This window comes from Vipera ursinii (assembly GCF_947247035.1).
Source record: "Vipera ursinii genome assembly, chromosome: 6".
In the NCBI taxonomy this organism is placed as follows: domain Eukaryota; kingdom Metazoa; phylum Chordata; class Lepidosauria; order Squamata; family Viperidae; genus Vipera; species Vipera ursinii.
The window spans coordinates 62,272,691-62,344,779 of record NC_139515.1 but is presented as its reverse complement, the minus strand read 5'-3'; the positions used below and the strand labels follow the sequence as shown (position 1 = coordinate 62,344,779).

The 72,089-nt window shown below is 39.6% G+C and overlaps 2 protein-coding genes across 5 annotated transcripts; one reads left to right on the top strand and one right to left on the bottom strand.

Annotated features, from left to right (window-relative positions):
• Positions 1–2,371: 2,371 nt before the first annotated feature.
• On the bottom strand, positions 2,372–33,916 carry PLA2G6 (phospholipase A2 group VI). Of its 2 annotated transcripts, XM_083365457.1 has the most exons (18): positions 33,852–33,870; positions 32,315–32,408; positions 30,608–30,855; positions 29,395–29,610; positions 25,325–25,508; positions 23,654–23,841; positions 20,788–20,884; positions 17,164–17,346; positions 16,196–16,304; positions 15,647–15,784; positions 14,883–14,973; positions 14,426–14,589; positions 12,416–12,566; positions 11,905–12,041; positions 8,666–8,820; positions 6,899–7,066; positions 4,514–4,587; positions 2,372–3,609 (listed from the first exon to the last, which is right to left on the bottom strand). In XM_083365457.1, exons 3-18 carry the CDS (start codon positions 30,814–30,816, stop codon positions 3,465–3,467), a joined length of 2,409 nt encoding a protein of 802 aa, XP_083221583.1. In that variant the 5' UTR covers positions 30,817–30,855; positions 32,315–32,408; positions 33,852–33,870; the 3' UTR covers positions 2,372–3,464. The 2 variants fall into 2 exon arrangements, with proteins under 2 accessions (XP_083221583.1, XP_083221582.1); XM_083365456.1 differs by lacking the exon at positions 32,315–32,408 and having other exon boundaries at positions 33,852–33,916.
• Positions 33,917–42,025: 8,109 nt separating this feature from the next.
• MAFF (MAF bZIP transcription factor F) lies at positions 42,026–70,167 on the top strand. 3 transcript variants are annotated; one of them, XM_083365799.1, is made up of 4 exons: positions 42,044–42,189; positions 42,755–43,577; positions 63,510–63,593; positions 66,796–70,167. In XM_083365799.1, the coding sequence occupies exons 3-4, from the start codon at positions 63,558–63,560 to the stop codon at positions 67,207–67,209; spliced, it is 450 nt and encodes a 149-aa protein (XP_083221925.1). In that variant the 5' UTR covers positions 42,044–42,189; positions 42,755–43,577; positions 63,510–63,557; the 3' UTR covers positions 67,210–70,167. The 3 variants fall into 3 exon arrangements, with proteins under 3 accessions (XP_083221923.1, XP_083221925.1, XP_083221924.1); XM_083365797.1 differs by lacking the exon at positions 42,755–43,577 and having other exon boundaries at positions 42,026–42,189; XM_083365798.1 differs by lacking the exon at positions 42,044–42,189 and having other exon boundaries at positions 42,630–43,577.
• The last annotated feature ends 1,922 nt before the right edge of the window (positions 70,168–72,089 follow it).

The following is a 72,089-nucleotide window of genomic DNA, read 5'->3' as shown; positions in this document are numbered from 1 at the left end:
GCCCATAAATAATACAAATTTAAAATTGAAGTCATTAATAAAAATCCCACCCCGTCCCATCAGGCCAGGCCCGCTTGTTTAAAGAGATGGGTTTTAAGGTCGCGCCGGAAGGAGCGGAGATCGGGCGCCATCCGGAGCTCAACCGGAAGATGGTTCCATAAATCCGGTGCACCCACAGAGAACGCTCTCCCCCTGGGGGCCACCAGTCGGCATTCTTTGACCGGCGGCACCCTGAGGAGGCCCTCTCTGTGGGAGCGTACTGGGTGGAGGGAAGTTGACGCCGGCTGCAGGTGCTCCCCAAGGTATTCTGGACCCATGCCATGGAGGGCTTTGTAGGTCATAACCAACACCTTGAACCTCACCCGGAAGACAACTGGTAACCAATGCAGCTCGCGGAGCAAAGGTGTAACACGGGAGTATCGGGAAACTCCCGATACAACTCTCGCGGCTGCATTCTGTACCAGCTGGAGCCTCCGAGTGGTCTTCAAGGGTAGCCCCATGTAGAGAGCGTTGCAGTAATCAAGACGAGAGGTCACGAGCGCATGAGTGACCGTGCGCAAGGCATCCCGGTCTAGATAGGGCCGCAACTGGCGCACCAGGCGAACCTGGGCGAACGCCCCCCTAGTCACAGCTACAATATGATCTTCTAAGGAGAGTTGTGAGTCTAGGAGGACTCCCAAGTTGCGGGCCCTATCTACAGGAGGTAATGACTCACCCCCCCATAATGAGGGGTGGGATATCCTGAATATCCCAAGATGCCGGTACGCACAGCCACTCCGTCTTGTCAGGGTTGAGACGAAGCCTGTTCCTCCCCATCCAGACCCGGACCGCCTCCAGGCACCGGGACATCACGTCGAGGGCATCACTGGGGTGGTTTGGGGTCGAAATGAAAAGTTGGGTATCATCAGCATACTGATGATACCCAACTCCAAAACCACGAATGATCTCACCCAGCGGTTTCATGTAGATGTTGAACAGAAGGGGCGAGAGGACCGACCCCTGAGGGACTCCACAAGCGAGAGGCCTCGCGGTCGACTTCTGCCCCCCTGCCAACACCGACTGCGAGCGTCCCAGGAGATAGGAGGAGAACCACTGAAAAACCGTGCCTCCCACTCCCAATCCCCTGAGACGCCGCAGCAAGATACCATGGTCGATGGTATCAAAAGCCGCTGAGAGGTCTAATAGGACTAGAACAGAGGAGTATCCTCTGTCCCGAGCCCTCCAGAGATCATTCACCAGCGCGACCAATGCCGTCTCCGTACTGTACCCGGGTCTGAAGCCCGATTGGTACGGGTCTAGATAATCCGCTTCATCCAGGACCAGAGGGAGCTGATGCGCCACCACACTCTCAACAACCTTCGCAAGAAAGCAAAGGTTGGAGACCGGACGAAAGTTATTCAAAACAGCCGGGTCCAAGGCAGGCTTCTTGAGGAGAGGTCTCACCACCGCCTCTTTCAAGGCGGCGGGAAAACTACCCTCACTCAAAGAAGCAGATATAACCGCCTGGAACCAGCCTCGTGTCCCCTCCCGGGCTGCATAAACCAGCCAGGAAGGGCACGGGTCCAATACAGTAAACATGTGGTGGAGCTCAGCCTCCCCATGATCACTTCATGGATGGATCACTTCATCCAGCTTACTCTAGGTAAGATCAGCTGGAAATTCAGGAAAGGCAACATTAAGCTGTTTTTCCCTTCTGTTTGCCAAAATAATAAATCAATAAAGTCTTTGTACTCGGTTGCAAGTGTAAGGAAACCCATCCATAGTTACTGTATAGTTGGTTTCACTGAGTTCAAGGCTCCTTACCTCCTTTCAGGTACCATATTAATCAAACTGCCCTAATTTCCTTCCCAAATGAGGTTTGGTTAGCATTTTCAGTGGATAGAGCAGCTTTGTCCTTTACCCATGAAAAGGAATAGGAAGACGCATCAGTGACAGCTTTGTTCACTTTCAGCTACTTACTTTTGTGATTTGGACCTTCCACCCTCCATTTATTTACTTCCACCATCACCTCCTTTTTTATCATTCACTCACTGAATGCAAAATGGTAACACATGCATCCATCCACTCACAGAGATTTATTTGGAGAAACCCCCCTCATCTTGCTTTAGGTTAAATACAGCAATTCTCACATCACAAAATATTTAAAAATTCACTCATACAGAGTAGTCTTTCTCTGTCAGGTGACTTCCAGATATTGGCTAAGAATTCCCTAAAGTTGATCTTACGCAGTTTGAATTGCCAGTTTTTAAGAGGTTACTTTTTTTTAAATAAGGTGCTCAATTTGCAATAAAATCAGGCAAAAATGCATCTGGACATTGGATATCGCAATTTTTATTAGGACTTAAATGAAAAGAGTTAAGACAAAGAACGGTCAGATTTCAGAAAATAGTGTTTTTATTTAATACTTGCTTTTGGGGGGAAAAGGACTTTTTAACATCAACATAATTTTCATCTGAATTTGAAACAGGTTATGAAAATAGTGGGAAAGTGAAGTATTTCCTGTTAGTTTCACTTCATCAGTTTTTCAACAATTCCAATGCATCCTATTAAATCAGTTAAATCTTAGATAAACAGCACATTTTTGTTAAACAGTAGTAGCTTAAATTTTTTGCCTAAACAAAACAGCAAACACAGCATTCAGAAGTAGAAAAATTAATGCAATAAGGAAGAAAGAGTATGAGAAAACAGAAAAACCAACCATAAAAACACCGGCCAAGTATTGACTTTGTCAGTCAAATGTCTCCTTATTTGATCTGTGCCCATTCCTACACTTTTCATCCTTATTCAGAAATGTCTTCGTTTGGGAAGACTATTGTCCAAGCCTGCCTCCTGTAAGGAAGCCTGTCCTCCATTCCTCCAGGATTCTTTAGTGCCACTCATAGCAAAGTGACTTCTTTGAGGGTGGGAAGATTAAAAAAAAAAGGAGTCTGAAGTAAGGGAACAAGTATTTAGGAAGGTTTTTGGTCAACAATGAGCAAAGGAGTTTGCATAATACCAATAATGTTGAAAGGGAATGGTAGGTTTTCTCATGTGTAAAAAAAAATCTCCACCTTCCATATAAGAAAAAACTCAGGACATGACTTGTAAATAGGAAAAAAGAGAAATTTCAATTGTTCAAGTCCTCATGTACAACCTTAGATACAAAGGTATAAGTGATTAGTTCATAGCACACAACTGATCTTAGATTGCAGGCAGAAATGATCCAACTCTGATCAACAAACAAAATGAAATGACCTAAACCTTTAAGGTTACTGGTGTAGCAGCACATTGAGGTGGGGTGGAAGACAGTCACAGGATACAGAACAGCTGAAGGATGTTTTGATGGGAGCAATCCTTATATTTTTCTACTTGATTTTTCTGGTATGAAGACAAGGGGCAAGCCGCTGGCCAGCAGAATCTGCTACTTCTCATTGCTACTGCAGCTCAAGGTAGGCATTATTTGTATCAAAAATCTTCACAAAGCTTTATTTAATTAGGAGCTGCTCTATCAACTGCTCGAATTTATCCCAATGTTGATAAATGTAGAGCTGAGTCTCCCAGAGCATGTTTACCAGGATTGTATTGCTCACTTCATCCAGCATTATGTCTGTCTCCAAAGAAGGATTGAATCTGTGGGCATCAGGAAGATGTTAACAAGAACAGCAGTTTTGTGCACATGCTGCAACTGAAGGTAAGTGTGTAAGGCAAAGAAGTGTTCAGCAGAGAGTACAACAGAGAAAACAAAATACAGGGGAACAATGTGGTACAACAGGAGCATCACAGGACCTTCACTTTTAGATTCCAAAAGCTCCCCCCCCCCATTTTCTGGATATCACTGACAAAACCTGGTGACATCCCCTCCCCAGGATGCTGCAATTGTTGTAAATACATGTTGGTTGCCAAGCATGTGAATTTTTATCATGTGAGCATAGGAATGTTGCAGTGGTTACAAACATAAGGACCTATATCATAAGTCACTTTTTTCAGCACCATCATAACTTCAAATTGTTGTTAAACTACAAGACATAAATCAAGAACTATCTGCACAGTTTTCTTCATGGTTTCATATAAAACCTTCTGACTATAGCTCAGACATGGGATAATTGAATTACATTTCTCTACTTCTCAGCTGAATCCTTCCCCATTAAAAAGTTGCAAGGGCCACTTACATAAAAGACCTAAAAAATAGAAAGTAGCCTAGAAAAATGACTATTTATTGAGACAGAGAACTTGTGACTCTTGAAATGTTGCTGAATTGTCATTCTCAGCAGCCACTGCCAACATGATCAATGATGCTGGAAGCTGCAGCTCAGCAACATATTGAGATTTAGAACTTGCTCAACTCTGCCTGTACAGGCTGCCAGAATACATAATAATCTTCAACTATAAATCAGCTTTGTCCTCAACTAAAGTGACTGACAGAGCCACTGTATAGAGATCCTTGTTTATTATGTAAGCTCATATTCTGAAATCACATTCACAAGTTCACGCTTTGATTTTTCTCACACAGTATTACAGTAGACATGGTTTATACCTGAAATAATGGGCATCTATCATCTCACACCAGGCAGCTGCACGATCAACACATGGTCCATCTGCATCTGTGCACTGCAAAAATAAAACAAATGAATCTAACGTTATTCAAGGTATGCCAGTTTTTCTACAGAACAAATTTCCAGTACAAATAAAAAAAAACCTCAAAAGAAAATAAAAGCAAGCAGGTTTGGGCAAGCACACATTGGGTAATTTAATTTTAAGAACAACGTAGATATGAAATATACGGCAATGCAGAGTTTTCCTGAGAACGAGACCAAATTTTAAGACCCTCTTTTTGATTAACAAAGCAACTGTTAATAATTATTCTATGTTATCAGTGGGCTAATCAGATGACAGTACATTACATTCACGTCCTTTATAGCTTATAAGAAAGAATCACTTACCTGGAAGTCATATTGAAGTTGTGTAGAAATATGCTATCATATATGTATAGGGGGAATCTGGGGTAAAAGTAAGGTGACACCTTGCCTTTAGCTTTTTACCAATTCCTGTAGTCAAAACTGCTAACCATCTAGTGCTATAATTGGATTTAATTACGTACTGGATTCAGATGGAACATGAATACTCTGATTTGTAAAATGCCCAGGAAAACCCAATATTAAACAGTAGATTTAGTGTGACATTAAAGGTTGGCTATCTGGCTACCGGAGTTTGAAAAAGTTGGAGAAATAAATAAAGGATTTTATAGCAGGCTTTGGCTTTAAGTAGAAATATTTCCCTACTTAATAAGACAAAAAAAGAAACAAAAAAGGGGGGGAATGATACATAATAAAGGAGAGTATTTGGTTCTTTATAAAAATGGTCACCTCTGTAAGACATTGTATACAAACCAAGCTTATCTTCTACAAATATGGTATTCCCAACTTTCTAAAAATAGGTGAAGAAATCTTTCATCACTTGGACAAAAAGCAAGGGAATCTGTTAGGAAACTAAAAAACAAATAGCTCCTGTGGATCAGATGGGCTGTTTAAAAAGTATTATAAGATGTTTAGAAGCAGTATATTAAATGGTCCTTGGTGTTCTCTGAGCTTGGTTATTTTGTCGCAGACATTTCATTACATTTCATTACATTTCAACTGGGAAATTATGACCATCCTAGACCAATCCAAGTCTAGCGAATTCCTGGAAGCCTGGCACTCTGACAAACCAGTTATCGATAGGCACATAGACACAAACAATATCTGCATGCCATTCAAGAGACAATCAACAAGCCAAAAAGGGAACAAAAAGACTAAAACACCTCCCCACCAGCAGCTATCACCCAGACGAGTGGAGATTAACACCAAGATTAACATCAGATAAACAATCAAGAATACCCCAATCGAGGAACTGCCAAACAAGCTAACAGTAAATACGCCAGACAAAGAATCTCTAAAACCATCCCCACCAACACTGACAGGGCAAGTCACTAGTATATAAAATGAGAGCAAACCCCCTTACTAGAACTGGTGATGTTACCTAGTTTGGGTAATGAAACATCTGCAAGAAAACAACCAAGCTCAAAGAACATCAAGGACCCTCATTTCAACCCTGGGCTACAAATAATCTCCTCTAATTGGAACATTATATTAGATTTACATAATTTACAGTAAGTTTAAGTTTAAGTGAAGAAGCAAAGCACTAGCTCAGAAAGCAGCAGTGTTAATTTCCACAGTAAGATATGGGCAAAAGCAGATTAGGCAAAAATATTGAAGCACATATATGAAAGAAACTTTTAAGATATGCATCACATATGTATACATTTATCTCCCTCAACATTTGCTGAATGACTATGGAGATTCTCAGTCATCCAGGTCATAGTTGTCCCAAAGATGCTTTTTCCACGAGGCAGCTGGACTTTCTCATTTTCCTTTGAAGACTTTTGCCTTCTCATCCAAGAAGCTTCTTCAGCTCTGACTGGATGGTGGGGAACGGAAGGACTTATACTCCTTGCAAACAGCTGGTCATTTGCATTCTTTAGAGGGTCATTGGGGCCACCTGCAGGCTCCACACCCATTTGCACTACTCAGCTGACCCTGATGACACAGATAAACCTCCAGGTAGCAACGACCCTTCAAAAGAATGCAAATGACCAGCTGTCTGCAAGGAGTATAAATCCTTCCTTTCCCCATCATCCAGTCAGAGCTGAAGAAGCTTCTTGGATGAGAAGTGAAATGTCTTCAAAGGAAAACAAGGAAGCCCAGTTGCCTCGTGAAAAAGCATTTGCTAGTATCACCTTGGGAAAAGTATTTTCTTCCCCTTTATTGGGCTTTTGAATTGTTCTATTAAAAACTATCCAAAACATTCCTTTTATTTGCAAAATGTAAAAATCATCACCTTAGATCTGGTATCATGATGCCTACTCTCTGTATCTCATACTCACACAGTCCACCACCAGTTTGCCTAGTTCTTTAGCCCCATAGACAGTCTTGGCCAGTTCCCAAGGGTTGGAGGGACGAAAGACATCCACAGAACTCACAGGCACTTTTGGTGCTCTGCCAGTGCCGAGAGAGACAACAACTCCCAACTTCCTCACTTTGTCACCTTGTCCCTGGAAAGATGGAAAGAAAAATAAAGCAAGTATTTCAAGCTTCCAAGGATGAGGTGGGTAGGAGTCTTACCAACATGTTCACATATTTTGCTCGAATATAGCACAAAAGAAGCATGTGCAATAGTCCATATGAAATAGATGTTTGGAATGTTAATTCTACTTTTCTTTTCCATTCTTCAAAGAGGTATGGAGATTTAGCAAGTGAGTTCTTGAACTTGTTTACAAAACTGATTGGTAGCTTGACACCTTACACATCTAACACATTTATTCTGGCATAAAGTTACACAAAGCTCAAAAGTTTATTTAATCACAAATCAGGGTTTGATATTTCCCACTAAACTTTGTAAGACTTCCTTCCTGGTAAAGCTTCAGGAACCTTTTCTTTCCCTGTATCATATGATGGACCTTGCCAACCCATTTTTTTTTGTTCAGCTGAGCAAGTTATTGCAAAATGCTCTGGCTAGTTTTGCAGGCATTTTTGAAACTCCAGTTGTTCCAAACTGCAGCAACCAAAGTTTCATGCCATATACTATATCACAGAGCATAGTGTGGAAAAAGCCCTAAGAGCTTAGGAACATATATCCTTAGGAATTGTTTTCATACAAAAATCCTATCAGAGTACAAATACAAGAGGTATGCTGGTACTTGATTACTTTTCCAATTAAACATGTCACTCTCTCCATGATGTTTTGCCAGAAATTGACGTGCAGGGTTTTAATTTTGCGTACCTAATTTTTCATTTTACCCAATTACCATCTTTCTTTACTTGAATTAAACTTTAAAAGAAAAAAATGAATAACAACAAGAGAGAGAGCAGTAAAACTACAGCGCTGGCTATATGATGTGGCTTCTATTAGAAATTGCTTCTATTAGTTTACTCTGAGGGAAGTTGATGAAAATGTTCTGACTGTGTTGTTTGCCAGATTCTTTTAGATCCCGTTAGTGATCAGGAGCACCCACAAATTATACTGCCAAATTTGGAAGCAAAACACCTAGTTTCCAGCAGAAATTATGTTCTTCTTTATGTTCTTCTTGCCCCACAATGTCAACTCTACAAATGAGCATGGCTGCAGCCATTTGTGAAGGGAGGGGGGTTGCCAGGTACTTCGCTAGCCAAAATAATATTTTGTCCCATGGGAACCAAGGTCATCGGCTGCTCCAGAGACTGCAGGCTGGGCACTGCGTAAAAAACCTGCCAAGAAGATGTATTGGGGAATGTAGTTGCTTGCAGTTTTAGGGGTGGGATTTTTAACTTTGTATTGGGGAATTGTTTACGTGTGTCTCCAGACTTGGTTTCACTTTTGATGTGCTGATACTTTGTAACTAATAAACATGTTCTTTGAGGAATTTGCAAGCCTCTGTTCTGCTTTATTCACCTGTCTGTTGGAACAATGATACACAGCTAAACAATTGAAACATTTCACCTTTTAGCCACCCAGAGACATCCACCACTTTCTAAATTCTTTAGAAACCTGTTTTTTAAAGAGAAAATACTGTCTCTGGGCAGAAAAAATGGTTCACTCTTAAGACATTTTAGAAAATTGCATGTGCAAATTAGAATGTGTCTTTAATAAGTATTCTTGCAGAATAGCGCCGTACTTTCTGGATTAAAGACTTATTATATTCATTGATCTCAGTCATGGCATCCAAAGTGGGGTTGTTGGCTAGCAGCCCTCCATCCAGAAACCGTCCTACGGGTCGAAAATATGTTGGAGCAGCTCCACTGGATCGGGCAGCCTGCCACACCAGTTGATCTACAAGGTAATAGTGACAAAAAGTAGTGACTATCAGCAAGAATGCATTATCAATATTATAATAAAAACAAAGTAAAACTATCTGGCCATCTATGAAATGGAAATAGAAGAAAAATTCAAATCAAGGAAAGATTTGGCGGTAGTAGCGAAGCCAAAAGAAGATTTCTTTACATTATTTTGATTACACTTTAATTCTGAAAAAGAAAAAAGAAAAAATCACACCCTAAAACATTATGGTCCATAACAAATATTTCCCCAAAATTTCTGGCAATGCAAATGCCATCAAATAGAAGACACTGATGGCTCCATACGTGCTTCCTTTACAATACTTAGCAACGTTGTCTAATACCATGTTTTTAGCCTTAGGACTGCTCCAAATGTTTTTTTCCCCATACATAAATTATCCTTATGATGGGAGAAAAATATCACTGCATATGTAACCAGTCTTTATTTGGTTATGAGAAGATCATGGGAAAGTGATGTGTCCCAATCTTATTTACAATATGTAGTATACATTCATTCCAAACATGACATATGCTAAGTGTATGATTATTTTGTTTGATCCAACTCCTTACAAGGTGGTGAATGAGCAGGAATGATGTATTCCTTACAGGTTCCTCCCACCACTCACTCCCAGTGCAACTTTGATCCCTGGTCTGTGGGAATGGATACAGGTAGTCCTCAACTTACAACAGTTCATTTAATAACCATTCAAAGTTACAATAGCAAAAAGTGACTTATATTTTTCACACTTATGAAAAAGTATCCCTATACTCCCATGGTGGCAAAACTATGGCAAGCATGCCACAGGCAGCACGCAGAGCCATCCCTGTGGGCACGTGCGCCATTGCCACAGAGGGACGTGGGGCTGGGCTGCTTCCCTCTGCCTCTCCACATGCGCCAGCGCTCTCGCTCTCTTTCTGTCTGCACTGGGAGTCAGGGAGCAGCTGCAAGAGCTAGGCGGATCTGGGCTGGATGGTGGAGGCAGGCTTTTTTTTATCATACAATGCACGGAACGGCGTTCCAGCACCTTTTTTTGAATGGAAGCTGCCAGCGCAAGTCCAGGTATGCCTGCAGAGCAATTTTGCGGACCGCCAACAGCCCAATTGGGGCTCTGGAGGCCTGAAAAAGGCCTCTGCCGCCCAGATCCATGGCCGCAGAGCGATTTTGCAGCCCCCCAGCAGCCCAATCCGGGCTCTGGAGGCTTTTTCAAGGCCTCCAGAGCCCGGATCCATGGCCATGGAGGCCTGTTGGACCTTTTTTTTTGCCTATCGGCATGGAAAGCGCTCGTCTTGGTTGCACTGGGCTTCCAAACAGGTGGCCGTACCATTTGCTGAAAAAGGGGTGGGTGGGTTGTGCAAATCTGAAATACTTTATTTTAAACTGTGTTACTGGAAGCCTTATGTGTTGCGGTTCTAAAGCGAAGGCCCTAGTAAGTTTCCTCTCTTCTCCATCAGTCCAGTTTACTCAACTAAGTATGTATATCCCTTTTTTTTACTCTTTCTGTCCAACATAGCCATCTTCCATTCTTTAACATGCTGTATCTCCATAGCATTCACAAAATTATCTCTGTAATATTCCCACTTTTGTGAATGCCCCATTATCTTAACCGTATCCCTCTTTCCCCAACTCTCCTCCCTCCCTTCTTTTCCTATGTCACCAAATTTCCTTTCTGCACCTCTGTTCTTATCATCCTATTTCATTCCTCATCAGTTCCCTTTTCATACCTGTATTTGTACACAAATAGCAACAGGTTGTCAACCATTTATGCAGGCTCAGACCTTATTGTCACAAAGTGTGTGCATGCATGAGCAAACACACATATGCTTTATTTTTATCTTGGATGGAAACATTTGTAGTTCCATCGGAGATTCAGGAAGACACATAGCACCGTTTACAAGGACTGATGGGTAACTGCCCTCACTGCACATATTTTTTCAACATATTATAAAAACCATGTATTGTCAACAACAAAAGAAAATGCCTGCATGTTTATGTGTTTTTGCATTCATCAGACACTACTATAGCTTTTGTAATTTTCACCTACTTCTTCCCATTCTCTAAAGACAATAACATTTTTGACAACATGTATACATACCATGTCATTGGAATATGAAGCACAGTGCAATGCACTGTACACTTTATATGGATTCAGACAGTTTCACCTCAGGCCAAAGGAATAAACATCACACATGGCACACAAACAACCTTCCTTCCTTCGTAGACTAACTGAACCCTAGTCAAGACACACTGATATGTGTGCACACACATATACATACACGCAGTCACGTATATATGACTCTGCCATTAAACATAGAAATTCTACAGGACCAATAAGCAGTTCCAAATAACCACATATGTCACTAGAAACTGAGCACAAAAGTTTATAATTACTTGAAGATTATAAGAGTATAAGAAATGAGCTTGGATGATGAGTCCCCCTTTGTCTGCAACCCGGCCCCTGCCTCGCCTTGCCTTGCCCCACGGTAATGGTACCCATGCCCTGCGCCCTCCCTTGCCTCCTCACCCTGCAGGATGAGCCTCCTGCCCACTGCCTCACCCGCCAGAGACCCCCTGGATCTCCCCCAACCCTGCCCCGGCCCCCAAAGGCATCCCTCCCCATGAGCAACATTGAGATGGCCACACCCACCCTGGCCACATCCACCTGCTGCCATGACTACCGTAGCCACACCCACTCAGTGGGCCACACTCACCCTGCCCACCTGGCGATACATAAGTGGGTTTTGTGTTGCAGTTTGGGCACTCGGTCTCTAAAAGGTTCGCCATCACTGCTACAGTCACAGGGTCAAAATCCGGATGCTTGACAACTTATGCATATATATGACAGTTGCTGTGTCTGGGGTCATGTCATCACCTTTTGCAACCTTCTGACCAGCAAAGTCAATGGGAGAGCCAGACTGATTTAACACCTGTTTTACTAACTTAATGACTGCAATGCTTCATTTAACAATCGTGGTAAGGAAGATGGTAAAATGGGGCAAAATTCATTTAACATCTGTCTTGCTTGACAACAGAAATGTTGGGTTCAGTTGCGGACGTAAGTTGAGGACTATCTGTATTTACCTTCTGGCTTGGTCATTGGTTGAAATGAGCCCATCATTCTGAAACGGGATCTGTTTCTTCCTTCTGGCGGACTGTAATTCCTGAACAAATGGAGCTCAGCAGGCTGTCGGTCACATAGTGTTGCTGTCAACATGACTCTATAAAATGTTGAACAAGACAAAATTTCAACTTGATTGTAAGGCAGAGACCATAGCACAGCAGCAATACTTATGCCCTCCAGGCAGAAGGTAAGGGACTCAACCTACTAGTTAAAGTGAGATGAGGTACTACTTGATAAAAAATGCTTTTACTAGAAAGAAGAAAGAAAGATGGATCATTCATATGTTATCATTCTTCTGTGGGTCATAAAGTGGTATTATAACTCTGCTAGGCAATTTACCATTTAGGAACTGATGAGACACCAAACCTACTTTGAAGAAGGGAAGGTAAATAAATGACCAGCAGAGCTAATTAACAAAAAGTATAAGTTGGGGTGCAGGAAGCCATCCCAACGGTTTTCATTTTGGCTTACTTGGGACTCTTGATATCTGTCATTTTGGTATGTTCTCCAAACTCCTTTTTCAGGAAATTTTCAAGAGGCTCCGATTCATAGGGCCGTGACCCTCGAAAGACCTCATCTTTCATGCGAAAGTACACACAGCGCATGTAGTCCATGGGCTTCCCTGAGAAGAAGAACAGTATTACTGGTTTCCGAGAGAACACCTTCAGTTCCAATCCAGCTGATAGAAACAGGCAGGAAATTATCTAAACAGCTTGGTGAAAATATGGAAATCCATGTTTTGTGCAATGAGTGAAATCACCAAATGTGTGACAGAAGGGGGAACATCAGACAAAATGTTCAGTAGCGGGAAGGAACACATAAGCCTACGCCAGATGCAAGAGTGCCATGTAGATAAGCCATTCTGTGTAAAGGATCCATATATCGCATGCTTTGAATGCAGGAGATCCCAGATTCAATCTCTTGAGAGACTGGTAGAAAAACTAGAAAAACACTTGGTCATTTAGAATATAGACCATAAAGACTAATAATTAAATTATTATTAATTACATGATAAAACATGGCAGCTTCCAATGAAGAATGGTAAAGAACAATTGAAGAATTGTTCGATGGGCAGACACAAAATATATCTGTGTAGTGGGGGTAATACAGTATAAACTAGGGTTGCCTTGTATCTACCCCCAGCAATGGAAGCATTACACTGAATCTCAATTTTTGGATCAGAAACCTTTAGTTCTTTTTCACCTATTCAATAAAAAGCTTTTTATAGCCCCTTTTCTAGACTGAACGCCTGTCAATTCAATCAATCAATCAATCAACCTTTATTGTCAAAGTACATGTGTACAATGAGATTGGCTGAGCCTCCCTTCGTGCACCCCACCACCACAACTCACAGTGACAACAAACCCACCATCTTATTACACCATGTGAGCTAATTGCACAACACAAGTCTATTATACACGGAGTTATTTCCCATTCAGGAGCCTGACAGCCCATGGATAGAAACCTTTCTTCAGCCTGTTGGTGCAGCTGGCTATCTCCTACCCAATCGTAGGAGAATAAAGAGGTACCGACCAGGGTATGAGTCGTCCCTGAGAATTTTTCTCACTTTTCCAAGGCAGCGGGCCCTGGCGATGTCATCTAGTGGTATTGGGGGACAGCCCATGATGTTTTGTGCTGTGCTCACCACCCTCTGTAGTATCTTTCTATCCGCGGCTGTCAAGCCAGCATAACACACCACAATACAGTGTGAGAGGATGCTTTCTATAGTAGACCAGTAAAAGAAGGTCATCAGCCATTGTTCCACCCTGTTCTTTCGCAAGACCCTGAGGAAGTGGAGTCTCTTTTGGGCCTTTCTGGCCACCTGGGTTCTGTTGATTTTCCAGGTACGATTTTCACTGAGGTAGACTCCCAGGAATTTAAAGGAGGAAACTCTCTCCACACAGCACACACACACCCGATGTAAAGTGGGGCAGGTTCCTCTCTTTTCTTCCGAAAGTCTAACACCATCTCCTTTGTCTTGCCGACGTTCAAGTGCAAGCTGTTCTCTAGACACTGTGAGGATAGTTTTTGTACCTCCCCCCTGTATGCTGTTTTGTCTCCACCTCTAAAAAGACCCACTGCGGTGGTATCATCTGCAAACTTAATGATCGCAGTGGATGGGTCGGACGATACACAATCATATGTGTACAGTGAATACAGCTAGGGACTAAGCACGCAGCTTAGTCCCTACTTACAAGATTAGAAATAAAAATTAACTAAACAAGAACTGAGCCTGTGAGCTTATCTATTTACAAATCTAGCAAAAAAAATTGCAAAGCCAATGCAGCAATGAAAATGGTTTAAACAAGAGCACAAAGAGCTATATAATGTGGTGGTTTGACAAGAAATCTGGAGTCCAATTCTGATCAGGGTTTTAAAAAGCAACCCCTCCCCCCATTTTCTTCCCAATTCAGTGACCATTCCCATCCCACACTGAGTCATTTCCACATGGGATTACTTGCTATTCACATCGCTTCTTACCCTGTATAATAGCCAGAGCCAGAATTCCCCCTGTACTAGTCCCCGTCACCCAGTCAAAGAGCTCTGAGATGGGACGCCCTGCAGCTTTCTCTATAGCGATGAGAAACTGGATGAGTACAATGCCCCGAACACCCCCACCGTCCAGACTCAGGAGGCGGTCCTGGCTAGAGAAGGGGAACAGAGAAAACAAGGGAAGTGTCAGCCCCAGAAGTAACTCTGCTTTGTTCTTCACATTCAGATGACTCAGGGAGATAAGTTACACTTTTATATGCGTTAATATAATATATCTAACGTATCGAAGCAATTGTTCCTGAGAACACATTTAAGCCACAGAAAAAGAGAAACAATAGGCATGGAGCCTTTCTTTCCAGGAATCTTTCCAAGATCTTTACTGGATCTTTCCCATGCAGGGACATCTAAACCGCCTATGTAATGCTCACTGACCCTACTTGCTTACTTTCTCCTCTTCTCAGGGGCAGAGTCCACCACATCTGGTCTCCTCAGCAAGTTGCCAAGAGCTGCTGAAACATGGATGATGTCTTGGTATTCTAGAAAAACACAGAGCGAAACAACATAAAATTTCTAATTTTCAGGACACAGCAGGCACGGGTTAGAACTGAGAGTTTAAGACGTATTTTCTCGGTGACTGTAGTACCCAGATTCAAGAGAATCTGGAATTTCTATTTCTCAAGGCATTGCCCAGAAGGAAATGATGTGATGGGCATGCCTTTCCAGAGTCACCATAATCAGCGACAGCAAATCATGCCCGCTAAATCACTTCCGTGTATGCAATGCTTATAAGAGCCTTGTCTATCCTGAATATGGGAAGCCTATCGGCTAGCAAAAGAGCTACTTATTAATCTGTCTCTTTTAAAATAGATATTGTTATAGCTGTAAGAATATGAAGGAAAAGTGAAGGAAATGCCATCGGAGGGTATAATAGGGTAATTTACTATAGAACGTGGTAGGCAGTCACAAGATTGGCTGTCCCGATTGCTCCAATGCCATGATCTCTTTTCTAGCATATCCACCTAGTGCTGGAAATCTGTAATCAACAAAAATGCGTATGGTGGCAACCTGGATGTGTACACTGGCATTCATTTACACATAAGCATTCTCATTCTAAGTGCAATACCATGTTGGAAATCTTAAAAGATGTGAAGTGGTCCAAGAGAGTGAAAGGAAAGAAAGGCACACAGAGCTAGGTAGGGGGTAGGTTACCTAAGCCAGAACTCCGTGGGGCTGATGATCTTTCTGGAAGGGTGGAAGTGGATGTTGATGAGGTAGGTATGCCAGGTGGAAGGAAGCGCTCAATCCCTATAATTTTCAGCAGATCTAAAAGAACCTTCCGGTTGGCACCTTGCATAAGTGAGGTGGGAATAACATGCATTTAAACAGAAAATTATTAAAACAAATAAAAAAATCAGTCACTACTGCAAGCTCTGAGCCACCCTATTTCGTGTACCCAGGAAGAGCTTGTATCTGAAAGACAGGTGAATATGCTGGCCAAGGGCAATGCAGAGCAATTTTAATGAGGTAGCTATATGGCCTAGTTCTTAATGCTCCCCTCCATTGTTGGGTTATTTATTTATGATTCTAAATCTCCATTCCATAGTAGATCTTCACCGGGAAGTACTGATCTATGCCCTAAACCCCAAGATCCATGGCTTAAATACACAAGGATTCTGTTCACAACGTTAACCAAATCTAGTTGGGTAGACCAAGGTCAACCCTCCCACCACCCTACTTTTATCCAAACGTTCTTCCTACCTTTGCTTGTCCTGGCTGCCACCAATCCAGGTGTCTCCCCTAAATCATTGGGGATATCCACATCTGCTCCAAACACAATAAGGGCCTTGATCATTTCTATGTGGTCTTGCTATTGGGAAGAAAGGAACTTGTTAATGGAAACATATTGTCCTAATCCTCTCCATCCATTGTTTTCTAGTCTATGTTGGAATGCTCACCCAGTTTGCCATCTTTTTGTTTTTCTAGGCCACTAGGTTTCCTGTAGGTCTAACGCTGGTTAAAGAATATCAAACTTTGGGTTAAAAGTTTGCAATGCCATTTCTCAAGGGTAGGCTAAACTTCCACATCCTCAAAACCCCTCTTGGGTAATGAGATCTTTTATGAAGCTCCAGAAGCCCAATAAAGCAGAGAGGCCTAGATGTAGATTTTCCACAATACAAACTGCCAATTGGCTTATCCATCCCAAATAGATCGGGATCTCCAACCTTCTTTTGATTGAATAGCTGTTTTATCTAGATAAGAATGGCAGTGGTGAGATAAATAAATATAAAAGCGTATTGGATCGAGTGACTGATGTATCAAGATAAATTTGGAAAGTATGCTCACTGCAGAGATGAGCATAGCCTACACTTGTTGTCTCTATATTATTCTTTTTTACAAAAACACTGAACTCTGCCAACTGGAAATTGGTACAAAAGACATACAGACGGGTTTAAAGACGCTTGAAACCAAAGATAGACTTTAAGTATCAGAATATAATTTAGTTTTTCTTTCACACATGCAAAGCGAACTTTCTTTGTTAAAGCCAGAGAGGGCACATGGTTAGTTCTATTGCTAGAAAACTGGGAGTGAGAAATGCAGGTAGTTTGCTGCCAAAGCCTTCCAGAAATACCTTGTGGTCAGCCTCTGCTCTCTGTATTTTTAGAAAGAAAGCACCTCTCTCAATTTCCCATCTGCTAGAAAAAATATCCAAATGATGAAAGGCCCACCTGCATGGCCAGATGAAGTGGTGTGTTGCCATTCTTTTCTTTAGTGTTTGGCATGGCTCCGTGTGTCAACAACACCATTGTGCAGTCTAAACGCCCACGCCGCACAGCAATATGAAGGGCTGATTCTCCTGATGCACTGAGGGCATTCACTTCACAGCCGTACTCAATAAGCATCCGGGTCATCTAGTGTCATGAAAAGAGAAAGGACAAATAGGAATTGCAGTATGTGCCCTTCTCTACTCCCAAGAGCTTCTCCTTTGATATTTTTCCTGATGGGACACAGGTTGCGTCATCAGTCCTTTTAAATATGTGTAGCTCTTTTTTTTTTAATTAAAAAAAATGTATTTTTTAGTTACCAAACCATTCACCTGTACAGGTAGTCCTCGAGTTATGACCATTCGTTCAGCAACCACTAAAAATTATGGCTGCACTAAACAAATAGTAGTTGTGCCTGGTCCCCAAAGTTATGGTTGTTGCAGCTCCTCTGCAGTCACGTGATCAACATTTGAACAAGGCAGCTACTATCTAGATTTATTTACATAACAATAAGGCACTTCAAAATGTATTTCAGTCGATCTACAAAATACATTTTTTTCTTGAAGGTTACAATGACTTTTCCTCTCGTACTTTGTTTTATAGGGTTTAGTGCAGGGGTCTTCAAACTTGGCCCTTTTATGACTTGTGGATTTCAACTCCCAGAATTCCTCAGCCAGCTTGCCTGGCTGAGAAATTCTGGGAGTTGAAGTCCACAAGTCATAAAACGGCCTGGTTTGAAGAGCCCTGGTTTAGTGCATCAAAATGAAAAACAGAGTTGACCATAACCTCACAGAGAGCCAATCTTTTTTATTTGTGCCGCTTTCTGACAAGAACCAAAGACACTGCTCTTATCCCTTCGACAACCAAATTAACTTTTCACAGCTAGGGATTTTAATTTTGTTGTTTTAATCAGCATTCTGACATTAGCCTACTGAATTATGGCGCAAAAGACACACATTTAATGAATCCTATGCCTTGGATTTCGTCTTGGTTGCCAGAATTAAACAAAATTCACCATACTTCAAAACAAAAATCCACTTTCAATTTTTCTGATCATTCACCTGTGTTTCAGCAATACAACTGCATAATTTATTTTATTTTATTTATTTATTTATTTAATTAAATTTTTATACTGCCCTTCTCCCGAAGGACTCAGGGCGGTGAACAGGGCATATCATAAAACTACAAAAATACAAAAGTTAAAAAAGAATTAAATTATTGCCCACAGTAAAAACAATAAAAAATATATATAAATATTAAAACCCTAAGTAATTCCCCATCAGGCCAGGCCAGCTTGTTCAAATAAATGGGTCTTTAACCCGCACCGGAAGGAGCGGAGATCCGGTGCCATCCGGAGCTCAACCGGCAGCTGATTCCACAAAGCCGGAGCGCCCACAGAGAAGGCCCTCCCCCTGGGGGCCACCAGCCGACATTCTCTGACTGGAGGCACCCTGAGGAGGCCCTCTCTGTGGGAACGCACGGGGCGGAGGGGAGTCGACGCCGGCAGCAGGTGGTCCCCGAGGTATTCCGGACCCATGCCATGTAAGGACTTAAAAACCATCACTAAGACCTTGAACCTCACCTGGAAGACAACTGGTAACCAATGCAGCTCGCGGAGCAAAGGTGTAACATGGGAGTACCGGGAAACTCCCAAGACAACTCTCGCGGCCGCATTCTGTACCAGTTGGAGCCTCCGAGTGGTCTTCAAGGGAAGCCCCATGTAGAGAGCATTGCAATAGTCAAGACGAGAGGTCACGAGCGCATGAGTGACCGTACACAGGGCATCCCGGTCTAGATAGGGCCGCAACTGCCGCACCAGGCGAACCTGTGTGAAAGCCCCCCTAGTCACGGCTACTACATGATCTTCTAAGGTAAGCCGTGCATCCAGGAGGACTCCCAAGTTGCGAGCCCTATCTACGGGGGGTAAAGACTCACCCCCCATAGAAAGTGATGGAACATTTTGAATGTCCCGGGATTACTGCTTTAATTAAATAAACTGGAGTCGGGGGTCCACACTATGGATTTTATGTCACTCATTAGATTTTCTAGCAGGTATATTTTATTCTTCCATCTATTTCAGTTGTATAACAAGTGTTAGCATGTTCCAAATCCTCAGAGAAGTAAACTCTGTATTTTTGGCCAATATAAAGTCCCTTAATACCAACAGCAATAGCACTTATATACCACTTTGTGGTGCTTTACAGCCCTCTGTAAGGGGTTTTACAAAGTCAGCATATTGCCCCCAACAATCTGGGTCCTCATTTTACCAACCGTGGAAGGCTGAGTCAACCATGAGCCGGTAAGAATCAAACTGCTGGTAATCGGCAGAATCAGCCTGCAATACTACATTCTAACCGCTGCCCCATCACAGCTCTTAATATGATCAACCTTCTAGCGTATAGAGCTACTTGAAATTATAAAAGAGGAAAAGTAACTAGTATAACAGCCCTATGACACTCCAATTTTGTTCATCCCACAAGTGAATAAGCCCCATTAATGGTTTGGAGCAACCCAGGCACTCAATCTTTCTTACCTGAGATGTGAAATCAAGGATATATCTATATCATAGGAGACACATTTTTTTCAGTAATTCATAAAGGTAAAGGTAAAGGTTCCCCCGCACATGCATGCTAGTCGTTTCCAACTCTAGGGGCTGGTGCTCATCTCTGTTTCAAAGCCAAAGAGTCAGCGCTTGTCCGAGGACGTCTCCGTGGTCATGTGGCCGGCATGACTAGACACCAAAGGTACACGGAACGCTGTTACCTTCCCACCGTAGTGGTCCCTATTTTTCTACTTGCATTTTTACGTGCTTTCGAACTGCTAGGTTGGCAGAAGCTGGGTCGAGTAACAGGCACTCACTCTGTTACGCGGCACTCGGGATTCGACCCGCCAAACTGCCGACCATCTGATCAACAAGCTCAGCGTCCTAACCCACTGAGCCACCGCGTCCCTTAGTAATTCATAGGCTTGGCTTAGATATCAATTTTGCCTAATTTTAGGATCCATTATTTATGAAAAGTCCATAAATTTACCCCAAGAAAATGAGGGAGTCATATCAGAATCAGAAGACTTACAAGGGTAAATAAATCAATCATTCCCTTGTTTTTATAAGGAGATCGGACACGTGAATAAAATGGCATTTTTATATGTACAAATATTTTTCATTTTCTTCTGTGAGAAAAATATAGCCACATTTTAAAAACTTTCTTAACCGAGTGTCCTACAGTCTTCTCTTAAGCTATCATTCTTGGGTATTCATTTTGTCTAATAAGTAAGATCTTTGTCTGAAGCAAGCATGCTGTAAATTATTCTACATTCAATTTGGTGCTTTGAAAGTAGGATTCTTGAAGCTGGAATACAACTAATGCTGTTTCTCCATAATTTTTACACAACAGCAGAAGAATATTTCCAGGTCTCCTGGTTTTACACAGATATTAACAACCCAGAACCCAGCAAGATCATACATAGTGAAATGTTAGCAATGGACTGGGGGAAAGAATTATTCCCAGGAGAATAAGGCTCCCAGATAGTAAAAGCAAAATTAAAATTAAATGATTTATCATCTCTAATGATATTGTACTTTTTCACCTCTGCATTTCTGGTCCAGTGAAGGGGTGTAGCACCATATCGTGGATCCAGAAACTGAATCTGGTTGATTTCTTTATCAAGAAGAATTTCTGCACATCTGGAAGGAAAAATAAACAAAAGATGCCACAAAGATGTCCTGGTCAGCTTTATAAATATTTGCATTTTTAGTATGAATGGAAATTACTTTTCAAACTCCAGTACCAAGCACATAAAGTACGTTAAAAGCCCTAAGATTCCTATTGGGAATACAGTAAAGCCAAATATAATTGAGCCATTTTGAAATACCACACCTTTAAATGATCATATCCTCTGACTTCACTGCATTATCACTTGTACTTATTCATGGGTCCTCCCCCCCCCCCCCCGCTTGTCCTCTCTGCCTTCCTATACCATCTGCTGCACTGTTATCTTGACTGTGGAGTTTCAGTGCTTTTGTCAGCTTTCTGCCACAATCTCCTGGAGCCCACTGGCCATCTTAAAAGAGTTTTGTTAAAATCTTCAGTATTTTTCCTATGGAGGCAATACTTCCCACTAACACATACATACTCCTGTAACCCATCTGATGGGGCGATGAACAATAAGTGGGTTTGGCACATCTCTCTCCCTCCTTCCCTCCTCCCAAGCTGGCATGTTATACAACAATCTTTTAAGGCAACAATGGCATTTCCCCACCTATTTAATTGTGAAGGGACACTCCCAGGACTCCTGACTGTTCTGCCACTTTGCAGCCACATTCAGAAGTACAAAAATGGATATAAGATGAGCATCCTACAAAGTTCCGCTTTTAATTCAGACAAGCAAATTACTGCCAGTTTTGTGAGAGTGAAAGATGTGTACTTTGAGGACACTTCCAGGCAAGAACTTTCCCTAGTTTGAAATCCTTTTTGCGTGACTTTGGCTTGATTGAAGAGCTTTGGATTTTTCCTGTCTTTCAAACCAGAGAAAATCTGTTTTCTAGGCAAGGGTGTCCCTTCGCTGGGTTTGTTGACAGCTCATTTCCCCATTTGTAACTCTTATCTCACTCTGCATCTTGCCTTTGTGATTTCAGTTGGGTTTACCAGATATTTCAACAGAAAGGGTGGCTGGATGGTTTTGAAGCTTTCACATGAATCACTTGAGGTTTAGAGAAATGCTCTCAGCAGGAAATAAAAACATGGATTTGGAGGTAGGGAAGGAAAATAGCCATACATTTTATTTCCATTTTCACTGAGTGGGAAAGGGGGATATTATTTTCTTTCTTCAGGACCTATGGAGTAAGCTGTGCAGTGATTCTCTGTTCCTTGTTTTTAGCATGGCTTTTCTTTTCTAAGGTCTTAGCTCAGAGGTCTTCAAACTTGGCCCTTTTATGACTTGTGGACTTCAACTCCCAGAATTCCTCAACCAGCGTGCCTGGCTGAGGAATTCTGGGAGTTGAAGTCCACAAGTCATAAAAGGGCCAAGTTTGAAGACCCCTGTCTTAGCTGGTGGAAACTGAAGGTAAACGTATAACAAGGATGGAAGACACCTTGGAGGTCTTCTAATTCAACCCCCTGCTCAATAGGAGACCCTATACCATTTTGGCTGTCCAATCTCTTCTTTAAAACCTCCAGTCATGGATCATCCACAACTTCTGGAGGGAAACCATTCCACTAATTGTTCTCACTGTCAGGAAATTTCTCCTTAGCTCTAGGTTGGATCTCTCTTCTGTAAGTTTTCATCCTTTACTTCTTGTCTTTGTGGCACCCCCTCAAATATTGGAAAACTATTATCAAGTAATCCCTAATCCTTCTCTTCATTAGACTAGACATACCACCTGGATTTAGGCTGGGGAATGCTTCGGCATACCCCATGCAGCCCGATCCAGACGGAGGTCTTTTCGAGGTCGCTGCATCCGGATGTAAGGCTGGGGGAAGGCATTTGCATCCCACCCCCTCCCCCCCCCCGCAGTCCAATCTCAGCTTTGGATGAATGTTGCAGTGCCACTCAAGTTGCTCGTAAGGGGGAATGACTGCAGTGGTACTGCAATATTCATAACTTGGGGACTTAAGATTTAAGGTGCTGGTACTTACCTTTAAAGCCCTACATGGGTTAGGCCCGGGATATTTGCAGGACCGTCTGCTACCGTGGACGACTTCCCATCGCCCAGTGCGCTCACACAGAGAGGGCCTCCTCAGGGTGCCGTCGGCCAATGTCATCTGGCGACCCCTAGGGGGAGGGCCTTCTCTGTGGGAGCACCAGCCCTTTGGAACCAACTCCCCCTTGAGCTTCGGATGGCCCCGGACCTCCGGTCCTTTCGCCGCAACCTTAAAACTTTTTTCTTCCATCAGGCTGACCTGGATTGATGATGGGTTTTTAAATATGTTTTAATTTTTAACTGTGTAGTTAATTTATTTTGGGGCTGTTATTTAATTCTTTTTTTAATTTTTGTATTGTTGTTTTTTATTGTTGTTAGCCGCCCTGAGTCCTTCGGGAGATAGGGCAGCATATAAGTCCCAAAAATAAATAAATAAATAAATAAATAAATAAATAAATAAATAAATAAATAAATAAATAAATAAATAAATAAATAAACACTAGGGGGCGCTCATCACGTAACTTCGAACTAGCGTTAAGTGAACGCTCGTAACTCGGGGATTACCTGTATAAATGATATTTGAAATCACTATTTGTTCAATATGCAGTCTACACTGGGGAATCTAGTAAAGATCAGCTTCAAAAAATATCCAGATGATGCATGATGCATGATCTGGAAAGAGTATCACATAGATAACTTATATTACTTGAATACAGATATACCTTGTCTGACCCTAACATAAAGGGGAACAAGTGCATATTCATTACAGTTGGCTAACATATATTCTGATCCCAACAAAGCTAGCAAAGTTACCTTTTCTGTGAATGCTTCATAGCAGTGTGGATGGGATAGCCTAGCACTCCCATGTTATTGCACTTGGCATGAACCTTAAGAAGAGAGTAGACTGCATCTTCTTTGCCCAGCTGGCAGGCCAGGTGTAATGGACTCTGCCCCTCATCATTCAGATGGTCCAAAGCAACAGTTGCTTTTTTGCCTAGGAGCTGAACAATTAAACAAGTTCACTTGTGACTTTCAGCTCCTCTTTCCAGATGCGTTCTCCCCAATTTCCCAGTCAGTATTTTACTTTCACCTAAGGGAATGCTTTAGCATTACTCAGAATCATTTCAAACCTCTTGAAATATATACAGAAGAGAATCATTTATCTAGATAAGGATGTTGATGATTTTTAAGAGACACGAATAAACTAATATGGACTCTTTACAGTAACATACACTGCTGTGTTTACAGTTTGTAGGGTATTATTGTCCTTTTCATGTTATATTTTTTATCAATATATACTGCTCAAAAAAATAAAGGGAACACAAAATAAGACATCCTACTATTAAATACAGTACATTGTGTTGTTTAAGTGTTCCCTTTATTTTTTGAGCAATATATATATATATATATATATATATATATATATATATATATATATATATATATATATATATATATAAAATATACTATAAATCCCTTCATAGAATAATTCAAAATTATACAGATGATTGCAATTCTAAGAATATTTGTAATTAACAAATGCTAGGCTCCTTCAAGGTTTATATTAATACTTCATTTTCTGAATTTCTGCTTTAATGCTAAATAAATCTTGTTACTGTGTATTCCATTATCCATCTAAAAATAGGGAAGGCTCTTTAAGTATAATGGTTATAGAAGTATTACTAGTACTTCATCTGCAAATAAATTAATTTTGAAAATAAATTTAATTTTCATTTATTCTGCCTTGCTACTTGTAAAGATTTTTTTGTGATTGCAAATACTGACGAACAACTTTGGTTTAAATATATTTAATATCTGATTTTAAGTACTTTAGTTTTAAATGAACTTTTTTAACCATATCAAAGATCTAATAATTAATGTTATATCCAAAAAGAAAAAAAAATTACATTGCAAACGATCAAATTCTTCCCATCATCCACAAAAGTTACTACTTACTTTTCTTCAGTGTTCAAGTGTTCAAATTTCTGCAAACAGACCCTTGAGCCCATTGTGGGAATTTGGGGAGGGGGAATATTTGGAAACAGAATTGATGGACAGGAGAGTACATTGCATAGGTGAGACAAACATTAAACATTTTCCCTAAATAGTGCATATATGTGCACATATATAGAGAGTGCATACATAAATAAGATGCATAGATGCAAACTTCTGCTTCTCCTGCACTTCAGATAGGCTAGGAAAAGGCAAGCATTTCCTTCCCTCGTGGTCATTCGTCCCCCCCCCAACAATTTCACTCCCCCTGTGTAAAACAATTCAAGACAAGAACAGGGTCATGCATCTCAGAGTTTGCAGTTCCCCTGTACTTTACTGAATCACAAACAAGCTTCGCTGGGAAGAAGAGTCGAGCAATTTTTCAACTCTTCCCATGTTTGGAAAGCTCCATTCCGCCCTTCCTTAGACTTACACCATTTCATTCTACCTTATGCTTTCCTCCTGCTAGCGGGAGACTCCTTAAACTCTCACCTCTATAATCTTTGGGTTGCTCCCTCGAACGGCATAGTGGAAGACAGTTTCTCCGTTTCTGTCTGTAAGATCAACACGGGCATGGCACTCCTCCATCAGCTCCTTCAGACATTCAAAATCACCTTTTTGGCAGGCTAAGTGAAGTGGGGTGCATTCATTGTCAGAACTGTTGCTATTTATGCAGCTAAAAAAAAGATAAAGTAATGCTGTGTATGCAGTCTTACGTATAAAACCAGCCGGTCTACCCAAAGGATTTTTTTCCAAAAGTTGTGGCATTATTTGATTTTTAAATCCTGCTGTTGTTCTATTTATTGTGATTCAGGCCAGATTTGCAAATAAATTGCTGAACATTTGTAAAGCATTTGTGTTTCCACTACTATTTTCAATATGATAAAAAAATCCTTTAAAAATTATAGTTGTTGTTTTTTTACTTAAGAGCTAAAACACAACAGACTCTGGATCTTTGTTGCTGAAATACCTTGAACCACACATGAGTGGAAGACACATTGCTATGTACTGGTGGATTTCTGAATAATCTGAAATAGGTGAAAAACTGGAAATTTGTGGTTTTTCTAAGCAATTTTTGAGATCTTAACTCGTGTTCTCTAATCATTCTGATTTGTATTCCAATAATAATATAATGTACTGCTTTAACAAATCAGTGTAAAATATTAGGTTATTGGCTCAAACAGACAAGTTGCTAGGTTTTCTGGGCTATCTTATTTCATTAAAGAAAAATAAAATAAAATGAAGTTAAAGTCGGCCTTAACTCAGCTTATAACAACTGGGTTCACATTTCATGCTAAACTACTGTTTAATACAGGGGTCCTCAAACTCGGCCCTTTTATGACTCATGGACTTCAACTCCCAGAATTCCTCAGCCAGACATGCTGGCTTAATACATCACAGCCAACCAGGTCCATACCATAGATGAGCCAAAGAAAAAGAAGGGGTCTATTGGATCAAGGCAGTAGTCCATCCAGTCCAGCATTCTCTGTCGGGTGCTGTCTAACCATGTGCATTCGGGAAGTTAACAAGACGTGCACAGGAGGATGGAAGCCTTTTCCACTATTGTTTCTTAGCAGTTGGCACTGACAGTAACCATGCTGGCTATGGGTGGTTATGAAGATTGTAAATAGCCATCAAACCTACTACTGTAATCACTGGAACCCCATTCTTGTCTCTTCCCTCCCTTTTTAAAACCATCTGAATTGTTGGCCATCAGTACATCTCGTGGCAGCAAATTCCACATTTTAATTATACGTTAAGTCAATTCACAATACTTTTTATTAGGCTTGAATCTCCATATATTTAGCTTAATGGATGAATCTGACTTTTAAGGTTAAAAAGGAGAGAGAAAAACATTTCTTTCTCCAAGCACGGTTTTATACAATTCTATCAGGACTCTGCTGACCCATCTTTGCTTAAGTGGAGAAAAAATCAAATACTGTGGCTTTTTCTTACAGAGAAGCTCCTCTAACTACTTGTATTTTAGTTCCTTTTTTGCAGAACAACAACAATAAAAGTTGGAAGAGACCTTGGAGGTCATCTAATCCAACCCCCTGCTCAGGCATATACTATTTCAGACAAATGGCTGTCCAGTCTCTTCTTAAAAACTTCCAGTGTTGGAGCATTCACAACTTCTGGACGCAGGTTGTTCCACTGATTAATTGTTCTAATGTATATATTCAATTTATACAGGGAGTGCAGAATTATTAGGCAAGTTGTATTTTTGAGGATTAATTTTATTATTGAACAACAACCATGTTCTCAATGAACCCAAAAAACTCATTAATATCAAAGCTGAATATTTTTGGAAGTAGTTTTTAGTTTGTTTTTAGTTATAGCTATTTTAGGGGGATATCTGTGTGTGCAGGTGACTATTACTGTGCATAATTATTAGGCAACTTAACAAAAAACAAATATATACCCATTTCAATTATTTATTTTTACCAGTGAAACCAATATAACATCTCAACATTCACAAATATACATTTCTGACATTCAAAAACATAACAAAAACAAATCAGTGACCAATATAGCCACCTTTCTTTGCAAGGACACTCAAAAGCCTGCCATCCATGGATTCTGTCAGTGTTTTGATCTGTTCACCATCAACATTGCGTGCAGCAGCAACCACAGCCTCCCAGACACTGTTCAGAGAGGTGTACTGTTTTCCCTCCTTGTAAATCTCACATTTGATGATGGACCACAGGTTCTCAATGGGGTTCAGATCAGGTGAACAAGGAGGCCATGTCATTAGATTTCCTTCTTTTATACCCTTTCTTGCCAGCCACGCTGTGGAGTACTTGGACGCGTGTGATGGAGCATTGTCCTGCATGAAAATCATGTTTTTCTTGAAGGATGCAGACTTCTTCCTGTACCACTGCTTGAAGAAGGTGTCTTCCAGAAACTGGCAGTAGGACTGGGAGTTGAGCTTGACTCCATCCTCAACCCGAAAAGGCCCCACAAGCTCATCTTTGATGATACCAGCCCAAACCAGTACTCCACCTCCACCTTGCTGGCGTCTGAGTCGGACTGGAGCTCTCTGCCCTTTACCAATCCAGCCACGGGCCCATCCATCTGGCCCATCAAGACTCACTCTCATTTCATCAGTCCATAAAACCTTAGAAAAATCAGTCTTGAGATATTTCTTGGCCCAGTCTTGACGTTTCAGCTTGTGTGTCTTGTTCAGTGGTGGTCGTCTTTCAGCCTTTCTTACCTTGGCCATGTCTCTGAGTATTGCACACCTTGTGCTTTTGGGCACTCCAGTGATGTTGCAGCTCTGAAATATGGCCAAACTGGTGGCAAGTGGCATCTTGGCAGCTGCACGCTTGACTTTTCTCAGTTCATGGGCAGTTATTTTGCGCCTTGGTTTCTCCACATGCTTCTTGCGACCCTGTTGACTATTCTGAATGAAACGCTTGATTGTTCGATGATCACGCTTCAGAAGCTTTGCAATTTTAAGAGTGCTGCATCCCTCTGCAAGATATCTCACTATTTTTGACTTTTCTGAGCCTGTCAAGTCCTTCTTTTGACCCATTTTGCCAAAGGAAAGGAAGTTGCCTAATAATTATGCACACCTGATACAGGGTGTTGATGTCATTAGACCACACCCCTTCTCATTACAGAGATGCACATCACCTAATATGCTTAATTGGTAGTAGGCTTTCGAGCCTATACAGCTTGGAGTAAGACAACATGCATAAAGAGGATGATGTGGTCAAAATACTCATTTGCCTAATAATTCTGCACTCCCTGTATATTTGTTTAGTTTTATTTAATTTATATACCGCCCTTCTCCTTGGTGGGGACTCAGGGCGGTTCACAGGGCATATATAAAAAGGACAATACAAAAATTAAAAAAAGATTAAACCCATGCCCAGTTAAAAACAGTGAACAAGTCTAAAACAACTATTAAAACCCATCCCCGTCAGGCCAGACCAGCTATTTCGAATAGGTGGGTCTTCAGGTCACGACGGAAAGTTCGGATATTGAATGTTTTATTTTCAGTTCCCTTACTAATCATTCCAATCTGATTATCTCTGTTTTCCCAATACTGTTCAAAGTTATAACAGCAATGAAAAAAGTGACTTGACCGTTTTTCATACTTACATCCTCTGCAGCATCTCCATGGTCATGTGATCAAAATTCAGACACTTGGCAACTGATTCATATTTATGACGGCTGCAGTGTCCTGGGGTCATATAATCCCTTTTGCAACCTCTAACATGCAGTGTCAATGGGGAAGCCAGATTCACTTAACAACCATTTCACTAACCTAACAACTTCAGTGATTCACTTGACAATTGTGGAAAGAAACGTCATAAAATGGGGCAAAATTCACTTAACAAATGTCTCACTGAGCAACAGAATTGTTGGGCTCAATTGTGGTAAGTTGAGAACAACCTGTAGTTGTGTGCTCATTGACATTATCACCAAGTTATAAACCATGACTCCAAGATCTCTTGTTATTGGTCGGTTTAGATTTGATTACTCCACATGTGATGCTTGGGGAGTTTGTGCCCATGTCAATCTATCTGGTACAAAAGACCTATCCCACATCATACCTCAGAATGAGATTGTGTCGGAAGCTTCCCAGAAGTCCACACTCTACAGCTATGTGTGCTAGTGACCAGCTGGGGTGGCTTCGTAAACAGTCGGTCAGCTGTTGCAAAGTTTCCAGAGGCAAAGGATCATGATAGCTCTCATAGAAGGGACGCAACTGCTTTGCGTACAGATCAAAATATTCATGTGCACTTGATTCACTGTCAACTTGAAAAAGCCTACAAAGGAAAAGGTTTTAGAACTTTTATAACCTTTTATAACTTTTCTATGACTGTAATAAAATGGAAGTCAATGCAATCACCCCAAATCTTGAAATTTGAGAGAACAGAAATTGAGGCACCTTACAATCGATTTCAAAAGCAGTTCCATATAAACTTTATTAAAAAGAGCTGATTATAAGCGTAAAAAATATGAAACAAGGATGCCAAATAATTCAAAAATGTAAAGAAAAAATAGCATGGCAACAGGAAGTTCAAATATTTTCTTTATTCTTTCACAACCTTGGTGGAGCAGTGGGCTAAAGCCTCCTTAAGTAACACCAGCTGCCTGCAATTAGTGCAGGTTCGAGTCCCACCAGGCTCAAGGTTGACTCAGCCTTCCATCCTTCCGAGGTAGGTAAAATGAGGACCCAGATTGTTGGGGGCAATAAGCTGACTTTGTAAAAATGCCGCTTGGGGGCCCCCGAAAGCCCTAATAAGCAGGCATATACATAGAATGAAGGCTATTGCTAAGCACATTGATTTGGGCTTCTTAGATTGTAAGCCGCCCTGAGTCTTCGGAGAAGGGCGGGATATAAATGGGATTTTAAAAAAAACATGTAGCCTTTACTAAAGCAGAGGAAAAATATAATGTTCTCTCATTACTGCCAGCTATGTACAAAATCAAAAATTTACTGGGCTGCAAAACTGTGCAGTATCTCACCAAGAAACTATTAGTGCTGAAGCACATTTTAATTTCTTTGTCAGTTTGCAAGGAACAAACCACCTTTTATCAAGCAGTTAAGAACAAATCCGGTCTTTTGTTTCTTTTGTTTCTGTGTCAGATATGAAGCCAATTCCCTCACTCACCTACAGCAACCAGAAACAGAAAAGCATATTTCTGTTCCTTTACATGCCTTCCAAGCCATCATTCATATCTTCTTTCGTATTTCTTTGTTCTCAACCTCTCATATGAACAGATAAAAGGTAAAAAAAAAATAAAAAATCTTTTACTTACCTTAAGGCAGAACTTTGATTCTGAGGGTGAATAAGCAGACAATCCCAGGATCGAGCTGAACTGTTTTCATACAAGACTATCCTATCTTCTTGTTTAACGATGTTCCGAGAAGTATATTCTGTCAGGGATACCTCCTTTACCCGGTGAGGGTTTGTGAACAAGTGGGTGACATTGTTCAGAGTATGGACAAGTCGTCCAAAGAACTGCATGCCTCAAAAATATGTCGTAAGCAATCTTCTTTCAATACTCTGGCAACAAAGAAAAATTCTTTATTCCCACAATATCATGGACATTCACTAACTCTGATCTAGCATAACCATTAATCTCTCCATCAGTTACTGCAGTGTGTAACGATGTAAAATGGATCAGCCTTACTTGTATGGAGCCCACTACTTATGTTCACTGGATTGGGGAATTCAAACTGGTTTAGTGGTTAAGTTACTAGGCTAGAAGCCAGAAAACTATGAGTTCTAGTCCTACCTTAGGCAAGAAAGCCAGCTGAGTGACTTTGGGTCAGTCACTCTTTTAGCCCAACTCACCCCACAAGGTTGTTGTGGTGGTAGAAATAGGAGAAAAAGGAGTACTGGGTGTGTTCACCACCTTGAGTTATTAAATACAAATAAATAAGCAAACAAACAAGCAGACTCTGGTTAGAAATATCTACTACGAAATTCATCCAATGTTGAAGCAACAAAGTAGCCAAGAGGACCAGAGATCAACAGGCTGAAAAATGGTCCTTTATGACCTCTCTTCATAAATGAACAAGACAGTTTGGCTTGTACAGCCTATTTCCATATTACAAGTCTACATTGAATAGAATTAAAAAAGAAACTTTACTTAATATCCTTGCATCCTTTACAGACCTAAGATTTTGGTTCCAAAGGCAAACTCCTATTAAGAGAAGTTAATACATTAATTTGATTTTAATACAGAAAATATTAAATAATTTATAACTCAAACTACATTGGATAGATTAAATATTTTCCAGTTACAGGTGATTTATTGCAATAAAAATATCAGTACTGATATTTTGGGGCCCTGTTTTAGCACTGGAGGATTTAGTTTGTAGAAAACATGTCTGTTCTCCTTGCACTATACTCTGCGAAATCATTCTACCATTCAGCTGGTGAAGATCTTCCTTTTTCACTTGCCTTGGGAGCAGCTCTCCACAGAATTACTCTCCAGTGCAGTGATCTTTTGGTGAAATCAGTGCATTTTGGGGCATGGCAGAGTTCTTCATTAAGACAAAACAGTAAATATGCAGTAGATTCTTCTTTATAAATATTGTTTAAGAGACATATTTTGAGTCTTTTCTTAAAGTAAATTTTGAACTAAAAACATTCTGGTAGATTATATGCTATCTGAAATAATGTTAAAAATAGTTTGGGTTGCTGTAGTTAATGTTTGTATAATTATGTTCTGCTTTCTTCTATTTGTTTTCAGGGTAAATTTTTTATAAGAAAAAATGGCAATTTTTTATTTAAATTAGTTATATATAAATATATTTCCTTGGCATATGAACATTGGGAAGCCACTTCCAATCTCTAGTATATATGAACAAATTCAGCACTGTATACTTATTTGCAGTGTACAACATAACATAATATATGCTGGACTTGTATACTTTTAAAAAAAATGATTCTATGCCAAGGATTCAGAGTTCAGATTTGCTTTGAGTATACAAATCAATGACAAGAACAAGTGTACCTAATTTTTATTCAGAATTCTTTCTTCTTTCTTTGGTTTTATGGTTTTACTTGCAGAAGACCAAGGAAAAATGTAAGAAGCAGTCTTCTACTCACTGTATAAAAATATACATGGGAAAAGGAGAAGTGAAATCTAATTCAACAATATTAGAAAAAAACAGCAAAGTCTTGAAAGCTATTTTTGGAACTTTTAGAGTAGTATTTGTTGTGTTTCTTTACTAATCTAACTTTGCATCCTTCTAGGGGAAGATTATTATTGCATTACAATGGAATAGGGGAAAGAATTTAAGGAACATTATGATAAAGCATTTTTTGACATCACAAATATTTCCATTTGTCTATTTCTATGCTTTTGAATTATATCCAAGCTTTTATTAGTGTAACTCAGAAACTTGTTCTTCATGCTAAAAGGAATACCATGGAAACAAAGGGAAAAATTTCCACATCAGGAGAGCATTTTCTTCACTGCTGAATGTAATGGTCCATATTCTGTACCTCTATGCAAAATCTTTTTTTTCAGTTAAGGCTGACAAATCTTTCAGAACCCATTAAAATAACAATAATATAATATAATAATATGTGGCTTTTTAAAAAGAAAGTTCTAACAAATTTCCTCAAGATGAAATAAATTATCTAAGTCTTGTTTAAGGAAACAAATGCACATGTTCCTAAACTAAGTAAGTTAATTTTGAAAAGACCAATATATATGTGGAAACAGTAATTTTTATCAGTGTAAAATTTTAATTATTCTGTCAGCTGCTGATTACAATACTTTAAAAAGGTATGAAAAATACCAATCCTTGTGTTTTCAAGTGTTTCAAGTGACTTAAAAGCTCTTGAAATAAATAGTCATGTTTGGTTTATTTAAAAAACAATTAACTAGATTCATATAGCTCACCAAGCAAATCAAATAACCTAATTTCTAGCTAACCACAATATGCAAATATAATTTATGCAGTTTTATTTAGAAACCACCCTTTTTCCTGGTAGGGTTTTTTCCTTTAAGATTTTGCAGGAGATAAAAACTTCACACTTCCAAAGCTTTTGTGGTGGTTAAACTGAAAGTCCCCATTTACAGAGTGGCTGCAGATTGTAAAATTACGAAAAAGAAACCCTATCCAGCATTTCTTTCAGGAGATAAACCCACACTGTAGTATATTAAGGACTATGTCAAAGTATTATAATTCTCCAACCCCAGAATCAAATAACGGATTGAAGGTATATCGGAGTCAATTGAGGCATCTTTGAATAATCTGCAATAGGTTAACACAGTTTTCTTTTTCCTAACGGCAAAAGGCCTTCTTTGGAGGATTTTTAAAAGGAAAGTTGGGAGGAAACCAGGAATAATATGCGAAAACTCGTCTTAAACTAAATTCCCGGGTTGTGCTGCGGGGCTCAGAGGTACCAGCTTCTTAATACCCATTTCTGATCCCCTTTGCTTCCAGAAATGTTTTCCAACAAGTAAAATCCGGATTTTAAATACTGCTAACAAGCAAAGCCTCTCAAACTTTCTCTCTCTTGTAAAACCTCGCACTCACCTCCTACTTAGCTATTATTCACCCAGCTATTTCCGCCAACAAAGTCCCAGTTGCCTCACGTGATCACGCCTCTACCAATTACGATCTGCTGCCTCGTTGATGACTCACAGGATCTTCTTAACAGGGCGGCAATGATTACGCGCGGACGACCATTACGCCTCGACGTGGAGGAGGCAGATCAACCATCTTTATGCCGGGCGGATGTTACTTTAATACAGTAGAACCGAAGCCGCCATGTTTGTAAAGCTGGGGGGGGGAGGTAGGGCGTAGAGTACTGTTTCCATCTTATTATGTGTTCGTGTTTACGGTGTCGTAACGTTGGCGACGTGTTCGAGTCGAGAGCGAATAATAAAAGCTTATTGAGGACTAGAAGCATGGGAGAAAATGTATACAGAGGATTACAAGGGGAAGATGCAAAATAAAGACTCCCAGAAAGAAATGCGGGATATAGATAAAAATGAAGTTTTCTCATTGGTGCGAAGGTTGCAAAGCCTAAACCCCACTCGATGCAATACCTGCTAGCACTGCAAACGAGAGACTGAGAGACAGGCTAAGGTTGATTCGGGCACCATAGGCTCTTTATGGGTAGTACAGGTAGTCCTCGACTTCATTTAGTTACAATGGCACTGGAAAAAGTGGCATTGATCATTTTTTACAGTTGTTATTGCTGAACTAGTACAGGCATACCCTGGAAATATTGCAGATTTGGTTCTAGACTCCAGCAATAAAGTCTATCACAATAAAGTGAGTTGCACTAATTTTTTGATTTTCCAGTGCATACAAAAGTGATACCTATATTAGACTGTAGTCTATAAAGTGTTCACTATATCTAAAAAGTTGTACATATCTTAATTAAAAAAATTTCTTAAAGAATGGTAATAGAGGGTTTTGTAAAAAAATATGCAAAGTGCAATAAAACTAAGTATAATAAAACTGGGTATACCTGTACATATGTTTGGCTGTAAATTAACCTTTAGGAGATTTTTTTTCCAAACACCTGATTATAAGAGTATCTGAGTTTATATTTCTATTTTGATGTGATAAGGATTACAAATTTGAAAAATAAGCATACAGCATTTTGCCTTCTCTGCACCTTGAAACTGATATATTGAAGGAGAAACAAAATGTCTATATATGTCATTACATTAACTCATGAATAACTGCAACTGTAATTGAAAATTGCAAAAAAATGAAAAGACTGTGATTGATATTAATTGATAAGAACCTCACATTTATTGAGGGTAAGGCTATCAATTGGTGCCTATATATTTCCAAAATCAAAATGATTCCTTTTAATTGGACTTCCCACCATCCCAGTTATGCTTATATTAGGAAAGATGATCCGCTTGGAAGACTATGTGCTTAGATTGTGGCTAAAGTACTCTTAACAAACTGCAGATACTGAACAACATATTTCCAGGGATTGGATGTCCTGTTCCTCATATTCCAGCTGAGGCTAACCCCTTAGCACAGGGGTAGGCAACCTCGGCTCTTTTATGACTCATGGACTTCAACTCCCAGAATTCCTGAGCCAGCCAAGCTGGCTCAGGAATTCTGGGAGTTGAAGTCCATGAGTCATAAAAGAGCCGAGGTTGCCTACCCCTGCCTTAGCAGATCATGTCTCCACTACTCGTATCCTGTGTGGAACTCTTGTCTTTCCCACAATTGCCACAAGAGTGGGAAAATTGATGTTCAGCAGTGTTAATTCTAATCTTCAAAGAACAATTTTGGGTGGAACAGATTAATGCATGATACTAGAGTCATAGTTTGTTGAACTGATTAGGTTGGCTGGGGTCTCATGATAAAATATCCAATCACCTTTCAGAGTGGAATATTTTGTAAACCCAGTTCAAATTGTTAAGGTTGTTGAACAAGAGAATGTACATCCCACAGGAATTAGTTGTCTATTGTAGTAGATAGACAAGGTGAACTTTGTTACCAATTTAGGAGAGATGTCTTTATATCCTTATCACAGTGATTGTCAATTATTCTGTTTAAATTCTACAATTTTGAATACTTTGTTAAATAAACATTAACCCAGCAACATTGTTAAAGACTTAGCTTGGGTTCACACAGTATATTACGATATAATATGGTTTGTGTTGTGTTATGCACCCAACCATTGTGATATATGTGTACATATAAATATTACAGTGGTGTCTAAATGTAGCCTTACTCAACAAACTGTTTTAAAAATCACACAGTATATATTTAATATCATTTTATTAAGTTTAGTACCAGAGGGCACTATTTAGATAGCCTTGGTTTATTTTGTTAATCAGTGTGATAAAAGAGGTTGTGATAAAAATCAGTGTGATAAAAAATGAATTTCCTACACACAAATGATACTGTTCTGCATGATTATATATGGTGTGGTGATTCTTACTCATTTTAGTGACTAATGTTAGTCATGAAAATCAACCTTCAAAAAAGCCAGCATTTACTTGCAGATCCCTGTCTTTAACTTTATGTTACTATTATGTAAGAATGAAGCTGAACTTTAAAAAACAAAACAAAGTTGTTTGGTTTGGTATGAATAAATGGAACCTGTTGGTTGAGTTTAAATAGCAACATTTTCTTAGCCATGTCTAGAAGTGAGGCAGGTCTGGGTGCAAATTTGGAATATTAGATGTTTACCTACACAATATTCCTGTTCTTGCTTTGTGACATTGGATGCCATTTCTGAGGCTATGAAAGACCACAGTCCTCTTTAAGAAAAATGTAAAGCATTCCATAATAGGCAAGCTAGCTATAGATGTACTGTATTCCAACACTAGAAAAGGTAGACTCATACAGATCTATCCAAGTGCCAAGCCTTAAGTTATTCAAACATTTTCAGAGGAAATAATAGAAACCCTTTAGAAGTAAATTGCAGTGCTTTGGAAAACAGCCCATTCATTCTGAAAACCTGTTATTGTTGAAACGGTTTCCCATAGCCTGCTTTAAAAGATGAAGTACCAACACTGCAATCTGATATATTTTGGAATTTAGTGGTAGTACAAATTCAATCTATCTATATGCTACTAGAATTCTCATCGTGAACTTTAACTGGGTGAAATGGTGCGCCAGAGGGCAACAGTTTTTGAAATAAGGCTATCTCCAATGGACTAATTTATAGAAAGTGTCTAAAATCTGGGACCCATAATTCCTGAAAAACTGAAATTTGGGGAATTTGTGGCTGCTTCAATGCTACTAGCTGATGCTGCACTGCTGTTGCAGTCATGTCATCTTCATTTTCAGGGTTCTATTACAGTTTTCCAGCAAGTCTTACAATCCCTTGCTCCTTCCCCAGCCAGCAGCAGTCACGTAAGCTGCCTGCTAGAAAGGGAAGGGAAGAAGATTTCTGACACTTTGCAGGATTCCCTTGAGAAAACTCAGTGGGGAAGCCAGCAGGAAATCACTCCTGCTCACCCTTCTTTTTTGCCTATCCTTGGTCATTCTGTGTCTCTGTTTAAGAAAGGAAATAATGTACTGTATTTCTGAAATGGTGACCCAATGGGGTATTGGTTACATCAATATTAATTTATAATAACTAAGGTTCATCCTTTTTATAGAAATATCTTTTTCTGAAGCAAGACACTTGAAGTTATACTTAGTTCTGAGAGAAATATTGATCCAGTTTTTTTGCTGCTGTAGATCACAAGAGTTCATTACAGCATTACTTTGGGATTTTATTTTGTGTAGGATGCTGGGTACAGTTCAGCGTAGTGATTTTGACTTTTAAAGCCTTTAGCATTTTGATCCTACCATGTCCTCTTCATCTTTAAAGGTAAAGGTTCCCCCGCACATGCATGCTAGTCGTTTCCAATTCTAGGGGCCGGTGCTCATCTCCGTTTCAAAGCCGAAGAGCCAGCACTTGTCCGAGGACATCTCCATGGTCATGTGGCCGGCATGACTAGGCGCCAGAGGCGCACGGAACGCTGTTACCTTCCCACCGTAGTGGTCCCTATTTTTCTACTTGCATTTTTACGTGCTTTCGAACTGCTAGGTTGGCAGAAGCTGGGACAAGTAACAGGCGCTCACTCCATTACGGGGCACTCGGGATTCGACCCGCCAAACTGCCGACCTTTTGATCGACAAGCTCAGCGTCCTAACCCACTGAGCCACCACGTCCCTTCTTCATCTTTAAGATATCATAAAACTATGAACTACAGACATGACGTCTTCATCTTTAAGTAGTAGGCTTCTTGTTTGAATATTCAGATACCCTACTCCACCAAAAGACTTTGATATGCATCAGAGGACAACTCTCCATCTTCTAGGACTGCTGAGTTCAAATCTGGTGTAAAGAAAATCAGGTGAAGAGCAAGGACTTTTCATTATGTTGAGCAGCATAGCACAGCAATAGCCCCTGGACAGACACAAATTAATAGATACAAGGTTCACTTCATTACAGCTTTCTCTGTTGTGGTCAGAGATACTATATTACTATTTAAATAGTAGTAATTGCATATGTTGTTTTTATTTAGTTACTTATTAGAGTAATTTGTTATTAAATAATTCTGTGCTTGGGTGAACATTAGAGATGATTTTTTAAAAAGTATTTATCAATTACCTTATACACTCTACCTTACTTCTTTGAGCTGTCAAAGCACTTCAACTCCTATGGATGCACCTGGAATCTGTTTTTATTTTGTACTCACAACTACTGTGCAAGTACTTGAACTGAGTGACGAACTTAGTAAATTTTCATGACTGAAAGTGAAAGTGGAGTTTCCCATCCCTAGTCCAATGCTATTACTCACTGCATCACACTGACATGCATTTTAATTAAAATCTGTATTCTTTATTATGCATTCCTCCCCCATCCCCATTCCAGGTTTTTTTTTGCTGATGCTCACATGGCCTCTTCAACACTGAATAGTTAGATCAGCAAAAAATATATAACAAAATGTTCTTGAAAACTGAAGGACAATAGCCTCTATTAATTCATCAAAGTGTGAACAGAGTTCAGGAAGGCCAGTAAAACTTCTTTTCCAGATGGTCATGATATGCAAATTGCATTGTGCAGATGTGACCTTAATCTAAAGGGTCTTTCATCTGCATTGTGTGCATTGTCTTTCACTATCATTATTGTAATTTCTATTCCATAGGCTGTTTAACAGGATAGTCTTATGTATATTTATTCAGAAGAAAGTCAAAAGTCTATTTCCTTTTCAATTAGTAATTTTGAATTCATCTATGCCAGACATGTCAAACTCGTGATGACATGTGATGTCACATGATGTATCAGAGCTTTTTCCCCATTGCCCGCAATGGGGTAGGCGCGGTTTCGTTGCGACGCGTCTGGCCCGCAGGCCGGCAGTTTGACACCCTTGATCTATGCATATCCATTCAAATGTTTATATCTTTCTAATAAGAAATAAACAGGGACGCGGTGGCTCAGTGGGTTAAGACGCTGAGCTTGTCGATCAGAAGGTCGGCAGTTTGGCGGGTCGAATCCCGAGTGCCGCGTAACAGAGTGAGCGCCTGTTACTCGTCCCAGCTTCTGCCCACCTAGCAGTTCGAAAGCACGTAAAAATGCAAGTAGAAAAATAGGGACCACTCCGGTGGGTAGGTAACAGCGTTCCGTGCGCCTTTGGCGTCTAGTCATGCCGGCCACATGACCACGGAGACGTCCTCGGACAAACGCTGGCTCTTCGGCTATGAAACGGAGATGAGCACCGGCCCCTAGAGTCGGAAACGACTAGCACGCATGTGCGGGGCAACCTTTACCTTTAACTTTACTAATAAGAAATAAAAATGTTTCAAATCATTTTAGAGATTCTGTTTCAGACCTCAGCATTAATGTGATGAAGGAGTATGGTAGTTTCTATGTGCAATGTATTTCAGAATTCACATCTTACTTTTCAGCTTTTTCTAGTTTATCTTCAAGTACATTAGGTTTCACATATCTGGTATAATTTCTTTCAGTTCACACCAGTCAGATAGAGCAAATTACTCCAGGCCACCTAGGGGTCTGGAAATTGATTTTCTTGCTTTCTTAGAACAGTGATAGTGCTTCTAGCAAATGTTAATTGAATACAGGGAGTCCTTAACCAAGACCACAATTGGAATCAGAATTTTCATGGTTAAACAATACAATTAAGTGACTCAAGTCTGATTTTATGACCTTTTTGCCACAATTGTTAAATAACTGCAGATGTTAAGTGAATCACATGTTCATTAAGTGAATCCAACTTCCTGCATTGACTTTCCTTGTTGGAAGCTGGAAGGGAAAGTCATAAATGGTGATCACATGACCCCGGGACACTGCAACTGTTCTAAATACATGCTGGCTGCCAAACACTCAAATATTGATTAGGTGATTGTGAGGAATCCTGCAATGGTCCTAAGTGCAAAGACTGGTCATAACTTTCTTTTTCCCCCCATGCCATTGTAACTTCAAATGTTCATTAAACAAATGGTTGTAAGTCAAGGACTACCCATATAACGAAAGTAAATATAACAGATTTTAATTTAATTTAATTTAATAATTTGATTTCTATACCGCCCTTCTCCCGAAGGACTCAGGGCGGTGAACAGGGCAATACACAATAAAAATCAAATACAAAAATTAAAAAACCATTAAAAAACCATTAAACATTTTCACTGAGTCTTATATACAGATAGTCCTTGACTTGTGACCATTCAACAATCATGCAATGTCACAACAGCACTAAATGAAGGGACTTATGATGGGTGCCCAGCATTACAGTGGTATATAGAGCACCTGTACTTACAACCACAGGGGAGTTTCAACACCCCCATCTGCCTATCCTCCTCCACAGGGGCTTTTCAAGGGCCCAGTCCTAGGAGGCGTACAGAGAGTACAGTAGTGTAGCAGTCCCTGGTCTGCCAAACAGAGCTTGCCTGTCCTGGCCAGGAAAAGGCCGCGGGATGGTGAGGTGTGGTACTCTCTAGTACTGGGTGAGGCCAGGGAGCCAGTGGTGCACCCCAGGCAAATGTGGAGACTGTGTGGGAGATGCTGTTTGGGATGGCAGCAGAGCTGTCCGGAGTGACACAGCTTTCCCGAGGCACAGTGTACACTCTGCAGTTTGTGTTGGAGGTACAACTGCAAAGCCTCACAAACTGTTCGTGAGGCTTTGCAGAAAGTCCTTTGCAAGGGTGAGGCTGTGCATTGCACTGTGGCTCTGATGCTGCTTTTTGCTTTTTTATTTCCCCCCCCCCTTTGCGGGACCTGGCAAGCAACCCTAAGAACTGTGCAGTTCTGGGACTGCTTGCCATCCTGCAAAGCAGGGTTGCAAGGCAGCCAAAAGGACAGAAATGTGTGATAGAGAGATAGGCAGGTGGAGGGAGTTGGAGGGAGTCCTTTACTGAGGCTTGGGGTTGGTCCTCGGCTAATGACTGGCTAATGACTGGTTGCAATCTCTCGCATCAGGGAATGTCAGGATTGCCATCACTAGATGACGCAGTCAAATGATGTCTCATTTTATGACCACATCGCTTAGCAATGGAAATTCTGATCCCACATGTAATCATAAGTAAAGGACTACCCGTAAAAATAAATTGTGGCACTATTATGAAAATACCCATCACTGCAAGAAGTGATGGATGGCCAAAAGCGTTTTCTTTTTTGCCTCTTTGCCTCTCGGGGGGCGGGCATCGCTCTGAAGAATCTGCTCAGAAGGGCCCAAAGGTTCTACCAATTAATTTTCTGCCCAGTAACAGCTTTGGAAGGTGCAACATTACAAATGATGAAGGCAGATGCATGAGACTACATTGTGTATGTGGCCTGAACAGGATGGTTCCAGCAAGCATCAGTCTCCTGAAGGGCTTTGGTATGCTATGTGGCAGATTCCTTGCTCTGCAGTGGATCTAGGCTAGGGCAAATTAGTGATCATGTAAATTGACACCTCCTGATATAAACAAAATGTATACAGTTTGGTAGTAGCTTAGCTTAGCATTCTTCCGCGTTTTATTTTTGCACAGGAATATCTATTTGTAGCAAAGCATTGATTCTGAAGGCTAGCTACCAATTGTAAAACATTTGGTATGGTCCCTTTAAAAATAAATGCCCAGTACCAAGATGGCAGCTTCCTTTCACCATTCTTCAGTCTGTGCCCTTCACCAAGATGGGGAGGGAGGGGAAAGAATGATGTCATTGTATGACTGTGTTTTTATGAATGAAAAGAATCCTGTGAGTGAGTAATTCCAGGAAACTCATATTACAACTCAGCAGATCGCAGCGCAGCGCCCAGCGCAGCCCTTCGCTTCGGAAAACAACTTCATTTAGGGAAATAAACAAGGCGCTTGGAAAGCTTAATTGTCAAGAAAACGCGGCCCCTCCGATTGCATAAAGAGGAAAACAGCAAACAAAAGGACGATTTGGCAGGCGGTAAGTGAATATTTCCTTTCTAATCTAGTTTACAGACGTCAGGAGCGGGTGGTGGCTTGCACTGTTCCAAAGTGAGGCTTTTAATGTCAGATGCGGAGAGGGGAAAGCGATGGAGAAAACTGTAGCAGTGTGGTTCATTGTGGATTGTTTCCGTGTGGTGAGGAGGGGCTGTCTGGTGTTGATTTTCTTCAGAGCGAGACAGTAATAGCTGTTTCTCGGGAGATGTTTTAATTTAGCTGATGTACAGCGCGTAGCTCTGTTCTGAAGAAAGAATCCGAATTGGAGCAAAGCTTTTTTTTTTTTAAGAAGCTGTGTTGTGTTCATTTGCCTTCGTTTCACAGTTGCGAGGCAGCTATAAAGAGACAGGAAATCGCTTAATAAATAGTTGCTCGTTACATATTAGTCCTGTTGTTTGCACGTGCTGAGGCCTCGGTCACATGTAAGAAGCCGTTTGGCACCAAAGCGAGTTCCGATGTGCGGGTGGGGTGCGGATTCCATTGGAAAATCATGTGAATTGGTGTAAATCCGCCCTTTCCTTTCCCTTCCTATCCCGCCAATAATACAGGAGTTGACAATGGTTCGGTTTTAACGATGGTGTATTGGCTTCAGAGGAACATTCAGATGAATTCGGGAGTCCCCGGCGAAATAGGCTGAACCTCCAGAATGGGGCTGAACGCCTGATGACGCAGGGAAAGTGAAGAGCAAACGAAGGGTGACTTGGGAGTTTGGGGAACCAACCGTGTAGATTTTCTGCATCGGCATTTAAAAACCTAAACAAAACTTGGCCCGAACTTGTGACTTTCGATTTTTTTTCTATCGGAAGACCCTGGGATTGCTTCCATGCATAGGGGTCCTAATTAGTCCCCCACCCACCCCTATCCGATTAAACTCCTTGAAGATCATGAAGGCTGTTGTTGTTGTTGTTGTTGTTTACGCACATCTAGAGGGATGTCTTCAATTTTAATTTGGGGTTATTTCCTCGTCGGTGCACCTCATTTAGATCAATAAACAAATGCGCAATCCTACTTTGTTTTCAGTTTGGGATTAAAAAGATCTCCGGATTGTTTTGGGTTTAATTCTTTCAACAGGTTTTTTTTTAAAGTCATCAGTAAATGGCAAAGTTGAAAAACAGATCAAAGAGAAAAAGCAGAAGTAGAACAGCCATCTTTTGAAAGAGTGCTTTTAAAGCAAAGTCACAAAGGACGAGTACTGTAAAGTCTTTCCCTAGTGCTAAAAGCAACCAGCATAGCAGCAGGTGGATTTCTCTGGAGAGAGTGGACAACAGATATGGAAATACTGCAGAGAAGAGCCAGGGTTATCCAAGGCTAATTGGATAACTAATGTACTGCTAATCTAAGAGACACTCAGTCAAGGACTGGCATCAACAGGTATTGTGATTTGAGTCTATAGTTACTAATTCTTGGTATACCTTTCCAATCCAGTGTCCCCCAAAATACATTGGCTATTGTCCTCTCATCCTCGGCCAGTGTAGTCACAAACATATCTAAAGGTCTGCAGGGTAGAGAAGAATTTTTTTTTCTTGAAAGGCTACCTATCTCTGTTAGATGTTGCATTGGAATTTCATTGAGGGCAAGCTTATAGAGTTGCATTTTATATTTAGTGATACTCAGGCTGCTCTAACCACAGTTCAGTGATTATTCAGCTACTGAATTCTTTGGATGTTTTGTTTAATAACTGCTTTTGTGTTCTGCAAAAGTTCTGGTGTGCCAATTCTCTTGAAAGCCTTATGTTTAATCTGTGGGGCAGGTGGTTTGTAGTTAACCATTAAAGAGAAAGAGAATTATGAGTACATTGCAGATGGTAAAATGAAACAAGAAAACCAAGGTAAAATGTATCTCATAAATGTTTATTTAGGAAAAGGATTTAATCTGATCTCAAAGTTGCCTTCACTTGTTAGTAAAACAAAAACTTTATAAGCCTTGTATTGTTGAGTTTTTGGTTATGTGTAACTCAGCAGCAATAAGGATTCCTTTCCATCTAGACACCAAAATAAGTACAATTTCAATTATTCTCTATCCTAGTTTAATGTAGCCTAAGAAACAAAAGGGAACTACCGTAATACTGTGCAAAGATAGTTTAGCATTAATTCTGCTTGTTCAATTATAGACTCAACAATTTCTAACCCATATATTTGTAAGCTTTCTCTTCTGTAAAAGTACATAGAAAATATTTGAAAGGGATCTTCCATTTTTTCTAACTTTTAAGGATTCTACAGTGTGTATGTGCATAGAACCACAGTTCTGAAAATGTACATTCCTCAAGATATATTGTTTTAGAGTGCTGTTAGATTTTACAGTTCCCATAATGGCACACACATTCCTTTTATAAACTACAGGTGATATTTGTTTATAGATTCTAAGGAACCCATACCGGTGATGTGCTCCATCTTTTAATTAGAAGATTAAGCCCATCTTGTGTGTCTATCTTTTTCTGAAGCTACATTAGCTTTCTCCAGGCTGGCACTCACCAGATGTATACAGTCATATTTTTTCATAATTCCCTGGTAACTATAAACAGTCTGCATTTGAGTTTACATCTGAATCGATATCTATAGGATATCTGGAAAACTAGATCAAGAAAAAAAGCAATAGTTAAAAGTGCAGATTTCTGGCTCCCATTATCTATATAAGTAACCATCTAGTATTTAGCAACTTGCCTAGTTTCCAAAGTCAACCTGCAGTTCTGTGCAGGTAAGCAAGCAGAGGGGTGGGGGGTTGGGGGTGGGAGATTCTCAGTGACTAGCAAGAAACAGTCTTTTTCCTGAGCAAAAGCATTTCAACCAAGGTTATTAACTTACTAACAGATATGTAGTTTCCATTTCCAGGTTCAATTCAGAGGAGGCAGCTTCTCCTTTTTTGAAACCTGTCTGGTAATGTAGGTTGCTTTTTTAGCAGGCAAGTTGAAAAATATGTAAACCTGCAATTTTTGTTAGCTTATTTTCAAGGCTGTTACCTTTGTATGAGAGACAACACTGAGGACCAGAATGTAGATTCTGAACGAGTATATCCATGCACATTTCTAGTAACAAAATAAATCTATTCTTCCTATCAAAATTATATGGCAGGCACAGAGCGAAGGAAGTTTGGGGATAATTAAGAGTTTGTGCAGAGAAGATCTTTGAGCTTTGCTTGCACCTGATATAATTGCCAGGAATGGGAATATCTTAATTTATATGCAAGTCTCTTCCATCAGATTGTGTTTGGTAGACTTTGGGATTATAGCAAAACTGAGTAGTTCCTATAATTAAAGGTTTCTTTGTTTAATTTAAAGAATAAACTGGAAGTTTGTTTTGTTTTCACCAGGGAATCTGTGGAAAGAGTTTGAGTGCTGAAATGAATTAAAGGTACCTGTGATGTGGTGTTTCATATGATCATTTCTATGTAGGATTGGATATTCAGACAGCTTTCCCAATTCTCATTCTTTGCAGTTACCTTAACCCTTCTGGTGAGAAATTTTAAAACTATAGTCTAATACTGGAGTGATTAAAGAAGGCTGTTACATAAACCTGTGAAACTCTTTTTATTGAAAGAGTGGACAAATCATGCTAAGACATGGTTCATTAGACCACATCTTACAAAATAACTGGCTGAGGTGGGAGAATACTATGTCATAACTATGATTTATAACCATAGTGGCTGGGTTTACACAATATATTAAACCAGTTCTGGAAATGAGACTTCCTTGTTATGCCTTGTAGATCCTAAAAAGCCCTCATCCCGAATCCCTTTACTATAATTAAAATTTGCAGCAACCTCAAAGATGCCATTCTGGTTAAGGGTTCCCCAAGAAGGCAGCTGTTTATGATTTGATTGTCACATGAAATCTGAAACATCTGTTAAAGAGATGAATGGGGAGGATTATAAAGAATGCCACTGTGACTACTGTATGCTTACTAGTTAAAGTTTCTTGCTGAATATTTCATGGGTGTTATCATATCAAATCCTAGGTTGGGCTTCTTGATAATTTTTGTATAGCTGCAACTCTTGTGAAGTTTTCTTTTACAATGGGAAGCATCTAATCAAAGTCATCTGGGATTAAATTTTTTGGCATGTAATGCCTGTTATGGTGAGGAAACAGTTGTGCCCGAACTGTATTTTAAGGGTCCTTGAAAGTTAGGATGCTGAGCTTGTTGATCAGATGGTTGGCAGTTTGGCGGGTCGAATCCCGAGTGCCGCGTAACAGAGTGAGCGCCTGTTACTCGTCCCAGCTTCTGCCAACCTAGCAGTTCGAAAGCACGTAAAAATGCAAGTAGAAAAATAGGGACCACTACAGTGGGAAGGTAACAGCATTCTGTGCGCCTTTGGCGTCTAGTCATGCCGGCCACATGACCACAGAGATGTCCTTGGACAAACGCTGGCTCTTCGGCTTTGAAACGGAGATGAGCACCAGCCCCTAGAGTCGGAAATGACTAGCACACATGTGTGGGGGAACCTTTACCTTTACCTTTAAAGTTAACACAAGTTACTTGTTTGCATGACTACAAATCTCTAGAATGAAGAACAGACTATATATATGTATAGCATACTGACAGAACCACTTTATATTTTGCTTTCTTTATCATAATTTGATCAAGGAAGGGAAGATTTGGGTGCGGAGGGAATAAAGTGCCAATATTTGTGCTGAAAATATTTTATAGGTTGGGTGGATATTCTATATGTCATTTTTATTGAGCACTCATTTGCACAGTACTGTGGTGGCTCACAAGTAAAATAATAAACATATTTTTTAAAAAAATCAAAGAAAAATCTAAAAACAAATCTGCCTTGGTGCTGAAAATGCAAACCATATACAGACAGTTGGATGCTAATAGGTTTTCTTGGGTTTTATGTTGGAAATGGCTCCATACATGCTGAAGAGTCATGTTATTGAAATAATACATCAGTGTATGAATGCTAAATACACAGCTTGGACATAGGCATATTTCTTCAGGAATAAATCCCTTTGACATGGGTGGAAGAAAATTCCTGAGTTAAATTTGCTAAGTGTGCATTTAAGGATATTCATTTCATTACAATCACAATTCTACCAAGGCAAATTTTTGTGTTAGAATTTATAGGTATTTTTTTTTCCTCCTCTAAACAATTCTGTGCTGTTGACATGACTCTGGATCAAGCCTAAAATTCCTGGAGGGCATTTTATCAGGGGATACTATTCTCAATAATGACTGTTGATTATTTTTCCCTTTCAGTTTAATCAGGGTTTTAGATATTGCAATAGGTATGTTAGCTTACCGTAATTCCCATACTTCCAAGCTATGTGTATCAATAGCAGAATAGAAGCAACAACTACATATAGACTCTATACACAAGGATTTCTTACAGCGGATATCTGCGTAAAATTCGGTCCTGAAAATGGAATAATTGTTCCTTTGCCCATTTTTGTCATACTTAAGAACTGTTGAACTATAAGGGCTATTAATTTGGAAATAGTTGAATAGATGAACTGAGGCAAAATATTAAAAGTTGTGCATGCATCATTTTGAAAATACTGAAACTGTTTGGAGACAGGTTCACTATTTACAAAACAAAGATGTATGTTTGTTTCCTTGCTGTTTCCATGTTGTCTTGGATATTGGATACCCTATATGAGAAGTTATTGAATACAGATGTGTATGCACATAGAAATGCACATCTTGGCATCAGAAAAGTTAACATACCATTTTGGGAAAAATCTGTTACTTTTGCAATAGTTCTCTACACTAGCAAAATAATAAGCTTCTTAGATGCTGGATGCCAAATCTATAAAAACTGCATACACTATGCAAACAGCTGCTATACTATATATTTATAGAAAAATGATGAATTATCCAAACTTTTATTTTCTTATACTTCTGAAACAGGAGGAGTATCTTTGCTTTACTCTCTTCCTCTGAAAATTGAATGGGCAAACTGTAAAAATCTTTCAGCATTATGCTAGAACATTCCATGAGGAACTGTGTCAGGCTCAGGGAATCATATTCAGAATACTATTTTTATTTGCGCTTTCGTTTATAGGAGTTATACAGTATATCATGACAGAGGCAAAAGTTTTTACTGTTTGATTCTTGAGCAATGGGTTGTAAGAGGTCCACTATTTCCCTTATCTAGCAAACATGTTCCATTTGCTTCATGGAATGTAGTTACACAAGTATCATGGAGACTTATTGGACATTCCCTCTGATGCAATTAGAGATGTCTGGGTCAAGTTGCTACCCTCCTCCACATATAATGGTTTGTAGCACTCTGTGAACTTCCTTTTAAAATATATTGAAAAGGGTCACAAAGGGGTAAGAATGTATTTGTACTGAAAGAAGAATTAGTTTTGCACACACACCCTTGATTGTATTTGAACTTCCCAATTTGAAAGAATTTGGTACATTATTTAATTTTATAAACATACAGAAATGTACTCTGCATCTCCATTCTGTCCTGATTCTGCACAGAAATTTCAAACATTCAGCAGAAATATATTTGGAGAATACATATTCCAACCTACTTTCTTTGCTGGAATATATAGTCATAATATTATATAGTTATTATATACAGCAGTGTGCGGCAGCAGTCAAAAAAGCCAACGCAGTGCTAGGTTGCATTAACGGAGGGATAGAATCCAGATCACATGAAGTATTAGTACCTCTTTATAAGGCTTCAGCAAGACCACATTTAGAATACTGCATTCAGTTTTGGTCACCAAATTATAAAGAAGATGTAGAGACTGGATAAAGTGCAGAAAAGAACAACAAATACGATTAGATGGCTGGAGGCATATGAAGAACAGTTGCAGGGTTAGGGTTATCTAGTGAAAAGGAAGGCTAGGGGTGACATGATAGCAGTTTTCCAATATTTGAGGAGCTGCCCCCCAAAAGAAAGGGTCAATCTATTTTCTGAAGCAACAGAAGGCAAGACAAGAAACAATAGATGGAATCTAATCAAGGAGAGAAGCAACTTAGAACTAAGGAAAAATTTCCTGACAGTGAGAACAATTAACCAGGGGAATGGCTTGTCTTCAGAAGTTGTGGGTACTCTTTCACTGGAGGCTTTGAAGAAGAGACTGGACAACCATTTGTCTGGAATGCTAAAGGGTCTTCTGCCTGAGCAGGACATAGGATGGAAGACCTCCATGGTTCCCTCCAAATCTGTTATTCTGTTAAAAAAATAAAAGTTTAAAATACTGAGATAAATCTACAAGGGACTCTTCCCAACAGCAAGAATTTCGCACCCAGGATTTTTTTTTCTGTATCTACAGTATAGAAATGGCATATGGAGTTACTGGTGGTGAGTTAAAACAAACAGGAATGACAAAGAATGAAATGGAGCTGTAGCTAGTTTTCATTGTACAGAAAAGGGACAGAATGGCTATGGTGAAGACAATTCTTAGCATCTTATAATGCTTGAATATACAAGGGCCTTGCTTTGAGCTATTTAGATAATTCTCATAAGTGGCCTGCTGTTTCTAGATTAAAGATGTTACTGTACTATCAGCACTGTTTCCCCTTCCTACCCCATTCATATTTGTATTTCTTTGGAAGTTTCACAGAAGTATTCTATGTGAAAGTGTTTAAAAACTATGTGTTTAAGAACTGCAGCTTCAGAAAAGTGGCTGAACCTTAATGCTTTCACAAGGTCAGGCTTTATGATTTGTTAAACCCTGTTTTCTGATTTATTAGGTTCTAGCTGATTATGATTTCTTCAGCATTGTTTAAGCAACCAATGGCCTAGTCTAAACCATGAACTAGTTCCAGTCTTACTAAGGCAACTAAAAAGTAAAGAGGCTTAGGCAAACATTGGATTGGGATAGTGCCACTATCAGGAATTGGATGGTTTCACATTTCTTTAGGTTGACACTTAAAAGAGAGTGGCATTCTATTGTGCCATCTTCCAGAAATAATGCACTGCAAGCAGCATAATTTCCAGCTGGTGGGTTTATAGTGTAAGTCTCAACTTCTTGATTCTCAGTTTGTTAGCTCTCTGGGGGATAGTTGTTCTCAATGCATATTTAGTTTTGCCTTTTCCTTTTTCGGTGATGAGACTGTCTCACAATTAAGAAGTATTTATTTCCTAGGTTTTTTGAATTAGTATTGAGAAAACATCATTACTTCATATTGATTACACACTGAAATTTATCTTTACAATGATGGGTTATAGCAAGCATCTTACCCTGGACTAGCTGACTTTACTTCAAGAGACTCTTCACCCGAGAGGATGTGGTGCAACTTTGCTTTGAGGATAAGCAGAGGATGAAAGCTGATGACCTTCAAAAATGCTGTCAGTATTACAGTCCAATGTGTGCTTTGCATCACTTGCTATTCTAGACTGTACAAATCTAGGAATCTCTTCAGTGTCATTCATGCAATTTTTAAGTAATCCATGTTTCTATAGCAACCCCCTTCCTCTTCAATTTCTTTACCTGACCTATTATTATTTCCTATAACCTGTCATCAGTTCTGCAAGGTTTTTGGACAACAAAGTTTGTATACCTGCCTGAATACTTTACAGCCTGGATTCCACTTCCCATAATGACAAAAGGCATAATAGAGATGGTAACATGTTTCTATTTCTGCTCATTTACAATGAGTTTTTTTTCTCCTTCGTTGACCAAGAGGCTTTAGAAACAAAGAAATAGCCCATCCTATGCTGATGGTATGAGAAGGCTGAGAAATTATATATGTATATAAAATTAAACTGGTTCAAGACTAAATGTAAAAAACCTTATCCCTTGGTTGTGGTTAACTAAGTGTGAAAAATTAGTAAATTCATCTGTAAGTCATTTGAGTCCATGGGAAAGAAAACAATAAATTATTTGGGCTAGATTTAAAAATAGGTCTTCTGCAAGGTCTTGCTTAATTAACTGTTAATTTAATTGTTAATTAAACCACGCTTTTCTAGAGATGAAAAAGGGTGATTATACTATAAGGCATGTTTCTAATGAGGTTAGTTATTTGTTTCTATCATAATCTATCGTCCCTATTATTGTTTTGCAAGCAGGGGAATTTATAAGATATTTTAAAAATTGAAGGCATAATATTCAGTTAAGTCACTTGTATTTCAACCAAGGTAGTTTTATTAAAAATATGAGAGCATTATTTGCTCTGCAGTCATAAGCTCTTTCTCTCAAGGAGGGGGCCAAAGGAATATTCATGATTACCAGTGGGGCAACCATCTACATCTATTACAGTAACTAAACCTCATGCCATAATAAATATCAGCCTTTAAGATTGCTGAAGGATTATTGTTTCTATATAATTTGTTGTTGTGGTGGTTGTTAGCTGCGAAGTCGTGTCTGACCCATCGCGACCCCATAGACAACGTTCCTCCAGGCCTTCCTGTCCTCTACCATCTTCTGGAGTCCATTTAAGCTCACGCCTACTGCTTCAGTGACTCCATCCAGCCATCTCATTCTCTGTCGTCCCCTTTTTCTCTTGCCCTCAATCTTTCCCAGCATTAGGCTCTTCTCCAGTGAGTCCTTCCTTCTCATTAGGTGGCCAAAGTATTTGAGTTGTAGCTTCAGGATCTGGCCTTCTAAAGAGCAGTCAGGGTTGATCTCCTCTAGGACTGACCAGTTTGATCGCCTTGCAGTCCAAGGGACTCGCAGGAGTCTTCTCCAGCACCAGAGTTAAAAGGCCTCAATTCTTTGGCGCTCAGCTTTTCTTATGGTCCAATTTTCACTGCCATACATTGCAACTGGGAAGACCATAGCCTTGACTATACGCACTTTTGTTGGCAGGGTGATATCTCTGCTTTTTAGTGTGCTGTCTAGATTTGCCATGGCTTTTCTCCCCAGGAGCAAGCGTCTTTTAATTTCTTGGCTACAGTCCCCATCTGCAGTGATCTTGGAGCCCAGGAAAATAAAATCTGTCACTACTTCCATTTCTTCCCCATCTATTTGCCAGGAATTGAGAGGGCCGGATGCCATGATCTTGGTTTTCTTAATGTTAAGTTTCAAGCCAACTTTTGCATTCTCCTTCTTCACCCGCAACAAGAGATTTCTCCCGGCAACCTTAATTCCAACTTTTGATTCATCTAGCCCTGCCTTTCTCATGATGTACTCTGCATATAAGTTAAATAGGCAGGGTGACAGTATACAGCCTTGCCGGACTCCTTTCCCAATTTTGAACCAATCAGTGGTTCCGTGTCCAGTTCTCACTGTTGCTTCTTGGCCCACATATAGGTTTCTCAAGAGACAAATAAGATGGTCTGGTACGCCCATCTGTTTAAGAACTTGCCACAGTTTGTTATGATCCACACAAACAAAGGCTTTAGCATAGTCAATGAAGCAGAAGTAGATGTTTCTCTGGAACTCTCTAGCTTTCTCCATGATCCAGCGTATGTTGGCAATTTGATCTCTAGTTCCTCTGCCTCTTCGAAATCCTGCCTGTACTTCTGGTAATTCTCGATCCACATACTGCTGGAATCTAGTTTGTAGGATTTTAAGCATAACTTTACTAGCATGTGAAATGAGTGCAATGGTGTGATAGTTTGAACATTCTTTGGCACTGCCTTTCTTTGGAATTGGAATGTAAACTGACCTTTTCCAATCCTGTGGCCAGTGTTGAGTTTTCCAAATTTGCTGGCAAATTGAGTGTAGCACTTTTACTGCATCGTCTTTTAAGATTTTGAATAGCTCAGCTGGAATACTGTCACTTCCACTAGCTTTGTTGTTGCTCAGTTTTTCTAAGGCCCACTTCACTTTACATTCTAGGATGTCTGGCTCGAGGTCAGTGACCACCTTATCGTGGCTATCAGGGACGTTAAGCTCATTCTTGTATAGTTCTTCTGTGTAATTTTGCTACCTCTTGTACAATGTTGCGAACCTCCATCCATAGTTCTTCAGGAACTCTGTCTATCACATCTAATTCCTTAAATCTACTTGTCACCTCTACTGTATATTCAACAGGGATATGATTTAATTCATACCTGAGTGGCCTAGTGCTTTTCCCTACTTTCTTCAGTTTAAGCCTAAACTTTGCAATGAGAAGCTCATGGTCTGAGCCACAGTCAGCTCCTGGTCTTGTTTTTACTGTCTGTATAGAGCTTCTCCATCTTTGGCTGCAGAGCACATAGTCAATCTGATTTCTGTGTTGACCGTCTGGTGATGTCCATGTGTAGAGCCGTCTCTTGGGTTGTTGGAAAAGTGTGTTTGCTATGACCATCGTATTCTCTTGACAAAATTCTATCAGCCTGTGCCCTGCTTTATTTTATACTCCAAGGCCAAACTTGCCTGTTATTCCGGTTATCTTTTGGCTTCCTACTTTAGCATTCCAATCCTCCATGATGATAAGGACATCATTTTTTGGTGTTAGTTCTATAAGGTGCTGTAGGGCTTCATAGAACCGGTCAATTTCATCCTCTTCAGCACCGGTGGTTGGGGCATAGACTTGGACTACTGTGATATCGAATGGTTTGCCTTGGATTCGAACTGAGATCATTCTGTCATTTGGGGGATTGTATCCCAGTATTGCTTTTCCTACTCTTTTATTGACTATGAAGGCTACTCCATTTCTTCTGAGGGATTCTTGCCTGCAGTAATATACCTGATGGTCATCTGAATTAAATTCACCCATTCTTGTCCATTTTAGTTTGCTGAGTCCTAAGATGTTGATATTCAGTCTTGTCATCTCTTGTTTCTCCATGTCCAGCTCGCCTTGATTCATGGATCTTACATTCCAAGTCCCTATGGAGAAAAAATCTTTACAGCATCGGACTTTCCTTTCACCACCAGATACATCCACAGCTGAGTGTCCTTTCGGCTTTGGCCCAGTCACTTCATTCTTTCTGGCACTACTAGTGCTAGCCCTCTGCTCTTCCCCAGTAGCATATTGGACGCCTTCCGACCTGAGGGGCTCATCTTCCAGCGTCATATCGTTTTGCCTTTTGGTACTGTCCATAGGGTTTTCATGGCAAAGATACTGGAGTGGTTTGCCATTTTCTTTTCCAGTGGATCACGTTTTGTCAGAACTCTCTGCTATGACCTGTCCATCTTGGGTGGCCCTGCACGGCATAGCTCATAGCTTCATTGAATTACGCAAGCCTCTTCGCCACAACAAGGCAGTAATCCATGAAGGGGTTTCTATATAATAGTACTGCCAATTTCAAGAAGAAAAATTAAGCTTCCCAATGGGAGAAGTGTATGAATGGATCTCAGCAATAACTATTTAAGGTTGTAGCCAAATGACTAACGGCACTTAAAATTTAATTTTGACCAGAGGGTGAAATAAAAAAAATTACTACTTAAATTCTGAATGTTTTTGAATGAAAGGACAACTTTCCTTGATGTGCTCATATTCTCAGGGAATATATTCCCTGGCCATCTCTCATGTTGTGAACCATGAACTCTATGCTTTACTCCAGGGGTCTTCAAACTTGGCCCTTTTTTGACTTGTGGACTTCAACTACCAGAATTCTTTAGCCAGGCACGCTGGCTGAGGAATTCTGGGAGTTGAAGTCCACAAGTCATAAAAGGGCCACATTACTCTGTAAGTGTAATGACCTAATTCTGCAGATGATTGAAAAATATACATATGATCTTATGCTTCAAATGTTATCCCTGGATTCCAGAAAGCCTGTGAGGTGAAGTGAGAAGTCTAGAAATCCTGACTTCAGAGATTGAAGTTAAGATACCAAGTGTTTGTACTTAATGAGAGATTAAAAAAAACAAACAAACCTGAATCTCCCTTAAACATTTTCAGTGTTACCTAAGGCTGCTCTTATTTATTCTGTGCTTTTACATTTACACTCACATCCCCAAATCCTGGACTGAGAATAAATCACATTAATATCTGAAAGCAAATGTTAAAACATTTTTAGTGATAATAGGATTTTCATTATTGTGAAGGAATTGAGATTCTAGAGGGGTAGATAAAAGTTCAAAATATTTATCTGTTTGGATTTGTTTTATTTATTTAAAATATTATATAGCTATCCATCTTATAACCACCTCTGGGCAGCTCCCACTCAAAGCTTCCTAAAAGAGTTAAATAGATTAAAATTAACAAAGGAGTAGAGATATCTGACCACTCCCATGAATCTGAAAGAATTTCCTGCTCACATCTCGCCACATCATAATACTTAAAAATAATAAAATAATTTAAGGCACATTTAACCTCATTTCAAATCTTAGAAGAATTAGGCTGAACAACAGGTGTTTCAAAGTCATCAAGAACTCACCAGATATATCAGCTTCGTCTGATCTTTACATAATAATATGCTGGGCTTTACATTTGGGTAGCTTCCCATATATGAATAGTTTATGGAACCTGAAATGTAAACTTCTGCCCACTAGATTACATTTCCCATATAGCATAGATGTGAGCTTTAATCCTACAGTTCTGGATTGGGAACTTCTAAGAACATTGACAGTAGTAGAAACACTTTCTTGAGATCATACTATTATAAAGTCATTTGTGCTATCCATATTCTTAAGAGTTCAGTGACATAGAGGGCGTAATCCTTAACACATGCCTATACATTTGGACAAATTTAGTGAAGATGAATATATGATGCCACTAGGTACCAATACATACATGATGAAACTAAATAATTAGGGCAGTGCTTCTCAAGACTGTGGAGTTCTGGGAGTAGTAGTCCACAGATCTTAAAAGTTGCTAAGATTTCTTCTCTTCTTTTTCCTAAGCGTCTTTCCCATATAATCCAAATTTATATCTAGGATAGCATTAAAATCTCCTATTAAACAAATCTCCTCATAATCAATGCTACATATCTTATTGTGAAGTGTTTTGAAAAATTGTTCTTGGTTATGGTTTGGGGCATATATCTCTACCATCATGACCTTCCTGTGATTTATTATAACCTCGACTATCAGTATTCTACCCTCTTTATCGTTATAAATTAGTTTTGCAGTCAATTTTGGGTTTACATATAGTGCCACTCCTCTCTTTTTCTTGTGTCGGTCTAAGGAAACGAATAGGTTCCCTATTCTTGGTTGTACTAACAAATATTTTTGTTGTTCCTTTATATGGACTTCTTGTATTGCCACGATATCCAATTGTTGGTGAATAAGCCTATTAAAAAATTTCCGCCTTTTCACTGGCGAATTCAATCCATTAATATTCACAGACATAATACTACACTCACCTCCCTTCATCTTACTTATTTCTGGTTTTTGTGGATCTCGTGATTCGGGGCTCTCTCTCTTCCTTGTCTCTAGTTCCATGTTTCTCTGTTAACTCACCGGATTTGTTACTTCTATCCTCTGTAGCTAAGATCTTCCCATCCATTGCCACACGTATTGTATCTCTTTCTCTTACCTCCCTTCCATCTTGATCTTCTAAATCTACTTCCTCTTGGCTATGGAAGTGGCGTTTGTAAAAATCTTCTGCCTTCTCTATCGTGTCCAGTCTATGCCTTCTATCCTGCCACGTAACAAGAATACCCTCTGGAGTTAGCCATCTAAAGTTTACATTTTCTCTTATTAGTTTGGATGTTAAGAATTGATAGCCGCGTCTCAGATCCCTCATCCTTTTAGGTATCTGTTTAAGGATGGTGATTGGTTGGCCCCGAAATTCTAATGGTTCCTCTCTAGATCTATGCAGAAGCTCATCCCGAATTGATTTTTTAACTAACCTTACATGTACTTCTTTTGGGAGGTTGTGCCTTCTCGCATAATTAGTTTGGACCCTGTATGTTTCATCAATTTCCGCCAGCATTTCCTCCTTCCCTACACCGAGTGCCTTTGCCATCAGTTCTGCCATCATGACCAACAGATCTTCCCCTCTTTTTTCTTGAACGTTCTGGAAGCGTAGATAATGAGCAGCCTTTTCTGCTTCCAGAAAAATGACTGTTGTTTCTAATTCCTTATTAGCCTGAAGGAGTGTTTCATTTAAATCATCTACTCTCTTTTCCTCTTTTTCCATTCTAGCTTCCATATCTTGAAGTCTTTGTTCATTTTTGACTAATTGCTGTTGAATCCCTTCAAATTTATCATCTATCGCTTGGATTTTCCCCTTTAATTCACCAGTGTCGTTTCTTATTTGGCCTATTTCTCTCTTCATCTCCTCGTGGTTTTTGGCCATTGCCTCGTGTAGGTTTTGCAAAAGGGCATGTAAATCTTTAAAGGAATTCGAGTTAGATCTTTCCCTTTGCAGCATATCCTCTATAGATTTCTGATTGGAGGGACTTGAGGCCATCCCCTGTCCCTGTGCTGCTGCCTTTTTGCCAGCGCTAGGCTTAGTTGCTCCCGAGATACTTGTCATGTTTCCCCAATTTTAACAGCGTTTTATCAATGTATAATACCCTGAGTCTTATATAAACCTTTTAACTCTATGACAAAAGATATATAAAACAGTTACCACCAGATACTTATTACCAACTAAGCAATTTATATAATAAAATTCTATAGTATGAATATAATCAAAGTCACGTTCTTCTTCTTTCCCCCCCCCCCCGTTTCCGGCGCAGAAATTGGCACCTTTTCCGTCTTCCTCTGCTGTCAAAGACCAGTAGGTGTCCCACTAAACAAACCTCCAGTTACTAAATTGCTATATCAAATGGCCGCCCGTGACAAGTAGAGTAGAATTTCAAAAGTTTCAAAAGTTCACAAATTCAAAATTTACCAGGATAGACCAGACTAGACCAAGCTGATCGCTTTCCACGCCCGACAATCCAGAGTTCAGTCTCTAAGGCTCCAAAGCTCAGACTTTGACTTGTTGTAGCTTTTTTCCAGCTAGAATACAGTCATATAGTCTTCGGCTTTCTTTCCCTTGCTGTTTTTGCCAAACGCCTCCCTCAAGACTTCTATCGCCGCTTATTCCCTCTCCGTGAGGCTCCCACTTCGAACCAGTACCTCTTTCACAAGCGCTTCCTATTTAATATTCGGATACACTCTCCGTCAGCTCCGCTCTACCGTTGTCCCGCTGCTTACGTGCTAGCTCCGTCCCTCTGTCAGATCTTCATGTCGGCCATTACTGGCCTCCTTCTCCCCGGTTCGCTCGCATCAGACTTTCTCCGGATCTTCAACACGAACTGCCGCTCATGAAGGTTCTCCGGGCTGCCTGCAACTTCGGATGTCCCTACAGGACCTCCTGAAGCTCCGAAAAGCCCCCGCGAACACTGGGTGAGAGGTTGTGCGAGGAGAGAGCTCCGTTCACACAGCCGCCCGCTCTGACAGTACCGAGATCTTTTCTTAACTTGGCTGAGGAACTAAATATCCAAGATGTCTGGAGGGAAAGAAATCGTAAGGCTAGACAATATACATATTACTCCAACCGACATAACTCATGGTCTAGAATAGACATGGTGTGGATGACGAAAGAAATTAGTTCAGAAATAGATGAGGTACATATAGCGACAGGTACTTGGGCAGATCACAATCCTATTAAACTTATCTGGAAAGGTTCCAAAAAAATATCCAGATGGACGCTTCAAAGAGCAATTTTAAAAGAAGACGAATTCAAATCTAAGATGGAGAGAGAACTAAGTTTTTTCTTTAAGGAAAATAAAGCTATAGACACCTCAGTACAAAACAATTGGGATACAGCTAAGGCTGTGATGAGAGGGGTAGCGAGGGCATATATGGTATATAAAAATAAGGGGAAAAGACAACAACGGGAAAGATTAGAAGAGGAATATAAGAGCTTAGAAGTTACACTCCAACAAGATCCACAAAAAGAGAATATCAAGCAATCTATGGATCTGATTAAACACAAACTTAACATTCTAGACAAAGAGAAATTGGCACAACAATTGAGAAACACGAAACAAAATTTTTTTGAAAATGCAAATAAACCGGGCCGGTGGCTCGCATACAAATTGGGAAAACAAAAGGGGAAAAACTGGATTCACGAACTACGAGATGAGGAAGGGAGAATATTCCACCAGGAGGAAAAAAAAAAATTATAGCCCAGGAATTTTATGAACGTTTATATAAAGAAGATAGCCAGGCAAGTGTGGAGAAAATGGAGGAATATTTTCAAAGAGCCAAACTACCTAAGGTCACAGAAGATACCAGAAATATGTTAAACGAGGAAATTCGACTATCTGAGGTGATAAAAGCTATTAATGCACAAAAGAATAATAAAGCATCGGGACCCGACGGTCTTCCATCAGAGATTTATAAAGAATTACAAAATATCCTAGCTCAACCCCTAGTGGAGGTATTTAACGCAGTATTAGAAGGCGCAAGGACGCCTAAATCTTGGCTAGAGGCAAACATAACCCTTATTCCGAAAGATAACACAGACCATACATTAATCCAAAATTACAGACCCATATCACTTCTTAACTCGGACTACAAGATATTTACATCAATTATAGCGGAACGATTGAAACGATTTCTGAATGATTTCATACACGCAGATCAAAATGGTTTTCTCGCTAAGAGACACACTAAGCACAACATTAGAATAATATTAGATACATTGGAGTACTATGAATTACATAGCGAACAACAGATGGCATTACTTTTCTTAGACGCCCAAAAGGCATTTGACAATGTTAAATGGTCTTTTTTGTGCCAACAGCTTAGCTTTATGAATATGGGTGAAAAATTTATAAATATAATTAGGGCAATTTATGACAATCAGGAAGCAAAAATAATTATTAATGGGGAAGCATCTAGCAAGTTTCAAATTCAAAAGGGAACACGGCAAGGCTGCCCCTTATCACCGTTGCTGTTTATATTGACTCTTGAAGTATTAACGAGAACTATAAGAAACGACCCAAAGATAAAAGGATTAACCATTAAAAAGGAAACCTTTAAATTGCAAGCTTTCGCGGACGATCTAGTTTTTATTATGGAGGATCCATGTCAGACGGGACCAAAGCTATTGGAAGAATTATCTAAATATGGTGAGGTTGCCGGACTGCGAATAAATAGAAATAAGACCAAGATGATTGTTAAAAATATGACCAATAAACAAAAAGGTAATCTGGCCGAAATCACGGATATAGAAATAGTCAAGAAAATAAAATATTTAGGGATTAACATTATGGCTAGATGCACTTCACTCAAAAAGGATAATTATGATAGTGTAGTGAATCAAATAAAAGGTGACCTGGAAAGATGGGGAAACCTAAAACTCTCATTATTGGGAAGAATCGCTGTCATTAAGATGAATATTCTGCCTAAAATCCTGTTTCTGTTTCAGAATATCCCAATTCAACTCGACTCTAAATTTTTTCGAAATTTGGATAAATTATCACTAAATTTTATTTGGCAGGGGAAAAAACCAAGAATTAAATTGAAATATTTACAAGACACGAAGGAAAATGGGGGTTTTGGATTGCCAGACTGGGAATTATATTACCACGCCGCGGCCCTGAGCTGGATTAGAGAATGGGTAATCTTGAGAAATAGAAGACTATTAACTTTAGAGGGTCACGATTTGCAATATGGCTGGCATGCTTTCCTATGGACGGAGAAACAAGGTCTTTTCTTGCATTTTCAAAGACACCGGATCAGGCAAGCGCTACTCAATACTTGGAAAAAAATTAGATCTCACAATTACACCAAAATACCGGTCTGGCTATCCACCCTTGAAGCGATAGTTTACCCAAATCTGTTTGATTTGGGTAACATAATCTCATACAAGGATATTCTGAATGAGGAGGGGGAATTGAAACTTAGGAATGAACTAGAATTACAAGGTATAAAACTCGATTGGTGGGCCTACTTACAAATCCAATCGAGATTTAGGAAGGATAAAAATGAATGGGGGATATATACCTCTGAAACAGCATTGGACAAAATATTATTGGGACCGGACTCTAAACAAATAAGGAATTTTTATAAATTACTTTTGGGATATAAGCTGTTTGAAGAGCAAGTGAAAGACCCCATGTTGATCTGGGCTAACAATTTAGGACATAACATCGACCTAGATACTTGGCAAACAATTTGGGATAGGAATAAAAGGATAACACTGGCCTCATCGTATAAAGAAAATTTATTTAAAATGTTTTACCGATGGCATCTCCCCCCAGCCCGCTTAGCAAAAATGTACACAACAGTATCTCCCAAATGTTGGAAGTGTTCTGAAGAGATAGGCACATACTTCCACACGTGGTGGTCTTGCAGTAAAACACAAAAATTTTGGAGAATGATTTGGATTTGGCTGAAAGAAATATTGAAACAAGATCTGGAGTTTAGTCCAGAACTTTTCTTGTTGGGAATCACGAAAGAGAAATATCCTAAAGATGTGCTATACTTAACGATCCATATTATCACAGCAGCTAGAATATCATTTGCGCAAAAATGGAAAAAGAATGAGATCCCAGGACAAAAAGAGGTTATTAGGAAAATTTGGGATTGCGCTGAAATGGACAGATTAACTTTGGAATTAAAGAATAAAGATCAATCAGACTATTATAGAATTTGGAACAAATTGTATCTTTGGATGGATAAAAAGAAAGGTCTCTATTAGGTTTTACAGACTAGCTCACTGTTTTAAATATTGTGGTATTTCACCGATTTGTAATCTAAGTGTATTTAAGTGTATTTTTGATGTACATATATACATGTATATATATATATATTTAAACATTGTAGACAAAAAGGTTTGTCAGCTCGCTGGTACTGTGTCCAATGTTTTTAAATAATAAATTTAATAAAAAAAATTATAAAAAAAAAAAAAAGTTGCTAAGATTAAGAAACTCTATATTAGGAGAAAGGAATCTCCTTGCTGTCTGCCATTGCTGAATTACAATTCCTAGGGACCTCATGGGCAGTTCTGAGGAATGCTGAAAACTGCAACCCAGGAACATCTGTAGAACAACAAATTCTCAACCCTTGAAGCTGAAGTGGAATAGTAATTTAGTAAAGCGTAAAAGACTTAGTCTGAGCTTCACATATTGTTTCCAGAAAGCTTTCAAGAATAAAATGCAATGTTGTGACTGCTAGTTGCCGCAATCTCTGTATAGCACAGTTGTATCGGAGGTTAGTTTTCCAAAGAAGAATGTCAAAGAGTCAAATGTCAGCAAGATGTCCCCTTCATTGATGAAATCTCAGAAAAATGCCAGGATCATTGAAGAAAATAAGATAAAGGATGGTAGGAAAGGATGAAAAGTTCTACATATTTGTCCCCAATTTTATACACTACTTCTACTTAAGCTGCATTGGAAGGTGTCCATCTAAACAGCAATGTATCTGTAGTTTGTTGCTGGACCATCCTGGGACACAGCTCCTCTGGTATAACCTTTTAACATGCATCGGATGGTGTGTCATATGTTGAATTCCAGGACTTAATTAAAAGACTATTATTTGAGATGGTCTGCTGTCCTCACAGTACTGTTGTGCAAAGTGAAAAGAGCAACTAGATCCAGCCACCAGGTATTTTCAGGGTGCCAGGTCTGAGGGGCGGGGGAAAGAAAGAAAAGGATTAATACAGTATAACTATGGGCCATAATCTTCCAAGATATCAGATGCTGCCATTGGCCTTACTATATAAGAATCCTTTTTGCCAGTGTAGAAATATGGGCTTCCCCCAGAGAGATAAATTGAGGATAATCCCAATTTTTGAGGAGAACAGCTGATCCACAGGTTGTATCGATGTATCTGACTGCAGACACAGCTCTCTAAATGCAGTGTTTTTCAAACACTGTTCTAATGCATAATTCTTAGTAGTGACGGTTTACATGCATCTGCCCTTTGGGATGTAGGGGTTTGACTTATTCGTCTCTCTTAGTTTGCTTTTCCCCCCAGTGGACTGAAGTTCTTGTGCTGCCAAAGACCAAAATGTATTGCTCTTATTCCCTCCCTCGTGTCTCCTTTCAGGCCCTGCTATTTCAGAGACACACCCGTCAGCTGGCTCTCCACTGTTCAGTTTCCTTCTTCTCAGGAAATGTTTGCCCTTCTGTGTTTCCGGCAACTGCAGAGCATGTCCTTTATAGAGTCACTATACAGTGGAGGAGAGGATGTACTGGAGATACCTCATATTTTGCTTGGGTGGCTAGGTAGGCTGTTTCGTGCAAAAACTTTCATTTCGGGCTTAAAATTTTGGGAGATGACATTCACATACCTTTAAAGTTGTCAAGTTTGAAAAAACACTGCTTTGGAGGAAATTAAAAGCATTTACAGAATATTTATTTTTTAAAAAAAAAATCCACAAAATCGTTTAGATACTGGCTCAGCACTTTGGGGGTCTCAGTTGCTCTTGCTGAAGTAAGGAATTGTGACTCCAGGATTTTTTTTTTAAAAAAAAGCCAGCATCCTGTATCCTTCTACTAGGCAGGATGGACTGTAGGAAAATGAGACTGGAAGATGTGGACAGATGAAAAGGAATGGAAAAACACAACCCGTGGACAAGCGTTAAATAACAACAGTTTTGAAAAATGAATAGCAATCTATTCTATTCTCTCTCTCTCTCTCAGTTCAATTACAGGCTGTTTCTGGGGGGACTATCAGGAGCGCACAAGAAAATGTCATCTGACAGCTTGTCAACCAAAGCCCTAAAGGTAAGGACCTAGCACACGGGTGTCTAACTTGCCATGTCATGTGACACGTTGCGACGTATCACAACTTTTTTTTGCATTGCTGGAGCTGGGATGGGCGCGGCCTCCACATGATACAACACCTAGCAGTTTTGAAAAACACGTTTCTCTCTAATTTTTTGCAAAGCTGGAGGGTTTTATTTATTATTTATTAAATTTTTATAACGCCCTTCTCCTGAAGGACTCAGGGCGGTGTACAGGGCAATAAATATCAAAATATAAATACAAAAGTTAAAAAAGAGAATTGAATAATTATGCTCAATATAATACAATAATAAAACTGTGTTAAAACTAAATCCAACCCCAAACCCATCAGACCAGGCCAGATTGATTTCATATCCTTTCTATAAAACTCTGGTATTCTGCTATAAGAGACTGATCATCATGACTTAAATCAATAATTATTATCTGGCATTAAAAAAAAACCAATATCCAGAGTTCTCACTGGAAGAAAAGTGAACCTTACAGATTCTACAGAATTTCTGCACAATTTATGTACATCTACGTTCCCCTGATATTCTTTGGAATTATTCTAGCCCCCACCCCTTTCACTTTCTCTCTTCTTTGTGCCCTTACTTCCTTGTTCTCTGTTCCCTCCATTTCACCATTTTTTTTCCTTCCTGCTTGCGTTGTTATTGACTTTCTCCTTTGCCCCTCCCCCTCTTTTCAGAAATGGTGAACATGTGTGTGGAAATTTGTATGGAATCAAATTATTTTCAATAGTTGATGTAGGACTTCTTTTTAAAGAATAGCCAGTCTGTAATCCACACAGTTACTGAAGCACGCATGGACGCAATATTTGGAAATGGTTCTAGCAGCATTGAGCCAAAAGGGGAAGGATGTTCTGTGTCTTTCCTAATGTAATTTTCCTCTCTGAAAATTATTGCACTGATGTGGCTTTGTTAATGTGAACTATAAATTCTTGCCATATATATGCATACACAAACACATTTTGGCAACCGGACCCCCCTTTTAATTTTCTCAGAAATATTTGAAGAAGAGCGCTTGCTTCTCCATGTATTTTCCCTGCTTGTATCCAAGAAAAGAAACAACAAAAAGTGAAAGTATTGCTCCCCATTCTTAAGATTGTCACATTGTTTGTTTAAACACAAACCTGGAGGACAGAAGCAACCCATTATTGTGTGCAGGTAAAGTTAAGGACTGGTGCAGGTGTGCCCTGCAGAGAAGTCACATAAATTGTCAAGGGAGGCCAGCCTCTCCTTTATATGAAAGAAATGCATCTCTTCATTGCCAGTCTCTAGCAGTAAGATTTTTAAAACAAAAATCCAGGGAAGTAATTTTGGGAACTGTATTTAGCCACTTAGCTGTTCTAGAAGAGGGAACCAAGCACATTAATTTAGAACAGATTTTGTATGAAACAGCCAGGGGTAGATATGCTCACCCCAAGGTTTTTTAGGGAGCCTATAATTATTGTCCAGAAGCTGGTGAATTTTGTTAAAAGACCTGTAACTAAGCAGGTATTAGGATAATATAATGATTATATCCAGTTATAACTTTGTTTCTAGCAATGCTTGATCTGCAAGAGAATGCTGTGCTATGGTTTACATGTCTTTGTTTTCCCGACACTATTAGAAATTGCTTACTGATTAAACTAAATAGTTTCATGGAATATGTGGTCTAAGTGTGGAAACTCAGACTAGGTTGGATTGCTTAGCTAAGTGGTCACTTCGTTCTAATTATTTAATGCCCCCAAACAGTTTGAATAGGAAGAGGTATTCTTGCTGTGTTCCCATAAGCTGGAAAAGTCAGGATAATAAAGTGTTGATTCACTAACTTTTGCTTAGAAACACCTCAAAGCAGAGAAATTGCGAATTCTGTTCATAAGAAGTGTTTGGAAATTGATCTGGAATGCAGCCAGTAGCATCTGAAGTGCAGCAGGAAAATATCACATGTGTCTTACACCAATATTGAGCAATGCTTAGTCAGTGTTATACGATAATCTTGATGTTCTCAAAAGCTAACGTCTCATATATATAGCTACTTCCTCCACTGAATTATAGAGTTTGGAAACAGATTTTTTTTTCTTCTGTTTCTACATAGTCTGCATAGGATTGCATTGTAAATGGCCTGTGATCCTATACATAAAGGATTGTATCAAACTAATTTTAAGATTTGCATTCTGGATCCTGCTTTTTGAGTGCTCTCTGAATCAGTTTTGTCTGATTAATCCCAGAAATGGAGTATCTTCTGTGATGATATCTGGATTGTGGCGCTTCTTTCCCAAAGAGCTACTTCAGACCCAATGCTAAATATATTCAGGTTGCTTTTCTAGAATTTTTCCTATGAATCCAAATAACATTCCATTTTTCAAAAATGCTTTATAAAACAAAAAAATGAAATTGATATAGATAGCAATTTCTGTATGCTAATCGATGAAGTGGATCAAGGGGTTAATACAGTGAAGTTATGGGGGAATTACTTATGAGAAATACAAATTTTTATATTTTTGCTGCTGTGAAATAATAGCAATAATAAAAACAGAAAATCAAAGAAGTATTTAAAGAAACAAAGGGACTAAACTAGTCATACTTTGGTCCTACTTATTTAGTTGATGGGTAACTTTTATTGATTCAGTTGACACTGATTTAAGTACACAACCCCCTCTACTGAGAAGTAAATTCCATTGAGTTCATTGGCAGCTATTCCTGACTAAATGGTTTAAAGATCTTACTCAAGTCTTCAAATATCAAATACTTATAATAAATTCTTAATTTTTATTATGAGGAATTTATAATATAATTATTACGATATAAGGGGAAAAACCCTAACTCAAAGAATGTTGTAGAAAATATGTTATATATATATATATATATATATATATATATATATATATATATATATATATATATATATATATATATATATATATATATATAAACAATGCTAACGTACTACTGCTACAAAATGTTCCCATTTGTGTTTTTTTTTATTGCTAAGCACATTGGTTTGTGCTTAAATTGTAAGCCGCCCTGAGTCTTCGGAAAAGGACGGGATATAAATGAGATTAAAATTAAAAAATTAAAATTAAAAAATTTAATTCTTCTAGGCTCTCCTTTCTCTTTCCAGTTGTTGTTGGTTTTTTTTTCTGGATTCTCCCTATACTTGTACATCTGATTCTCAACTATCTGATCCTTTTCTTAAACAGATCAAACGGGAGATGGGTGAGAACACACCACATCTTTCAGATGAGGAGCTTATGGGACTGTCAGTGCGGGAACTTAACCACCATCTGAGAGGCCTGTCCAAGGAGGAGGTAGCAAGATTGAAGCAACGTCGGCGCACTCTAAAGAATCGTGGCTATGCGGCCAGCTGCCGAGTGAAGCGGGTGTGTCAAAAGGAGGAGCTGCAGAAGCAAAAGACGGAGTTAGAAAGGGAAGTTGATAAGCTAGCGCGGGAGAACGCTGCCATGCGCCTTGAGCTGGACGCCCTGCGTGGCAAGTATGAAGCGCTGCAGGGCTTTGCCCGCACAGTCACTGCTCATGGCACTGCTGCAAAGGTGGCAACTGCCAGCGTTATCACGATTGTCAAATCTGGTTCCAACCAGGCCACCTACTCCTAGTGCTTACAAGCCAAGCCATGAACTAAGTCCTATTGCCATGCCTCTGCACAGCTCTTACCTAAAGCGGCTGTAGCTGCACTGGCTCTTTCCTTCTCCCACTTTTGTTCTACCCACTGGAGGAGGCACAATTGACTTGAAGACCAAATGGCTAGATGTTGAACTTTGTCCTTAGTCCTTGCCTTCATTGGAAGATTGTGGGAAAGTGGTGTCCAACTTGTGTAATTTTAGCTGTCAGTTATTTGTGAATTGGATTACAATGGCCAGTTATTCCTATTTTTCTTTTCCATTTTATATTTGTTTTCTTCTCTGCTGCTTCATACCTTATGACTGATTAAATGTAAAACAGATAGATTTGAAGATGAGATCTTTACCTTAGTTGGAAATGCTGCTTCAGAGAAGTTTTGACAGCAATTATAGAGAAAGGCAGATAGTTTCTATCTGATTGGAAAGAAAGATGCCAAGACTAAAGCCTTAAAAGAAGGTCTAAAACCTAGTGATTATAATAATCCAGATGTTATCAGAGGATATCAATTTCCCAGTTTCTTGGTGCACTGTTCAGACATAAGTCTAGGTATTCATGTATAACTCTGTCTGCTTTTTGTTGCAAACCATAGTTCCCAGTTACCTACCGTTTAATTCAGAGTCTTTTGATCGTTTCATCATGAAATTGTTGTTTTACAAGAATCAGTCTGAGCCTCTGATGAGTAGACATTTAAAAATGATTTTAAAAAAAGTATTATTGCTTGGTGACTGCAATGGTGGTGGAAAAACAGATCACAAAAGGGACATGTCAAGAAAAGAATTAGTTGTTGCTAACCCATCCTAGGAAGAAATAAAGGAATTATGCACATTGCAGTGACCGGAGAGACAATCTCTCTGCAACTGTGTGTGGATGCAATTGTGCTCCAAATACTCTTGATTGTAAAAAATGCTCTTCTGCTGAGGTTTTATGGACAAAATAGAAGCAGCTTTCTAAAGAGGGAGAGAGAGAGGGAGAGGGAAAGAGAGAGACAAGGAAATGGGAAAAGTAAAGAGGGAGTGTGTTAAATGAGGCAAGAGTAGCGTGGATAAAGCAAGTGAGACTGATGGATAGTGAAGGGGCAACAGAATTGCAAGTGAACTTCTAGAGAAGATACTGAGTTCTAAAACAATTAGTTTCGTGAGGGGTACTAATAGCAACAAACAAAAATGTAATGAAGAGAGCCTTTTGTATTTTTTGCATTGGCAAAAGACTAGAAATAGAAACTCAGGAAAGAAATATACCTAACTATTACAGAGATTAAGACATTTTATGTTCAAGGGAGCCAAGCTATACAGAAGGTTGGCCCATCCCAAGAAGCAGTACAGGCTATTTGCCTGGAGTGTGGGGTTCTGAGGGGTTCAGAATCAGTCCTAATCATAGAGATGGGGTATAACCAGCAGGTCTATTTCAGTTTCTTCTTTCTCCCCAAAAACAACTTGAGAGAGGGCCAATCACTTACACAGAACAAGGAAAAGAGGCTTCCGTTGGAAACACCATTGGTGAGGAATATAGTTCCTCTGTGTTGTTTTGTGGCCTAATTTTTGCTCTATTCAGTCGTGTAAAATGCAAGATACATTTCTACTGAGGAAAGTGTGGTAGATGAAATTCAAAATACTTCTTTATATCTGAAGGATGCATTTTCACAAGAGCAGCAAAATAACTTGAACCATAGCCAAAAATAATTTTGTCATGAAAGTAAAACCTAGTTTAATCTAAGCTAGAACAATGGCAAGAGTCAAGTTCTCCTAGATGCCACTGTATTTGTCTCTTGTTCTTTTAAGATAATATTCTCATATGCACTTAGTAGGATTTACTGTAAAAGCCACACTGTTCAATTTTTAGAAAATGTTTACAATTACAATCTTGCCCCTTTCACTGTAGCAGCTTTTATACCGTCCAGTGGTTCTCCAGATGCATTCTGCCATGTTGGCTGGAAATGCTGCGAATTGCAGAGAACACGAAGTTGGAGAAAACTGATACCATTCAAAAGGCTAACTTAGTAAAGACGCAAACTTAAACAGTGTACTGTTTCCCTTTCCTTGCCATGCTTTCATGCATCCCATATGCCATTTAAACCAAGCTGCCTGCATGTACACACAGAATATTAGTAACACTGGACTTGCAGAGTCAACTATTGATATACTGCCCATTTGTATGCCTTTCTGGCCAAGCAGTTTTAGCCCATTGCCTTCTCATTTTAAAGGGGGTATGAAATCTTATGCCAAGCGTGGACAATATGAGAATAGCACATCTGTACCAAGAGACACTGGCAGCTCCATTGCTTAAGAAACTGGGAAGTTTATACACCTGGGAGACATGGTGGATACAGTAATTTTGTAGAAAGCGTGGAGAAGGGTTAGATTAGAAGACTGAGGAAAAGTACCTTTTTCCATTAAATGTACATTGCTAACATAAGAACCAGTGAGTATTTGTGGGTAATCATTTCCAGGCATGTGCCAGTGACTTATTTATGTGGCAAATATGATCCATTTTTTTTAAAAAAAAAGACATATGGATGGGTTTACCCATCCTGCAGCTTGATGTGACTTCTACCCCTAACACGGAATCAGCTTCCAAAACAGTGTTGTCGATCCTTCCCCTCCAGCCTTTTGATCCTTAATGGGGATTTGCTCTTTAACGCTTCTACCCTTGTCGCCCTATTTTTCCTTGTTCCTACCCTGTGATTTATTTATTGCATTTATTTATTTTCACATTCTTTATGCCGTTCTGCCTTGTGGCACGGCCGGGATGTTGGTACAGAGCTGTACTTTATATTTTATATATGCAAATCACATTTTATCTTCTATAGAGCAAGAAAAAAAAAGTACTTATTTATTTTCTGACTTACAGTAAGTGTCCTGCCAGACTCCTCTGTATTTTGTAGAATTTACAAATAAAGCCAGATTTTTTTTCCGAAATGGAGAAACTGAAAATAAGTGATATGTGCTCTTTTCTTGTGAAAATGAAAGAGATTGTGCTGAAGATCTAGGAATCAGTTCTGGGAATTTCATTGAAAATGAATAATTATGCAGCGTTAATTTTATGTCTGTTGATCATTTGCAGACATACCTGTAGTAGGGAATCTGCCCTGCACTTTCAGCACTTGTCAACACCGCGTGAAGTTGGGAGGACAGGAAGCCACTACTGGGAGTATTTTCCACCTTTTAAGGATGATGGGTATATATCTTATTTATGTGCATCATAAAGTGCTATTGTGATTTGGCAAATCACAAAACACATTTTTGTGAGAAAGCCAATGAGATTACAATACTATACAAATCATTAGTCCAATCTTAGTAAAACATGAAAAAGGTCTGAATTTAGGAATACATAATTACTCATTTAAACTACAATTTTCGAGTCCTACAAATACCTTCTGAGGCTAAAGAGAAATAATTTGCTTTCCATTATTTTGTGGCAGAAGTGAAATCTGAGATCCAAAATGCAAACCCAAAGTCTTGAATGTATTTTTCTAACTTGCATTCAGTATCTTTCTTTCACAGTTGCACAACCCAAATGCCGCACACAAGAGCCCCTCATCCAAGTTACCCATTTCTCTTTCAGACTACCTTTAAGCCTGTATGGTTTCTTATCCATCCCAAACACACTCGGCCCCATGCCCCTCAGGCATACCTGGGTATAAATGCAACATTTCAATATATATGGACTGCAAATATTCATGGAACGGCTAGATGGCAACAGATAGTCAGAAGCCCTTCTCATGGTTACTCTGCTGAGTTGTCAAGACTTCTCTCTTTCTGTACACTGAGAACAAAGTCAGAGTCATTTATTTTTCTTTATTCTTTTCTAATGGATGACAGAGTGCCAAAGTCCTGAGGAAAAATTGTGGCAGCGACCTGGTGATATGTTTTTCGGATCACTTCCTAAATATAAATATGTAGAGCATTTTATCTGCATAAGAGAAGAGGACTACAAATATGTTTCTTAACTCTAGCACAAGTAACTTCATGGTGGATGGACCACTTTGCTCACTGTACTAATAAAAGAGAATATTTGCAGCTCAGGGTTGACATGAGGGGTCCTTGATTTCTTGATTGGGGTATCGTTTACTTGATTGTTGGTCTGATGTTAACCTTGGAGTTAATCTATGCTGATCTGGGTGCTGATTGCTGGTGGGGAGGTGCTTGGGTCTTTTTGTTCCTTTTTAGGATGGGTGATAGTCTCTTTTGCATGGTGTATATATGTTGTTAATGTCTATGTGTCTATTGATGGCTGATTTGTGAGAGTGCCAGACTTCTAGAAATTCCCTGGTGTTTTTGGATTTGGCTTGGTCTAGAATGGTCAGACCAATTTCCAAACAATATCCCAATCAAGAAACTGTTCTGTACCAGCCTGCTACCGGCCCTGCAGAAAAGGCAGGGACAACCCCTTTACAAACGGCAAGAGGCTGGAATTAAGCCTGCCAAATTTATTAAGATAAAACAGAGCAAAACAAGACACCAACCATGAAACAGGAGCTATGAAACAGGAACTAATCAAGCGGTTGCCTTCAGCAAACCAGCCCTCCCATGCATTCCCCTTTTATACAGTTCAGGGCGTGGCTTCTCTCTGCCTCCTTCCGAGGTGCCCCATTGCCTTCCTCTGTTTACTCCTGATTGACTGCCTCCTGCGTCGGGCGTCATTGAACAGGGTCATCTTCATCCACGCTGTCAGGCTCACACAGCTGGGTCTACATCGTGACCAGGTGGGAGGGGCCTGGCTGAGGGCTCTCATCAGCAAGATCTTCAACCCCCTCAGCAAGCTCTTCAACACCACCCTCCTCCTCTGAGTCGTCCGACCCAAGTGCCGAACCCACAGGCTGACCCTGAATCACAACAGAAACTGCCAAAGAAGCCAA

What these genes read in the sequence shown, in the direction of transcription:
- MAFF (XM_083365797.1), top strand. Translation starts at nt 63,558, where the DNA reads ATGTCATCTGACAGCTTGTCAACCAAAGCCCTAAAG. An exon ending in TGTCAACCAAAGCCCTAAAG is followed by an intron (nt 63,594 to 66,795) that starts GTAAGGACCTAG and finishes TTTCTTAAACAG; the next exon opens with ATCAAACGGGAGATGGGTGA.
- PLA2G6 (XM_083365456.1), bottom strand. Translation starts at nt 30,816, where the DNA reads ATGCAGTTCTTTGGACGACTTGTCCATACTCTGAACAATGTCACCCAC. An exon ending in GGCTCTGGCTATTATACAGG is followed by an intron (nt 12,567 to 14,425) that starts GTAAGAAGCGAT and finishes TCTTCTTCTCAG; the next exon opens with GGAAGCCCATGGACTACATG. An exon ending in GCAAACTGGTGGTGGACTGT is followed by an intron (nt 4,588 to 6,898) that starts GTGAGTATGAGA and finishes TTATTTTTGCAG; the next exon opens with TGCACAGATGCAGATGGACC.